At 43.4% G+C, this 72,089-nt stretch overlaps 1 protein-coding gene across 1 annotated transcript; it reads left to right on the top strand.

The window, feature by feature from the left end:
• The first annotated feature begins 28,032 nt into the window (after nucleotides 1–28,032).
• Nucleotides 28,033–59,286, top strand: ERCC4 (ERCC excision repair 4, endonuclease catalytic subunit). The gene is made up of 11 exons (XM_080829729.1): nucleotides 28,033–28,272; nucleotides 29,904–30,084; nucleotides 34,974–35,169; nucleotides 36,084–36,291; nucleotides 39,642–39,822; nucleotides 40,814–40,942; nucleotides 41,890–42,000; nucleotides 44,126–44,723; nucleotides 47,015–47,107; nucleotides 52,739–52,851; nucleotides 55,324–59,286. The coding sequence occupies exons 1-11, from the start codon at nucleotides 28,066–28,068 to the stop codon at nucleotides 56,055–56,057; spliced, it is 2,751 nt and encodes a 916-aa protein (XP_080685855.1). The 5' UTR covers nucleotides 28,033–28,065; the 3' UTR covers nucleotides 56,058–59,286.
• The last annotated feature ends 12,803 nt before the right edge of the window (nucleotides 59,287–72,089 follow it).

Below are 72,089 nucleotides of genomic sequence, written 5' to 3'. Positions count from 1 at the left end.
TGTTGAGTTTGATAAGTTCTTTATAGATCATATAAAGATGTGTGTGTGTGTGTGTGTGTGTGTGTGTATACATACTAGCCCTTTATCTGATATGTCATTTGCAAATATCTCCCATTCTGTTGGTTGTCTTTTGGTTTTGTTGACTGTTTCCTTTGCTGTGCAAAAGCTTTTTATCTTGATGAAGTCCCAATAGTTCATTTGTGCCCTTGATTCCCTTGACTTTGGTGATGTTTCTAGGAAGAAGTTGTTGCAGCCAAGGTCAGAGAGGTTGTTGCCTGTGCTCTCCTCAAGGATTTGGATGGATTCCTGTCTCACATCGAGGTCTTTCATCCATTTTGAGTCTATTTTTGGGTATGGTATAAGAAAATGGCCCAGTTTCATTCTGCTGCATGTGGCTGTCCAATTTTCCCAGCACCATTTGTTGAAGAGACTGTCTTTTTTCCATTGGATATTTTTCCTGCTTTGTCGAAGATTAGTTGACCACAGAATTGAGGGTCCATCAGAACTTTTTTTTAAATCAATAACCAAATTTTTTTAAAATTAGGGAGTGTTTTTTAGGGCAATGAAAATGATCTGTATGATACAATAATGATAGTTATATGACATTATATTTTTATCCAAACCTATGAAATATACAGCAAGAGTGAACCCTAAGGGAAACTATGGATATTGGGTGATGACAATGTGTCCATGTAGGTTCTTCCTAACTGAAAAATGCACCACTCTGGTAAGTGATGTTGGTAATGAGGGAGCTATGCATGCATGAGGGCAGGGGGAATCTCTGTGCCCTCCTCTCAATTTTGTTGTAAACCTAAAACTGCCCTAATTAGAGTTTTAATGAAAATCCAATCAGCTAGTGTGGACCAGGAATGGTTTCCTAAAGTCATATCAAGTATGCTCTGTTTATTAGAGCTCTACCTTTCCCATTTCATTCATGGACCTACCCTGCATGGTCCTTGCGGGATCTTGAATTTGCAATTACTGACTTAAAAGATGTGTGGATTTAGCCAGGTCCCTTACCCTCCTTAATTTTCTTGATGGTTAAAGTGAGAGTGATAATAATATATACACTGAAGGTTACTGTGTGGTTTAGGTACCAGATAACAATAGTTATTATTTTTAAATTATCATCGTTGCTGATGATAGTCATTGCAGCAAATTCTTTGGGTGCTCCCCCATCATCCCCAGCACCTCATGCTCATGCCCTTGCATGTTCTCCTCCCTTTAAGTATCGGCATAACCTGTGACTTGCTCCTAACCAATAGAATAGAGCAAAGGTAACAAGCTACTCGTGATTACATTACATAAGCTTTTAGCACGCACATGTCTTGCTGGATTCTCTCCCTCCTTTGTTGGCTTTAAGGAAGCTAACATATCTTGGGAAGCTCCATGTTGAAAGGACTGACATATGGCCCCTAGGAACTGAAAACAAGAACCTAAAACCCTTAATCCCATAACAGAGAACTGGGTTCTTCAGCAACCATGCGTGCTTGGAAACAGATCCTTCCCCGGTCCAGCCTTAGATGAAATCACAGCCCCACCTGATACTTTGACTTCAGCCTCACTGAAGACCCAGTTATGCAGTGTCCAGACTCCTGGACACAGAGAAACTGTGAGGTGATAAATGTGAGTTGTTTTAAATTCCTAAGCTCATGGAAATATGGCTATGCAACAAAAGATAACTAATACATTAACTATTAACATCTTTCTTATTAATACATAAATACTAAGTAATAGTCCATTAAGTATTAGTGTGCATTAAGTAGCAGGAAGATTATGGAAGAGATGGTCTGGATAAGAAGGAAGAGAAAAGTGACTTGTAGTTGGTTCCTAACCATTCCAGAACAGTGACCAGTCATGCAGACAAAACCACAAAAAGTTTCATTTCCCCATTTTCTAGGGATGGTTTGCCTCCTTTTTGCTGTCTCCAAACAAAGACGGCTTTTGACTGTCAAAGAGAAGTTTCATGCAAATGAGACATCCCACTGGAAAGAATGGATAATCTCAGGGTTGGAGACCAAAGAAAAAATCTTAGTGGATCTTAACCAAGGTGCTTACAAAACAAATATTTCAAGGCCTAATTTATAATAAAGTGCCCAGCTGAGACTTGATAAAGTGCATCTCTAGAGAAAGGAAAGAGAGGGAGAGTCCCAATCTCCCAGCCACTGTAGTACCGTATGCGAAGCCATAAGTAAGGAGATTAATGACTCCTCTCCACCATAAATACATTTTTTTTTCCTTTTCGATGAGTCCTGGGGGAAAGGAATCTGGTTATAATTAGATGTGTTGCAATATTGCTTTTCATTTACAATTACAGTACCGAGAAAATTAAAAGGAATAGCATAAGGCTTGAGTGCGCTAGTGATGGAAAACTGTGCTCATCGATATGCCAGCAACGGCAGCTCTTCCTACCCCACTGTCCCTCTCCATCGTTTGGCACCTGCTCAGCAGAGAAATGGGCGCCCTGGGACAAGGCAGGCATAGGAAATTGGAACCATCATCCTTCCTTCTGCTGACATTCAAGACATGTTTTGCCCCCCCTCGAAGAGATTAGCACATAATCATCCCAGCTCGGGACCCCAGAGAAAAATAAAATTCTCATTTCTCCTCCCGCATCCTGCCACCTTCCTTCTCAGTTTTTCCACAATGGAGGACGTGGCTGTTCTCTCCAGAACTTTGTTTTCCATGATATCCTCTCTGAATGCATTTACTAATCAGAGGGCAGATATTAAAGGAAAAAATATCTGGAAAATTCAGTGCAGTTGGTGCCCAGTGCCTTACAGGTGCTGACTGGGATATTTCTTTCATGCTTTCATTTTGCATTCATACCACTCCCCTCCTGCCAACCCCAGCCTCGCTCCTGTTCTCACTGAAATGCTTCTGAACTGGTCCCCAACCCTCATCCAGCGGTTGTCAAAGTGTCAAGTGTGGTCCCTGCACCAGCAGCATCAGCATGACCTGAGAACATGTTAGAAATGCCAACTCTCAGGCTCTAGCCCAGAGCTCCTGAATCTGACATATCAAAGGTGAGGACCAGCCATCTGAATTATAACAAGCCCCCCAGGGGTATCCAGAGGCAGGCTGCAACCTGATAAGCACCATTCTAATCCCTTTTCATGCCTGTTGGATCATCTACATCAATATCCTTTACTCCGAACTCTGGGTTCACCAGAATTATTTTTGGAAAGCCAGAAGGCCATTTGCTAGAGCTTAGAAATCTATTCGAGAAATTTCTCTTGCTCGCACGGTTGCAAGAGAACTTCACTTGAACATCAGATAGGACTTCTTGTTTGAATTACCCTTTAGCTCCACTCTGTGGATCTTTTGTGTTTTGTTCATACCTGCTTCCAGAAGCTTGCTGGTCGAGGTTTTAACAACTGGCTCCCTGGGACAAATATGCTTCAGTGTGTAGCATTTGCCAATTTCTATGGTGTAAGACTCCCACGGTGGCCCATGTCAGGCTCCCAACATGACATCAGCAAAAGCAGAGTTGGGAAAAGATACATACAATGGGTTCTCACAAGCCTGCCCCTGCTGGTTCCAGCACCCACTTGCCAGCTGTCCAAACTAGAGCCAACATTTCTTGGGGTAGAAAAATCTGTCTTCGGCCTCTTTGGTATTGCCCCTCTTTGCTTGGGCAAAAGGGAATGTTTATTCCTCAACAGGTCGGAAGGTAAGACCCTTGACTGTCTCCTCCATGATTCTGTGTCCAGCCCCAAGGGGAAGAGGACTTGCTGACTGGAGGTGGCATCTGGAGACAGTCAGTGGGGCACATTTTATGAGCCAGCTGGGTACTGGGATAAAGGCAGGAACCAACTAGAACCTTCCTCATCTTCCTCTATGCCCAAGCATGGTGGGCCTCCTTCCCACCACTTCCTGTTTCTCTTTCCACGTCATGGTGCAGGAAGAAAAAGTTGTTCTTGGCTCCTCCTCCAGGGGCTGCTATGGTCTGTGGCCCCAGGGTGGCTCGCACACCCAGCCATTCCCAGCTCTAGGCAGTATGGTCCAGGAAGCCCTCTTGGACTTCCCCACACAAGCACACACACAAGCAAGGTAAGTCTAGTTCTGTGGGGATGGGGGAAGGAAGGCGCCACGCACTGGGCCCACCATGAATGCAGCCTGCCCTTCACTTCCCACTTGGCCTCATCCTGGTGAGGATGGGAGGCATTCTTGGCCATGAATCCTGAAGCCCTAACCCCTGGCTCATTGCCCAGAAAGCACCAGGTGCTTAGCTCTTTATGGAGTAAGAAGAGCCTAAGTTTGGCATCAAACAGTCTTGAGGTCAAATCCCACTTTACCACTATGGGTCAAGCGTTCTCGAACACCACTCGACCTCTGCATCTCAGTTCCCTTGTCTAGAAAATGATAATAGTAAGAGCTATGTCTCCCAGAAGGGTTCAAATTGAATGAGATGATATGCATAAGGCAGCCAGCTTGATTCCTGGCAGATACTAGGCGCCGCATCAGTGAGATAGGGTGTCAGTCTTGTTTCATGGTGTCTTGGGCCAAAGGCTCAGCCCCTAGAGACCCTGCCAGTCTCCACTGCCGACCACCTCCCAAGGACAGCAAGCCATGCAGGCGAAGCTGGGCCCTACAGTGGCCAGTCCAGTCCCCCGTGGTAGCTGATGTGTGGCTCCCTCCACCGCAAGCCAGGCCAGTCAGTTCAAGTTCTCATCTACATAAAGTCATCTACAGTCGGGGCAATTCCCTCTCCCATGTGGTAGACCTCCTTCAGGACTGACAGCCAAGTGTCTGTTCTCTCCCTCCCTGTTTAAGGGTTTCACAGATCAAGGGATGTGACTGAGCATTTGTGTCAGTGAACCTGACATTAAAAGACATCCTTCTAGGGGCACCTGGGGGGCTCAGTCAGCTAAGCCTCCGACTCTTGATTTCGGCTCAGGTCATGATCTCAGGGTCTTGAGATCAAGCCCCATGTTGGGCTCCTGCTTTAGATTTTCTCTCTTTCTCACCCTCTGCCTACCCACCCCCACCACTCCTGTTCTCTCTCTTCCTCAAAAAAAAGAAAAAGAAAAGAAAAATGAAAAAAAAAAAAAAAAAGACAGCCTTCCAAAAGGGGGGGGATGGGGGACCAGGAGCATAGCAGGCACCTAAAGTGTGATGTGGCTAATGTCCCAACCTTTTCCTGGTAACTGAAATAAAGATAGATTCTGATCCTTCCACTTCGCGAGCACACTAGTCCTCTGGGGATCGTGTTAAAATGCAGATTCTGATACAGGAAGGCTGGGGCAGGGCCTGAGATTCTGCATTCCCCCAAAGCCCCCAGGTAAAAGCAATGCTGCAGGTCCCTTGAGGCTCGCTTTTAATAGTACAGTCAGTATTGGACAGTAATGAGCCTGGAGGTGGGGAAGGCAGGGAAAACTGGCCTGCTGGGGATAAAGCCCCAATCCATTGACTTTCGAAACAAATGAGGTTCTCTAACATCTCATTGTGAGAGAAGCATTTAGGAAATTATAAAAGGCTTGCCTCCTTAATATAAAAACTTCAGGAAGATAAAGCTCAGCTTAGCGGGGCTTTTATAATTCTGTCTTTTAAAAATGTGGTATGCAAATGCCAGCCCTCTCTTCTTGGACTGCAGTCTTTCACGACCATGACACAATCCAGTCATAAATTATGGTTATTGTGATTTTGAATTTAATTTAGAATTTTCTTTTACGTTATAATCATGCTTAGAAGGAAAGGCAAAATCGATATATCATGCTCTTGTGTTTTATTGGTTAGGGTTTAAATACATTTGTTCATTTGACTACTCACTGATTGCGTTTTTAAGTATAATGTATTTTAATGCTACTTTTCTCTACAGCACACAGAATGCTTTAAGGCCATAAAACTCTGTGATAAATAGTAACTGCTCTTAGAAACCAATGCATCAGCGATTCCTTTGAAGAATGTCTTCAAAATGACTCTTCAAAGATGCTGTAATGTGGTTGTATCTACGTGACATCAAAAACATCGGAAGCAAAACTGTTTTGTCTACACTGAGCCAAGTCTTGAGATATTTACATACATTTGAAGACACAGAGGAAAAAGAATCCTGGCAAAGAGCTGATTTTCACTTCACATCCTGTTCACAGCAAGCGAAGAAGGAGCCCATACCAAATGACGCTTAATTAATTAAAGTAAAAACTTACATCTGACTTAACAAGCATTTACTGGGCAACCCCATTAACCCAAAGCCTGTGGATTCCCACACCAGCCAGAAGCCTTCCAATCGCAGAGAGGCCGGAACAAAAGCCCTACGAGGTCTCATCTGCAAAGGAACGCCAGCACAGGGTGGGAGTTAGAGCATCCAAAAGCCATCAAGCATCCAGACATCCCGATAAAATTACAGTCCACTTCAGTCTCATTAGTGGCAGCCACCGACGGCATTGGGACCAGAGCTAGAAGTAACGGCAAGGTAGGCTGTACATCCGAGATGATGATTCTGCCGAGTTTAAAGTAAAACTGGGGGCTAATTTTGGCGCAGGGCACCCCGGTTTAAAAAGTGGAACTCATTGTTTTTGAGATGTCAGGGATCCACTGTAAGGGGGCTCTGGGTGTGTCAGGGAATTATTGCCACAGTAACGCTGCACAGATCTTAGTGGCTTAACAAAAAAAAAAAAAAAGAAAGAAAGAAAGGCATTTCTTCGTGCGCTCATGGGTCTGCAGATGGAATGTGTTTTGGCCATCTCAGGTGCAACTGACTAGGTGTAGGTTCTCTGCTCCAGGCCGTAGGGTCGGTTCAGGTTGGCTCCATAGGTCCAAACTGAAGGGCTAGTGCTTTCGTGGCTGCTAAAATGCAAGAGAGGGGCCCCTGGGGCCCTGGGTGGCTCAGTCAGTTGGGCGTCTGCCTTCGGTTCAGGTTATGATCCTGGGGTCCTGGAATCAAATCCCACATTGGGGGAGGAGGAGTCTCTGCTCAGTGGGGAGCCTGGTCTCCCTTTCCTGCTCCCCCTGCTTGTACATCTCCTCCCTCTCTTTCTCTGTCTCTCTGCCAAATAAATATAATCTTAAAATAAAAATAAGATAAAATGCAAGAGAAGAGGTCCGACTCTACAATCCTATTGCAAGCTTCAGCTCACACCACAAGCCCCAACATTCCCATTGGTCAAAGCAAATGCTGTGGCTGAACCCAAAGTCAAAAACTGGGGTCAGAGTGGAGAATGGGGACCAATAATGTAATCTACCACACTAGACACATCAGTGTTCTCAATCTTGTACTCATTGTCACCGCACCCTGCCCCGAGCAGCCCTTAAACTTAGCCACCCTGTAGAGAATGCAGGAGAAACACCTTATGAGAAGTTCTAGAAGTTCTAGGAGCTAAGTCCACTTATCCCTCTCCATCTAATGTTGTCCTCTGTGCTCACTTCCACGGCCTTAGGGAAGAAGAAACCTGGCGACAGGTGGGATACCTACAGTGTGAGTCTTCCCATCACATTTTATTCCCAGTTTCTCGTACATCTGTCTCTACTCAAGTGCCCTGTGGCCTCATTCGCACATTGACACGCACTACTTCTGCTTAACGAGATCATCTTATTTTATGCATGGAAACCTCTCCAATGCAGCGTGAGTGTTATTACCAGTTCACCCACTTTGCACAGCCTCTCAAACAGCTAGCAAATCAGAGAGCCCTAATCTTGCACCTGCCACCAAGTTCCTGGCTGCAACTGCACATGTCACTTCCCATTAGGGTAACAACAGTCTACAGCTATCCTCAGATCATACCGCAATGCCTTCTTGCTGATATTTCTAGCATAATGTTACAGTCTAACTCCCCCCTCTTAATAAAAGACCAAAGTTTTTCGCATTAATTACAGCAGTAATTAATGTGCCTATCAGCACATCACACTCCTAAATGGCAAGAGATGTCTCTTACCAGTTAGGAATTGCATTCAGCAGCTTGTGACAAATCCCTAAAAGCTCCGAGTGGCTTAAATAAATTCAGGGTGGTGGTGGTTGTTGTTGTTTTCATACATAAAGGAAGTTCAGAGATACACAGACAAGGCTAGAAGTAAATATACCTCCCGAAATTGAGTTTTTCCTTTCTTTCTACATGGTTACCCTTCACAGATGGCTTCCATCCTTGTGTTGCCTCATGGTAAAAAATGGCTGCGAGAGCTCCACATATCACACCCATGTATGAGGCAGGAAAAAAAGAAAGAAAGGTGGAAGGGCAATGAGTGTGGCTGTCCACGGATTCAACCGAGTTCATTTTTTTTAAGTTACTTTTTTTTAAGTTATTGATGTTATTTTGTAATGCATAATGGTCACTCTTGAATCAGCCTGCTTTGAAACCCTTCTCTTCCCCTTTGTTGCCATGTCCTTTATTCTCACCACAGCTGCCACCATGAAGGGTGCAGGTGCTGGATTGTGACATTCTTTACTGAAAACCTGGGTCAGTTGCAGAAAGAAGGGAAAGTTTCAAGTCCTCACTGCTAGGGCTTTCCTTTGAGTAGCAAAAGGAAGCCGTATCTAAACACAGGGGTAAAATCCTTTAGGTGCCATCTTCCCTGCTCTTGATCTGGTTTGGCCAAACTCAGGTCTGGAATTCTCCCTGAAAACTTCTCCAAATATCTCTGTTCAAATCTTTATTACCCTTCTGGGACAGTGGGGAGAAGGAGAGCCACTGTCTTCTTCCCTGGACACACCTCCCACTCCTGCTTACAAATGCACTATGGCTGAGTCAGTTGCAACTATAGAAAAGACTGCTAGTTGCCTTCCCATTTTTATTTCTTCTCTTTTCGGGCACAAGAATCCCAACTTTATTTCATGTGGCAGAAGGAGTGTTTCTTGACCTCTCTCATCACTGGAGTTAGTTAATATTATATAAGAATAACTTGTTGGCTGGAGTTTCCAGGGAGACTTCTTGAAGAAGGCTGATTTATCTAGGAGATTACTGTTTTTCTTTCTCCCTTGCTTCCTGCCTCTTGTGTGGAAAAGCTGGTGTGATGGCAGGAGTTCCAGCAGCTATTTTGAACCATGAGGCACTTTGCCTCTGAAGGCCTACGTTTTAGTGAAGCAAAACAAACAAACAAACAAACAAACTATCTCTAGATACAAATACAGATATAAATATAAGGAGTGTAGGTCCTTACTGGCCAAGAAACCACACTATCAGTTCTAAACTCTTACCTCTGGACCTCTATATAAAAAAAAAAACATCTATCATATTTAAGCTACTGTTATTTTGGTTCTCTTTTATATGGAGCTGCTGAACATTATCTTAACTAATATAGCAATCCCTCGCTTTAAAGATTTCATTCTGAGTGTGAGTGAGTTCACTAGTTCAGTGGTTCAAACTTTGGCATGTACCAGACTCACTGGAGGGTTTGTTAAAACAGATTGCTGGGCCCCATCCCCAGAGTTCCTAATTTGGTCGTTCTGAGGGAAAGTCTAAGAATCTGCATTGCTAACAAGTCCCAGGTAATGCTGATCCTGGTGCTCTGGGGACCACACCTTGAGAACACCTACACTAGCTCATTCTTAATTTATTTGGATGATTTTCTTTGTAGAGACTTTAAAGGAAACAAGCCACTGGGAACTGAGTCATTCTTGTTTTTCCCTTTCTGGCTTTTGGCTCATGAATTCCTTTCCCAGACATAGCAGACTGTACCTTTGCCTGATTTTTTTTTTCTTTCTTGGCAGCAAGCCCTTCCATGTCTACCATTATAAGAACCGCTGTTAGCTTGCTAACATGGACTTCGGGTGCTGGCAGAGATCCACATAATTAATGTAAATCCTCAATTTGTGAGTGCTTTATCTCGTACATGTTCCACATTCCCTTGATCTTTAATGCCAGACTTTTCATAAACTATAGTTCAAAATTGTGTGGCAAAAAAAAAAAAGTTTTTGTGTTTATGGCTTTCAGTTTTGCTGTTTTACTTTGCATCTGAAGATAGTTGTATATATTTTGTCCTCTAAGATATTATATTGATTCATTATCTCTACAGCAGGTCAGTTCATGCCATAGCCAAATGTGAATTTTTTCTTCAGAGTTCTTTCCAGTGGACCCATACATTTTCCTCTTCTAGAAGATTCAAAGCAATGGCAATATATAACTGGACAACTTTTTTTTTTTTTTTTTTTTTACCAATCAGCATCCATTCTCCTATAGTTTAGTGACAGCGTCCTGCTTTCCACTTGAAAATTACCTCTCCCCTTTCTCAGTGCCCCCTCCTCACAATGGAGCATGGGACCCAGCCACAGGCAGTCAGAGCCCATATTCTCCTTGTTTTGGGCTGATTTATGTCTCCCCACCCACCAGCCTTCCCCCTCCCCAAATTCATTCGTTGCACTCCCAACCCGTAGGACTTCAGAATGTGACTGTATTTGGAGATAAGGTCTTTAAAGAGGTAATTAATTTAAAATGAGGTCATTAGGATGGGCCCTAATTTAATATGATTGGCATCCTTGTAAGAAGAGGAGAACAGAGCTATCTACGAGCCCAGGAGAGAGGCCTCAAAAGAAACCAAGGTGACCTTGACCTCAGACTTCTAGCTTCCAGAATTACACGACTATAATTTTCTGTCGTTTACTCTACTTGGTCTATGATTCTGTTATGACAGCCAGAGCAAACTAATACATCCCTGGCCTTGGGATTGGCAAACTTTTCTGTAAATAGCCAGATAATAAACATTTTAGACTTCCTGGGCCCTATGATCTCTGCGACAATCACGCAACTCGGCCCCTGCAGCATCAAAGCAGCCATAGGCAACACTCTAAATGAATGGACCTGGCTGTGTTCCAATAAAACTTTATTAACAGAAGTAGGCAGGCTGTCCTTGCACTGTGATTTACTGACTCCTGCCCCAGATGATTGGTTCAGGAGTTAGCACCTGACAGGCCTGGCCAGTCAACACTATTCTGTTCCTCCAACCAGAATGTTTCAATGTCCAATTAGGATGAGGCTCCAGACTTGCTCCAAACTAGTAGGAAAAACACTCTCTTTCTACTAGACTATATTATGAGGATGTGAGAACGCAGCCACTGTGTTCAGAATCAAATCCAAAGTCCTTTCCATGACTTCAAGGTATCCTGAACTTCAGGCACACATCTGCCATCTTCTCTCTGTCTTTACAAGGCCCAGAATGCCATAGATACACATAGATGCCTAAAGAACAAATAAGCAGTAATTGACAACTTAATTTTATATATATATAATATTTTATGTATATTTTATATATTTTATTTATATATATTTTATATACACATATAAGATATAAATAATACATATATCCAAACGGTCTTGGCTGCTTGCTTGAATCAAGTTAACAAGAAGAGTGTCGATGGCACTGTTTGAAAACAACCTAAAGTAATATATCATGCTGCATTTACTTGGCACCTTATGTAACAAGAATGTTAAAAGAATAACAAGACCCAGGAGAAAATGCAAGGGGGAAGATATCCAGAGTCTCTGAGAATGCCCAGATAAAAGCAGCTTTAAAAACAAATTTGGTCAGTAATGAAGGAGATAGATTCAAGGATGGCTGAATTTTTTTCTGCCAGCTTATGTGATTTTAATTTAGATCATTAACAGAAGAATTAAACATGGTTTCCCAGTTTGGATTGGAGAAAAGAAAATACTGCAGTTAAAAAAAAAATTGAGATTCACGTATTATTCTCTTTCCAGACTGATTGTTATTCTGTGTAGTAATTATTAAGAAAATTGGGTGCGAGTTTGCTTGCGTCCAATGACTCTTGGTGCTGGTGTCGGTTAGTTAGCAGACCAAGTTATGCTGCAGTAAGTAAGAAGCAACATCAAAATCTCAGGGGCTTTACATGAGTTTATTTCTTGTTCTTGCAAAGCTCGAAGTCTGGGCAGCTTTCTGGGGAAGCCGTCCTCCATGTGATAGCTACTTCCATGGCATTTCCACTTCAGTAGATGCCTGACTCCAAGAACGTGGAGAATCACACACTGACTCTTAAATGCTTTCACCCAGGAGTGTCAGATGACCCTTCTACCTTCAACCCATTGGCCAGAACTAGTCACATGGCTTTATCAGCCACAGAAGGCTGGGAAATGTAGTCTTTTCTGTATCCAGGAAGAGGCGAAGGATGGGAAATAGTAATTATCACAGTAAGATTTTTATAAGATGGGGGAGTGGGAGAGGCAACGGAATTCTTGCAAACCAATGGGGAGGAAGCAGAGAGGAATGGGGATGCAGACGAATGGAAAGGAGACCCACTCAGGTGCAACACCGTGCAGTTGTTCTCAAAATACTCCCTTGTACCAATGCCTGCTCATGACATTGTTCACTGAGCTCTGTAAAAGAGGAAAAAGAAAGAACATGTCATAAACCTGAATTGACAATATGATCCTTCATTATTGCTAAGGTTGACAATCATAAATGGCCTTTCTACATATTTTTTGTTTTAAAATTTCATTTTTTTTTTACAACTTGATAGTGATAATAGTTAGTAGTTGCTTATCTAATGCCCTAATGTGGCAAAATAAAAGGTGGGTAGCTGCCCATAACTTTCCCTATTTTTTAAAGTTACTGTGTCAATCTGTAAAATGAAATTCTGGGAGTCACTGACCTAGTTAATGGCTTTGCCTAGAGCCTGCTTTAGCTGTGTAAGGAAATTTACTTTTCTGAGCACCCACTCTGCCCTGTTTAACACATTCCAAAGGAAGGTATCATTATCCCAAATTTATAAATAAGGCAACAGAGACTCAGAATAAGTGGTTCCTGGTTATAATTTCTCAGTTCTTCCAGTTTTCAGCCCTATAATAAGTCCCTTATTCCATCTTACTCCTTGTGGTTCTTCACGGGGATTCTCAGCTCAGGATCTACTCCTGGAGAGTCCGACTTACAACAAATTGCTGAATAAATGATGCGCTATGTGACTTCCCAAGGCCACACTGTTAATGAAAGCAAGGCTGGACCTCAGTCCAGATGGACATGACTAAGGTCCACGTTCCGTCCCCAGAGCCCACCACCACTTTAGGTACTGAGCTACCCCAAAGCAGCAAATTAAGAGGAACTTCTGGGTCACATTCACCAAGTGCACCTTGGCAGAAATTCCTCCAGATGCAGAATAATGATATTTAATGCTAAGCCCATTAAGGAAGCACGCCTCGCCTGCACGCTGGCAACAAGAAGGAGTTACCATTGTGGAGAATCACACAGTAGGGTATCTGAGAGCAAAAACTGACTAATTCTCAGCACAGGTGCTCTTATGGAATATTGATAGCTCTTCTGAAGACAAAGTAGAGTATCTTTGGCTCTTTTTACACCAGCAGGTGTTTCTCACTCCCAGAGCCCAAAATGTATGTGCCTCCTAAGACTATAAAAATAGGCACCTCTCACATTTCTCTATAGGAACACTTAGAAACAAACAACATTTGGAAAACCGCATACATCTTATATGAATTTGTTCCACTTTTCCAAGGGGCTTGCTAAGTCTGAACGATGAACATAGATATTGGTATATTCATAAATTTCTGGTGCTAAGGCACTTAAAATTCACTGTTCCTGAGAAAGGCACGAAGAGGCAGAACGACTGTGAATAAGCTTTGCTTTTTTGGAGATTTCTTCACTAAACAAATCTGTAAATATCCAAAGTGCTTTTATTATTATTAAAACCCTAAATCTTATGAATTCATATTAAATATATCAAATGTTAATTTGGGTATTGGGAAAGCCTCCAATAAAACTTAATTTCTCTGACTTAATAGCTGTTACCAACAAAACGAGACCATTTTTATACCAAATATTTTCCATCTATGTAAATTCCTAATAATCCCTCTTATGTCTACACTTTCTTCTCGGTAGATGAAAATAAGTAGTTCTATAGATTATGAATTGTTTTAAAGCTACTTTTGTACCAGGACCTCAAAAAACACACAGAATGTACTTTCTTTTAAGTGCTCTGCAACCTAGGACCTATAATACATTGTCACAAAATATCACAGATCTTATTATCCATCAGAAATATTTAGGTAGAATAGTTAAATAAATGAGGCAAAGATTTGCTTCCTTAAAATTATGGTTCCCATTTGAGGCTATAAAAAGGTATTAAAGCATAAGGAGAACATTACCCTAAAGACTCAGAGGAAATACAAAACTTAACAATGATCTAAAAGAAATGGACAAATTAAAAAAAATACTTACTGGTAAATAGCAACTAATTTTATATCTATCAATTGATAGATAGACAAATAGGAAGAAAAAGAAGAGTTCTTTATGAAATACAAGTATGTAGCCATAAGAATTGAAAGCAAAAATGTATTTTTGAAAAGCTAAATAAAATTTTAAAAGAATTCAAGGAAATCTAAACCCTAACAGGATGATTAAAGTCCACATTAAAGATAGTTTAAAACAGAAAGAACATTGTAGAAAATTGTGGTATGGAGAACTTGGAAAACCCTCAAGAATACAGAGAAGGGGGGAAAAAAGCAATGAAAATCAATTTTTTAAAAGATGGAAGTACAAAAGGAGTAATCATAAAATGGAATATCATATATAAGACTAAATGTGATGATATACACAACGGAATATTAGTCAGCCATTAAAAAGGATTAACTATTGCTGTCTGTGACTACAGGGATGAACCTAGAGGGTATTATGGTAAGTGAAATAGTCATACAAAGACAAATACCATACGATTTCACTTATATGTGAAAATTTAAAATTTAAAAAAAAAAAAAAAAACCAAGGAGCAGAATCAGATCTGTAAATATAGAAAACAAACTGATGGTTGCCAGAGGGAAGGTGGAGGTTGGAGGATAAGCAAAATGGTTGAAGGGGAGTTGGAGGCTTCCAATTATGGCATGACTAAGTCATGGAAATAAAAGGTATAGCATAGGAAATATAGCCAACAGTATTGTAATAGTGTTGTATGGTAATAGGTGGTAACTACACTTGTGGTGAGCATAGCATACCATATAAACTTGTTGAATCACTATGTTGTACACTGTATTCACAGGACTCAAAAAAAAAAAAAAAAAAGACCAGACATGCTGATTGTGCCAATAAATATAAATGGATTACATTTCCCTGTCAAATCATTAGGAATTTCAAATAAGATTTAAAAAAATAAATCTCTATTTTGATTAAAACAAATATACCAAAAAGAAGCTTAAAATAATAGAGGAAGATCTATCAGACAAATGCAAATCAAAAACGAGGCATGAATGAGAAGTAAAGTAGGTGAAAATTCAGTGTTTACGCACATACGCATGGAGAGGGTGTGCTGGAGGCATCTTGTACTGGCTCACACAGATGACTGTGCATATCTCTTCTCACCTTGACATTTGGCAATATCACAGTGCTTGTTTTGCAGAGAGCTGGTTGGTACCAGCATACCGCTGTACATATTCCTTTCCTTAACTCCACTTCTCAGTGTTTCCCAGCATAATGGATATGATTTCTCATCTTAGATCTTGGTTATCATCACTAAAGTACTTTTATTTACTGTGATGGCTAACTTTACGTGTCAATTACACAGGGCCATGGGGTACCCAGATATCTGGTGAAATATTATTATTGTGGGTGAAATATTATAATATTATTGTGGGTGTTTCTGCAAGGGTGACTTTGAACAAGATTAACATTTTAATCAATAGAGTAAAACAGATTGTCTTGCATAATGTCAGGGGGGCTAATCCAATCAATTGAAGCCTTAAATAGAACAAAAAGAATGACCTTCCCATGAGTAAGAGAAAAGTCTCCAGCAGACGGCCTTTGGACCTCATCTATATTATCGACTTTACAGGATCCCTAGGCTGCCAGCCTTTGGACTGATATTGTACCATAGGCTCTCCTGGATCTCTCTTGGATCTATAAACACACACAATAAACACACGCACACACCTTACTGGTTTCATTTCTCTAGAGATACCTGATAAATACATTTATATATAACATGCTTCTCTTTAAGGATTTTTAAAATATTTGTATTGCTTTATAGCTATAGGAACAAGATTAATTTTGATTTAGTGCAAGCAGTTATTTTATACCAAATTCTGTATTCTTAATTTCCATAATTTGATTCATTTGTTAGTTGTCTGGAGTCTGATGGAAAATAATTCCAGGAAGAGTATGTTAAAGGTATACATCTTGATCATGTCTGAGATTGTCTGTTGCATTCTCAATCTTAGCCTTATTTTTTTTCTTCGTAAGTTGTCTTTTTTCCCTGTCTGAATGCCCAGCATGTTCTTTTTCTTCTTAAAATTCAAACATTTCATGAAAATAGTCTGTTTGATTTGAAGATGAATGCTTTAGCACATGGTCATGGTTCTGCCCTCTTGAATTGGGGTCCACCTTACAGTCACTGACCATATGGTGGTACTGTTGTAATTCTACAAACCCTTTCTATTGACACCTCTGAAAAAATCAAGCATAAAACCCTCTTAGCCTTGATGCTATGTGTGTTATACTCTTTGCTATTCTATTTTCATGGGTTTGTTGTGGCCTGTGCTCAGGAAACCATAAATTTAACATAGAAGTCCTTATTCAGCTAAAAGAAAAGGGGGGGGGGACATCTCTGTTATTCCTTTGAATTATTTCTTCTTTATATGCTGTTTGTTCTTTCTGAAATTTTTCTCATTCTTCTCTCTGTATTCTTCGTTTCTTTTATCTTTCCCTTAAGTCCTTAAGTCCGTGTTCATGACTTTGTCCTCTTCCTTTGAGTTTTGGGAGAAATTATTAAACATGTCTTCCATGGTGCTGGTTCCATTTTCTGCAGTAGACAACCCATAAATAGGCAATTGGGTTTGTTGCAGATTTTAGCTTATCCATTGTGTATTTTCTCTCTGCACAATCCTTCTGATCTCCACCTCTTTCCTCTGTAAGACCACTCACAAATGTAATGTTTCCAAATGTTGCTCCGAAGAATTGTGTTCAGATACAATTTAGAAAAATTCTAAAATTTGAGTATTTTCCCATCTCCTCCAACACCTCTAGTTTGCAAGGTGATTTTTGTTCAGATTGCTGAATTTGATCCCACTCTTTTGAAATTGGCTATACTTTCAGACATCAGTTGGTTTCTTGTGATGAGCAGTGATGCCAAAGCCATTGTGTCTGGTCCTAGTGGTGTGTCTGTCAGAGCTTGAGTCAAAACATGATTCATTCCCCTCCTCAATCAATTTTGGGCGGGCTTTCTCCCACTTCTTTCCTCTCCTCACCCTGTAAGAGAAATTCCTCCCAAAGAATTAAACTGTTCAATCTTACTCTATTACAGGGGAAACCAGTTCCATTACGGACTTTGTCTACTCTATCCCTAACGTGTATCATCTCTCTTCCTCCTGCAATGCAAGTTTTCCCCCTTTCTTCTCCAACAAGCTGCTTTGCCAGAGTGCAATCAACCGATCTGACTTGGTTGCATTTCTTTTTGAAGAATCTGTTACACAAATACATGCCTAGTCCCCAGACCTCCATCAGTCATTAGTCCCACCAAGACAGAGAATATCCCAGGGGGATGTTTTGTTTTTCCTGAAACGATGTGAGATAATTAAGATGCTATTAACTAGTCTTGAATCATTTTGGAGTCTTTTAAATTTGTTATCTAATGAGATTAGGGACTCGCTCTGATGTTATGGGAAGGTAATTTATTTCTTTCATCAAAATGAACAAGCAATTGCTCACATCCCAAAAAGATGGTAAACACCATCTATATTTGTGGAGTTATGTTCGAGAATAGGACATGAAAAGATAATAAAGCCTATCTGACCTATTACTGATTCCATCAAGTGGAAGTCTGCACTTACGCAAGTCAATTAGAATAAAAATAATAAAGCATGCTAAGTGTTACACGCACACAAATCAGATTAAGTTTTTGTAGTTATGTTCACACATACTCTATGTGCTACATATTGGCAAAGCACAAACTCACCTATATATTGCTATAAATCAATACAATGCACATACATACATAAAATCTAGAATACATCTACATTTTAACTGAACAGAATCTATACATTTACTCTTCAGTTCCTTCCCTTGGATTTATTGCTAACTCAAAATAAATTTCACCCAAAAAGTTAATATTCAATTTCTACTTACTCATTACAGTCTTCTTTCTTTGGAACCATAGTAATTTTGCTAGGGAAAGACATGAGAAAAAAGTTTCATCTAAATATATTTTCTTTATTTAATTTTAATAATATAATTTAACATGTAACTGGTGTTTGAAATAAAATGTGTGGTGAATTAAAAAGTTCGGGACAGAAATGTGTATTTTCTCAGGGTGCTGACAATTTGATATAAAGTACAGTTCTTTAAAGCTGCAGCTCACCCTCAAAAAACGACCTCCACACTGTCTTTTGACATCTGTGGTTGCCAAATTGCTCTGTTCTTGCAGGCATCCATCTCATTCAGAAATATCCTTCCCCTAACATTTGCTGAGCTCTGACTATGCGTCGTGTTAACTCAGCTCATCTTCAAAACATTCCCATGATTTACCTTTCATTTCTCTGCTCTCATTTTACAAGTGAAAAGTCTGAGGCTCAAAAACTTGCCTACAGGCATGAAATTCCTAGGATGCAGAAGTAGGGCTCCATGGCTCTCTGGTCGCAGAGCCCAGGCTTTTGCCGGTGTCACTGGGCTGAAACTCCTTGGAATGGAGCCTTTTTTGACTACGGTGGTTACGCCCCATAGATGTACATCCATGGACTTTCCAAAGTGTTGTTAGCTACTTAACTAAAACACCTGTGGACATCAAGGATGGATTAGTACTAAGAGATCTAAAATTCAACGTATTTCTTCAATAGATCAAAGAAAAAAATCATGATTATGTCAATAGATGCTGAAAAATATTTGATAAAAGCCAATGCCTGTTCCAGATTTGAAATGAACCCCTCAAAAGGAGAAATGATATATATGAAAACTACACCAGACCAGCAGAAGCATATTAAAGTGGCTACGATCAGGGGCACCTGGGTGGCTCAGTGGGTTAAAGCCTCTGCCTTCAGCTCAGGTCATGGTCTCAAGGTCCTGGAATCCAGACCCACATTGGGCTCTCTGCTCAGCGGGGAGCCTGCTTCCTTTCCTCCCTCTCTGCCTGCCTCTCTGTCTGCTTGTGATCTCTGTCTGTCAAGTAAATAAATTTAAAAATATATATATATTTTTTTTTTTTAAAAAGTGGAAATGATCAGTTCCACTAGAACCAGAGGCAAGGCATGACCACTTTCTTCTGCAGCAACCTCCCGGCTGAGTCCCAGAGCCCTGGAAGGCAGACTTTGTGTGCCCCCACTGGTGGATTCTTCTTCCAAGAAACAAACCAAGAGGAAATATATAGAGAGTGTGAAGCATGGCAATCCCTCAGTGATTTGGTGAGTCTGCCAGCCTCACCAAAGCACACCAATAGCCAAGAAGCCAGTGTGGGGCTCTGCCAACAACCATTGTCCATTCCGATTACACCCGGCCGGCCCCAGGAAGAAGTGGCACAAGTCTTAGAGGCTAGGACGAGAGCTGTTGATTCTCAACATTTCCAGAAGATGGGAGAATTAATGTTTCCATTTTAAGGGGAGTGTGGGCAGCAGAGCTCTAGCTGGGTGGCCCACCACAGTGACAGACCTCATATTCTTTGATGAAACTCATGGTTTAAAAAAAAAAAAAAGAAAAATCAAGGTTTTATCTGAAAGTGGCCTAGGAGGGGACAAGAAGAAAGAATGCTATTTACTTTCTTTTTTTCCACATTGAGTAAAGAACCAACCTTGTGATTTGTCTTAAAGAGTAATTCCCGTGAGTAAGCTATTTCACAACCTCATTTCTCCCACTGAAATGATATGTAAACTATCAAACTATTTCCTCCTTCTGTCGTTCCAAGCACTTGTCTTGACTTCTAAACATAATTCCTCACTCTAAATGTCAATGCTGTATATCGTATCTCCCTGTGCAGGTAAAAGCAGGCAACGATTAGATCTACATTAAATAATAATAAATTCCACTTTTGAAATGAACCAACTTTGAATGTCCTGAACCTATTTTTTTTTTTTTAACTGAGAAAGCACCTTCACCCCATGGCATTTCTTAGGAAAATATAAAAAGAGAACTCCAAATTAAGCTACCTCAGAGGTCAGGAAAAGACCAGGCTATGAAAAAATATTTTAATAGGTTATAATTTAATTTCATTTATTTAATGAATTGATGCTTTTATCCCCACAATGCAGCACAATGTATATTTGATGTCTTATTTTTTATTGAATTCAATTTTTATTTATGTTAATTTTATTTAATTTTTAATACCAAGGGGTCCAAAATAACAAATATAAGACAATGAACAATAGCTCCCTCTTCTCCTCATTCCCATCTAATTTCCTCCAATAGAAAACCAACAGTGTTACCTTCCTATATATCCTGCCACATTTTCTTTCTGTATATTCAAGCATAAATATGTATTGACAAAAACATCTTACACACCATTCTGTACTTTGCTTTTTTCACTTAACAAAATCAATTGCTTGTGATTAATGAGAAACCCCAGGGTTTGGGGGGACAGATTGCAATAAAATAATGGGATTTTTTGGTAATCATAATATTCTTACATACATGCTTGGGATGATAACTAGCTATTACTTATAATTTGTAGATTTAATTCTGTATACATGTTCCACCCCCATGACAAGTTTTTACAGGAAAATGACATGGTTTATTTCTTTTTAAGATTGTCATAGTTCGGGACGCCTGGGTGGCTCAGTTGGTTAAGTGGCTGCCTTCGGCTCAGGTCATGATCCCAGGGTCCTGGGATCGAATCCCACATCGGGCTCCTTGCTCGGCGGGGAGCCTGCTTCTCCCTCTGCCTCTGCCTGCCTCTCTGTCTGCCTGTGCTCACTCTCTCTGACAAATAAATAAATAAAATCTTTAAAAAAAAAAAAAAAAGATTGTCATAGGTCACTACAAGCAATGTGATCCAGTGATCAGGCCCAAATTTACTGTCTTCCCCTTGTTTCTTCCCCTGACTGTGCTTCTATGAGACTAGGTAGAACCATATTTGGAGAAAACACCTAAAGTCTGTGTGTAAGTCCCCTTGGGACAAGGTGCCAGGGAAATGGCTCCGCCTACCATCACCATCCCGACTTTCCCTTCTTTACAAGAAACACTAACTCCAAATCAGGCAAATGGATTACAACAGTGTCAGCCGTGCCTAGTGACAAAGACAGCTTTTTTTTTTTTTTTAAGATTTTATTTGTTTATGAGAGAGAGAGGAAAAACACAGAAGTGGGGGGAGGGGCAGAGGGAAAGGGAAAAGCAGACTTCCCTCTGAGCAGGGAGCCTGATGTGGGTCTTGATCCCAGGACCTCGGGATCATGACCTGAGCCCAAGACAGATGATTGACTGACTGAGCCACGCAGGCGCCCCATAGATGAATAGTTCTTACAACATTGTCATTCACAAGGTCAAAGCTCTTTGTCAAGGCCATAGTCAGGGCTTGTGTAATCACTAGGACCCCATAGTCAAAAGGGCCCCAGGCTTCTTTGAATGCTCTGCTATTGCCATCTTGAAATTCCCATTACTTTTTTAACAGGATGCCCTGAATTTTCATTTGCACTGGGCCCTACAAATTATGTAGCTAGTCCTCTCTCCCTTTTCAGAATACATTGTAAGAGGGAATATGCAGTAGGAGAAAAGGAATGTCTCTAAAAATAAGGGAAAACACAGTTCACAAAGCTTGCCTGACTTAAGTATTTCTTCCCCCAGGCAGAGTCTCCTCCAGGCTTCTTGTAAATCGGTACAAAAGGTTAACTGCCTAATCCATAAGAACCGCTATCATTTTCAGATGTCCTTGCAAAGAGGGGCAGGTAATTGGTTTTCATGCTCAGATTCATTCTTACTTTTTTTTTTCCTTTGCCGTTAATGATGAATGGTTTGTCAAACAGTTAAAAAAATATTTTTATTTTAATTACACAGTCATCAAAAGTCCTTATTTCCAAGAGAAGAGATTAGCTTGATGATTAAATTCCCTCTGCCTCTATGAGTAATCATTAGTTAACCAAATACAAGTCTTCTCTCAGTGGACTTATGATACAGTTTTAGTACGCAGGTGACTTCATTTTCAGAGAATTAATGTAAGTGATCTGCAACAGTGGGTTCCCACGAACCTCAGGTCCCCAGCAAATTCTGCAAGTATTACAAAGACTTCCTCCATCCTGTGTCTAACCATCCCTTGCCTGCAGACAGAATCCTAACAGACCTCTCAAGGTCATATACTAAAAATTTTCAAATGCTTCTAGATGCTGTCGGGATTAATAATCCACAAATCTGTTTGAAAGTGTTGCTGAATTCATAGCAGCTTTTTAAAAGTATTGTTGCAGCCAACAGGCACAGAACTCCGACTGTCATCATGAGGGATTGATCCAAGAGTGTTCTGAGTTTACATTAAAGGGATGCATATGAATGGAAAGGAAGGGGACCATATGAGCCACATGTTCAAGTCCAAATGACTCAGGATGTCATTCGTGGGCTGCCGGTGGCCAGCATCTAAGGAGGCAGCTACAGGAGGGATATCTACAGGTTTAGAAGTCAGGTAGGCTGTGCTCCTTGCTCCAACTTAGTTGGGGCCCTTGGGCAAGCTACTTACCCTCTCTATGTCTTATTCTCACTTATAAGGAAAATAATAATACCTACCTTATCTTCTTAGTGGACATTACCTCATAATGCCCCCAGATCACCTTGATCTCCAAGGAAGATCGCGGTGGTAGAGGGAACCCCCATCTCCATATAAGGGGAGGAAAGAGCTGAACAGGGCAAGCTAGAGCCAGGACAGTGGTTAGCAATGTGCCCGGCAGATCCATGGAAAAATCTAGCCATCGTGTCTACACAGTGTAAACCTATGCTAGAGATGCCCTGGGCAATGTTATCACGGTCAGGTCACTTGCCCACCTGTTTCTAGCTGAGTGGTTTTCCTAACCGACAGGATCATTAAAAGCACACTCCAGCTCAGCATTTCTCAGTTGTTTTGTTCATTACCTTTTAAGACATTGTTTCCTCTAATTCTTCCTAATTGCCTTTCTAATGAAATTTTAATACAGCAGATGTATTGCAAGTCTGTGCGTCATGATTAATTTCATGTGTCAACTTGGCTGGACCATGAGTTGCAAACCCCACCCCTAGGGTACAGACTTGGAAAGGAGCTATAGGCTCCAGATGGGGGGTTCTTGGCCAAGCAAGATAATGACACGTGGCTTCTGGGGACCCCTTGTCTCAGTTCTGTCTTTCCAGACTGTGGGCTGCACACCTTCCTTGAAAGCCAGTCCTAGGACTTCGGGCCCCACCTAGAAACCTCCTTGCTTGCTTCACTTCTGATACCCCCATCTTCCTTCAAGTTCTAGACCTGTACCCCCTTTACCCCTCTATGTAAAACTTCTGAAATTCTTTTCCTTTCATAATCATCTTTAGAGCATTTAAAACCTGGACCCCAAAGGTTAGCAACCAGGGACTACTTTCCCCTTATCAGAGGGTAGGGATGATTCAGGCATCAAACACTCCTTGGCATTAAGAGGGCATGTTTGGTTTTAATCCTTTCGGGTCTATGTGCTTCAGGTCCTAGAATGAGTTGGATTGTTTTAAAACAGCTGTTATGAAGTTTCTGAGTTAAAATTGGTTGAATGCTGGGGCACCTGGGTGGCTCAGTCCGTTAAACATCTGCTTTCAGCTCAGGTCATGATCCCAGGGTCCTGGGTTTGAGCACCACATCAGGATCCCTGCTCAGGGGAGAGCCTGCTTCTTCCTCTCCCTCTGCTGCTCCCCCTGCTGTTCTCTTTCTCTTCTCTCTGTCAAATAAATTAAAAAATTAAAATCTTAAAAAAAATAAAATTGGTTGAATATTCATGCCCTGCTATATTCTTCATCTCTCTAATAATCACATGAGATAGGTCCTATTACCAGCCCTGTGTTTGTTAAAGATTTATTTATTTGCAAGAGAGAGACAGAGAGAACACGTGTGTGCCATTTGGGGGGTGGGGAGAGGGAGAGAGAGAATCCCAAGCAGATTCCATCCTCAGCGTGGAGCCCGAGTGGGGTTCCATCTCACAACCCCAAGACCATGACTGAGCCAAAACCATGAGTCAGTCGCTCCACTGAGTTCACCACCCAAGCACCTCTCTCACCCCCATTTTAAAGATGAGGCAACTCGGGCACAGAGAGGTTAAGTAACTTGCCTGAGGTCACACAGCTGCTAGGTACCTAAGCTCAGTTTCCAACTTTAAACTACCACAAGTTAACTCTAAGAGACTCACAGGTATTCCGGCCCTAGAATAGAAGTTAAGCCTGGGAAGCATTCACTCTTTACCCATCTTCTGGATTTAGTAGGCATTTCACATAGGTATGTGAAAGACCGAGGTTGTTTTTTGTTTGTTTGTTTGTTGTTTTAGATTTTATTTATTTGACAGATAGAGATCACAAGTAGGCAGAGAGGCAGGCAGAGAGAGAGGAGGAAGCAGGCTCCCTGACGAGCAGAGAGCCCAACATGGGGCTCAATCCCAGGACCCTGGGATCAGGACCTGAGCCGAAGGCAGAGGCTTTAACCCACTGAGCCACCCAGGCGCCCCAGAAAGACCAAGGTTGTTAGGAGAAATTGTAGGGCCAGTCAATCTAAAGGTTAACCAAGGTGTGCTGGGTTCTAGCTCAGCTCAGAGGGGAAAACGATGCTGAATCTCATTCCCACCCCAATTCAAAGGCCAAAGGCCAACCTCCTGGCCTGTGCCCTCATGGGCAAAAAACTGAAACTTACAACGTGACCTGCAGGGGAAGGGGCTGTGGTGATCAGAAGAGTCTAAAATATAAGGGGAGGTTCACAGAATTATTGTGACAGAGGCACAAGAAAAGAGGAAGAGAAAGAAGAATCCCATCACCTTAAGTTGGAAACTTTTGCCCAGGGAAAAACTAAAATGTCAAGGCAGAATCTGTGAGAGTTTTTAAGTCCACTCCCCCAGATACCAAATTTTGGCATTAAGCTTTGCCCACCAAATGCATATTAAATCTAGAATTCACAAGATAATAACTTTCAGGGCTGTTGAAGTATTTATATAGCAAGTGGGAATTGGTTTTGGTTTTATTATAAAAGCAATATAAGTTCATCATAAGAAAACCCAACAGAATAGAAGGGAATAAAATAAAATGTAAAGGTCTTACTCTGATGCCACTCACTCATTTCAACTCCCCAGAAGCAATTGCTTTTGTTAAGAGATTTAATTCCAGAGCTCTCCTATGCAGTCATGGGAAAATATTGGTTTTTTGCTCATGTTTTTAGACAAAGGGGATGCCGCTCTATATTAATGTCTTACAACTGCTTTTTTCAATATATAGTCACATGTATTGGGAGCTTACCACATACTGCTTTTAATAGTTGTATGATATCCCACGTATTAGAGATGCATGAAGACACTTTAATTAGTCTCCTACTATTGGACATTTAGGTGAAATATCTGAGAAGTAATGGTAGTTCACAAAATGATTTGACAAACATCTTCGTATACAAGCTCCCACTGGAATACAAGTTCTTTGGTGGCAAAGATGTCACCTGCTTGGTTCATTGCTGAACTCCCAGCATTTAGTACATGGCCTGACATACAGCAGGTGCCCTATAAATGTTTATTGAGTGAATACATCTTCATGTACATGTGTATCTATACAAATATTTACATTTTACATATACGTTGACCAATCACCCTCCAAAATTATTGCTTCCCTGTATATTCCCATCTAGGTTTCCTTCTATTTGGTTTTGGTCTACTGGGGACATCTTAAAACTCAATGTAATAGAACTAGTGAATGATTGTATATGTTTCCCATTGCTGCTGTACCTAGTTAACATGAATTTAGTGGCTTAACATGACACCAATTCATTATCTTCCCATTTGGGGGGTCAGAACTCCAAAGTGGGTTGGCAGGGCTGCGTGTTCCTTCTGAAGCTTTTAGGGTAGAATTCATTTCCTTGCCTTTTCTGGCTTTTATGGTTTGCATTCCTTGGCTCTTGGTCCCTCCTATATCACTCCCACCTCTGCTTCCACTGCCACGTCGTCTCTTTCTCTGACTCTGACCCTCAGGAGGGTCATATAACAGGAGGTTATATGGACCCCTGTAATTTACACTGGGCCCCTGGATAACCCAAGATAATCTCCCTATCTTGAAATCACATCTGCAAAGTCCCATTTGCCACCGAAGGTAACATATTCACAGGTCCCAGGGATTACAACACGGACATCTTTGGGGAGCCATTATTCTGCCTACCACAGCTTGGGAATCAGGTTTCAACTTCATTGTCACTTAAACACACACACCCTAAAGGTGTGTCACTTTCCTACTTACCACATCACATCCTGAGCAATATACTAACTTGCTCAGTGGTCTTGCCCAAGTTATATAACCTCCCTGGAGAAATTAATACTTGTTTCCTAGGAAATGCAGCATGTAAAATATTCCAGGCAAACCTCTGCATTAGACCAGCATTCAGGAATTATTACATGCTGTTTTAATCTCGACAGAAGTAAGTAAAATCCTGGTTAAGCAGTAATGGGATAGAGAAACAGATCCGCTTGCATACTGTTGATGGGAATGTAAATTGGTGCAGGCTTTCTAGAGGGCAACGTAGCACTGTGAATGTAATGAAAAGCCTTATGTTTGTTCTCTTTATCCCACTAATTATCTCTTCGGAGTGTATCTTAGGGGCATGGTTGAATTTATGTACTAAAATGTTCAGTGAAAAATTATTTATCGTGAGGGGAGGAGTGGAAACAAACTAGATGTCCACTAATAAAGGATTAGATTAATAAGTGTGGTACATCTCGTGACAGAAATCTCATCAGCCGTGTAAAAGGGTTTTGTAGAATACTCAATACCATGTTCAGAGGTTTGTCACATGTTAGCGACAAACTTGGAAACCTGCCTTATTGATTGCCTCAAATCAATAAGAGAATTGTGTCGTGAGAGAGTGTACATATAAAGAAAAAGAAAAGATTGAAGGTATACATTTCACGATGTTACAGTGGTTATTTCTAGGTCATGGGATAACAAGTAATTTTCATTTTCCAGCAAGGAAGGCTGGGGTTGGGGCGGGGAGGGGATTTCCACACAGAACAATTCCTCTGGTTGGGTTCTCAGGATGTCCTTGTATAGCACAAAAACTTCCAAAGGTGTCCCTCTAGTGGAAGAAAGGACGCCACGGCTGCGGGGACACCTGGTGGACTCCAAGAAGCAGACGGAGGGTTTTAGAGGGGAGGGGGGTGGGGGGTTGGGTTGGCCCAGTGACGGGAATTAAAGACACGTATTGCACGGGACACTGAGTATTATAGTAAACAATGAATCTTGGAACACGGTATCAAAAATGAATGACGTACTGTATGGTGACTAACATAACACAATAAAAAAAAATAAAGCAGAGAATTCCTCTAAAAAATAAAATAATTAAAAATTTAAAAATACATAAATAAATAAATTTTAAAAAAATTAAAATAGCTTATTGTATTCAAGACCTTTGGAAAGAAACAAGGGCCTGAAAGCGGTAGACTATTCTAGTTACCCCAAAAAATGTTAATAGGGACACAGAGGTCAGTTGCAAAAGTAAGAATCCAACCTCGCTGTAGGAAACGGGGTATTCAGTCCGCGCGCCCTTGAAGACTGACAATTAGCTTGGATTAGTTGTCCTCTCCTTGCTTTAGGGTAGCTTTGGGCGCTAGTCGTTGATCCAGGCCGCCCCACTCTCAGACCGAAGGGACAAAGCAAGGTGGGTTCACTGAAGGCTCAGGGCTGGAGCCTGAGGCCTGGGGATGACACCTGTCAGCAGCTCCAGCGCCTTCTCCGGACTGTACGGTTCTTCGGCCCCACTCGGCTCCTCTTCGGCTACGTTCGGCCCGCGCTTCTCCCGGCTTCAGGGGCTCTTGGGCTGAGCTCGGCGGGCTCTCGCCCTCTCGGGCTCGGCTCTCTTCGGCTTCCTTCGACCGACGCTCGTCCGGCGCTCGGCTCTCCTCGGCGGAGCTCGGTCCACGCTCGGCTCGCGCTCGGCTCTCCTCGGCGGAGCTCGGTCCACGCTCGGCTCACGCTCGGCTCTCTTCGGCGGCGCTCGGCCCACGCCCGTCCCGGACTCGGCTCTCTTCGGCCGGGCTCGGCCGCGGCCCCGGAAGGGCGCCCATGGACCCGGGACTGCCGGCTCGGCCGACAGCTATGGCGCCACTGCTGGAGTACGAGCGGCAGCTGGTGCTGGAACTGCTGGACGCGGACGGGCTGGTAGTGTGCGCCCGCGGGCTCGGCGCGGACCGGCTCCTCTACCACTTCCTCCGGCTGCACTGCCACCCGGCGTGCCTGGTGCTGGTGCTCAACACTCAGCCGGCCGAGGAGGTGCGGCCGGCCGCGCGGGGGAGAGGGACCCCGAGAGCGTTGGGGGCTCCTGAACCGATGCGGGCCCTGGCGCGGGTGCGAGGCCCTGGCGCTTTGAGGGCGATGCCGGCCCGGGGCGCCGGAGGGAGGGGGCGCTGAACGGGGGTCTCTAGGCAGAGGGAGGTCCCTGACAGGGGCTCGAGGACACGGAGGGTGGGAGGGGTCCCGAGGAGGATGCAGGTCCCTGACACGGGTGCGGGGACGCTGAGAAGGAGGAGAAGGGACCCGAAGTGGGTGAAGGTTTCTGACGCGGGGTGGGGAGAGGACACAGAGGGTGCGAGGGACGCCGAGGAGGATGCAGGTCCCTGGCAGGGGTACAAGGACGCGGAGGGTAGGAGGGGTCCCAAGGGGAAGGCAGGTCCCTGACACGGGAGGGGGGCTTTGAATAGGGGTCAGATGCAGGTCCCTGACACAAGCTGGAGGACGCAGAGGGTAGGAAGAGTCCCGAGGCGGATAGAGGTCCCTGACACGTATGGGAGGGCTTTGAATGGGGGTCCGTAAGGCAGTTGCGGGTCTCCGCCACGTGTGCAAGGACACTGAGAGGGCTGGAGGGGCTCTGAGAGGAGTAGGGGAGTCATTTGAGGAGAATGGGGGCGGAGAGAAGGATTGGAGGTCCCTGAAGAGGACAGGGATGTCTAGAGAAGAACGCAGACACAGATACAGGGATGTGTAGAGAAAGATGCAGATAGGAGCGACGAGGAGTCCCAAAGCTGGATATCATGGGGCTTGCTGGGGTTGTAGGAGTGGGATCCGTGATGGGGACGGAGGAAGCTCAGAGGGTAATGTGTGAGGCTGGGGAGAGCCCTGTAGGGAAGGCGTGCACCGAAACTCGGTGGGGAGGGGGGCATTGGGTCAGAAGGAAAGGGAGCTGGAAGCTGAAGGTATTGGGGAAGGGTACCTGTGGTTAAGGACTGGAGGACCCTGAAGACAGAAGGCGGAAACGCCTGTACTAAGATGGGGGCTTGGTATTGCGAGGTGGCACAGCCTGGTCTGACAAGTCTGATGAGCTTCTTGCTAGAGCAGGTGGCCAGGAGGAAGATGTCCACGGAGAAGAATGCCCGCAGACTCCTTGCCTGACGTGTCTAGATATCCCCAGTACCTCCCACAGAACCTAGCACAACACAGGGTCCCCCGAAGAGGAAGCAGAGGTTCAACTGAAGATACGAAGGGCCGAGGTGCCACTGACATGAACTCCCCTCTGGGGTGGATCGGGACAGAGCGAAGAGTCGAAAACCCAGCCTGGGAAAAGCATTCCTTGTGATGGGCTCGCATAGTCCGCTTGCCTGCAAACCTGGCTTTGGCGGAAACTATTTTGTAACTAGCAGCAGTCTTTTAACCGAGGGTTTAAAACGTCTTTTTCGTTGTTGTTAAAGCGCTAAGAACAACTCAAGTGCAAGGATTCCTTAGTGCAAACCCAAAAATACAAATAAAAGCCTAGTTAAAGGCAGATGATTGCGGGATCGATGTAAAGTCGCCACCTGGTTCGCAGGTTCCTTAAGTGTCCTGTCTCTCATCTTAAATTCAAAGACCTGCAGCCTAATTAAAACCGCTCTGTATTCAACAGCCTAGTAATCACCTCTGGTTTGCTTTAGGAGTACTTCATCAGTCAGCTGAAGATTGAAGGAGTCGAGCACCTCCCTCGCCGCGTAACAAATGAAATCACCAGTAACAGTCGCTATGAGGTCTACACACAAGGAGGGGTAATATTTGCAACAAGTCGAATACTTGTGGTCGACTTCTTGACCGATAGAATACCTTCAGATTTAATTACCGGTAAGATTTGAAACCTTATTATTTGTATATAAATGGGCACTTTTTCTGTCTGTCCCCTCTGCTGAACTAAACCAGGACCTCCTTGTGCATACTCCTAGATGTTTTTGCTCAACACTGTGCTTCCAGGTGTTAGCGCGATACCAGACACATTCTAGATGCTTATAAAGTATCTGTGGCCCGAATAAGTAACTAAATTAGTGAGTAAAGTAAGAATGACTCTTCCTTGTTTCCTAAGCTCAAATCTGGTAAATACTTGGTAATTGGCTGGCATTTGCTTTTAGAACCTAATCAGACTCAAAATATTTACAAATATTCCTTATATATTTCCTGAAATATTTGGTTGTCCCTTGAAAGAGGTTTTTTCCCCTCCATGATTTGAAATTAAACCAAGTAGTTGCTTAATTATTTTGAGAAGTATGGTTTCGTTTTCGTTAGAATTAATATAGAAAAGGAATTGGTTTTCATTATTATTCGTCCTTTTGGAACCCTTTTCTGGTTTTCCCCAAAGCTAACGTGAGGGCCTTACCTCGCTGCCCTCAGATTACGCTTTGCTTCTCCCCAGTCCTAGCACTAAAGAACACCACGTTATCCTTTGCCTGTTTGTCTGTCCCGCTCATGAGGTAACAAGCTTCTTAAGTACAAGGGACAGCTTGTTCATCCCAGGCTAAGTAACTGGTACGCACATTTGTTGGATAAAAGGATGCATGAGTATGCTGTGACCTTCAGTGAACTTCTGGAGGGCAGAGAAACTCCAATATTCATAATCGTACTTCCCATTGTGGCCTTGAACCTAGAAGACCCTCAAGAAATAGTTAATGAATAAATGTATGAACAAATGCTTTATGTGGTTCATGGTAAACTGAAGAACAGTGTTGTTATAGTTTTGTAACATTTAGTCTATTTTATTTTAACTTATTTTATTTTATTTTTAAAGATTTTGTTTATTTGATAGAGGGAGACAGCGAGAACAGGAACACAAGCAGGGGGAGTTGGGGAGGGAGAAGCAGGCTTCCCGCCAAGCAGGGAGCCTGATGCAGGGCTGGATCCCAGCACCCTGGGATCATGACCTGAGCTGAAGACAGACACTTAATGACTGAACTACCCAGGCGTCCCTAGTTTTGTAACATTTACAATTGCCATCAGCCAGGGCCCAGGCAGTGAGGTCTGACTCACCTGGCTTTGAATGATGATGCCATGACTTACAAGCAAGTTACTTAATTTTTATAAGCCTCAAGGTTTTTTTTCTTTTTCTCATTTCTTTAAATTGAGAAAATAGCACTTCCCAGAGTTATCATTAAGGATTAAGTGAGTGAAAATAAATGGCTTAGTATAGTGCCTGGGACATACTAAAAAGTAGAGGATAGCAAAAAACAGAAAGTGTTGGCTTTTCATCACCAGAAATTCTGATACATCAGAAAGTTTTTCTGCTTGCTGCTTTCTTCTTAGCCTGGTTTTGCATTTATTTTTTAAGTGGAGAAAATGGGGAGGGAGGGAAATGTACTGGAACCACCACTAGATGTCAGTATTGCTCTGATTTTTAGTAACCGTTCCCCCCAATTAGGCCGAGAGCAATAACGAATCAAAGAAACATCCAGATCATAGCTTATAGGTAGCCCCTAATTAAAAGCGCAAAATTCCATATGCATTTCTGATCATGTCCCAACCCGTAATGAAGCTGGGGCTGCTGCTGCCACTTGGCTGAATGGAACGCCCATGAAGGCCAGAAGTGAATCCCTTCAGATTCTGTACCCTGGAGGGATCATCCCCCAGAAGCTCCCCATGGCACTTTCCCCACGGCTCTCACAGACCAAACAGCAGTCCTTGAAGCATGTAGCCCTCCAGAAGGTTCTGAATGCCCCCTGCCCCAGTTTGCCCCCTGTCACTACCTATGAAAATCACCACCGCACCCATGCAGGGGTCCCTGCCAACCACACAGCACCTCAGCAGTGAGAGAAATGTGTACACGGGTACCCTGTGGTACTTTCGAAAGACAGGATAGGAGGCTTTCATTATAAAACGGCTCTAGCGCCTCCAAATAGAACTCAGGACACACTTTCCATGACAAACTTGGGGGGAAAAAAAAAAGTTACATGTTAGATTTGTGCCCCCAGTGCTATAATTCAGTTTTATGTTCATTCAACAAACATTAAATTTACTAAGCGTCCCTTGTTTGGCGGGAATGTGGTAGGGGCTGATGGTAGAGAGATCGGTGAGACCATGTGGTGAGCGGTTTAGTGGAGGAGACAGATGGAAGGAGGTAATGACAGTTCAGTATGAGACAAAGCTGTCATGGGAGCGTCAGATTGAAATGTAGATGGGCTTTTGTGAGACTACAGTTTCCCCCAGAAATACAGCCTGCTTGTGTTTTTTTTTTTCCTTCTTCTTCTTCTTTTTTTTTTTTTTTTAAGATTTTATTTATTTGAGAGAGAGAGAGAGAACAAGTAGGGGCAGAGGGAGACGGAGAAGCGGACTCACCACTGAGCAGGGTGCCCGATCTGGGACTCGATCCCAGGACCCCAAGATCATGACCTGAGCTGAAAGCAGATGCTTAACCACCTGGGCCCCCCATGCACCCCTGCTTATGTTTTCATGTTACTGGTTTTTTAAATGGTGGTGCGGGTGGGGGAGTGGGGAGGAGTCTACAGGGGGTGTCACTTAGGAAAAACCAGGCTTTGTCCTCAGAACCCCCCTGGTTTGGAACCTTTAGTCTCCCATTGCTTGTCGGATAACCTTGACCCACTTGTTGCCCTCTCCTGGTCTCATAAGTAATACCTATCTCATAGAAGTCTCATGAGGATTAAATGAAAACAATCCAGTAGAGTACTTAACCCCTGCACCTGGGATAGAATAGTTCCATTCTTCCATTTCCTCCAAAACCCATTTCCTGGGTTTTCTAAAGAATGACAGTCTTTTCTTATTCTTTTTAAAGATTTTATTCATTTATTTGGCAGACAGAGATCACAAATAGGCGGAGAGGAGGAAGCAGGCTCCCCGCTGGGCAGAGAGCCCGATGCAGGGCTCGATCCCAGGACCCCGAGATCATGACCTGAGCCGAAGGCAGAGGCTTAACCCACTAAGCCACCCAGGCACCCCAAGAATGACAGTCTTGGAGCACTGCATTTCCTTAAATTGAGGTTCATCTTTCCTTTAGAAGTTCTCTTTTATTACTTTAACCTTATGATATTTCAATCTAGGCCAGCAAGCATAGCCCAGGAAAGTACTTGGAAAAGCCCAACAACAAGGCCCAGAATCCTTGCCCAGTAGTGAATTTGTTACATGTACATATTGCAGTTATTGAAAATCCTTTGTCTACAGATTCCTAAATAACACTATTAATGTCTGCTGTATCTGAAAAACCATTTGCTTAGCTAGAATGAATTGTAGCTCCATCCACGTCAATCCAGAATTCAAACACCGAAACAGTAGCATCTGAATTGGGCTCACTGAACTAGTAGAAGAAGGGGTCACAAATCACTGTCACTGTCATTTCCCAGACCCTAGGAGTGATGTGAATTGGTGCAAAAACAAGTAAGCACATTTATGACAAATTTTTATATCGGGTAATGACTTGTTGATGGTCTAAGAGACTGAGAATCATCATGAATAATTGAGTTTTTGATTCAGAAATGACATCTGTGCACTCTCATGTCATGTGTGTTCCTAATTTTTCACTAATCAAACCACATCAAAGTGGCATATATACATATAATATTGTATGGATTTATTATATTCACATATGAAATATTATCTGGTCCAGTTTTCTTGTTTTTTGTTTTTTTTTTAAAGATTCTCTTTATTTATTTGACAGAGATCACAAGTAGGCAGAGAGGCAGGCAGAGAGAAGGGGAAGCAGGCTCCCTGCCCAGCAGAGAGCCCGATGCGGGGCTCGATCCTGGGATCCTGAGATCATGACCTGAGCTGAAGGCAGAGGCTTTAACCCACTGAGCCACCCAGGCGCCCCACTTTTCTTGTTTTATAAATAAAGAAATACAGTAATTGTCCTTGTTTTTGTTATCTCAGAGGTGTCAGTCACACTACCCTGAAACACAGATATAGTAAATACATTCATTAACGGTTTTTATTTTATTTTATTTATTTATTTTTAAAGAATTTATTTATTTATTTGACAGATCACAAGTAGGCAGAGAGGCAGGCGGGGGGTGGGGGGAAGCAGGCTCCCTGCCAAGCAGAGAGCCCAATGCAGGCCTTGATCCCAGGACCCTGGGATCATGACCTGAGCCAAAGGCAGAGGCTTAACCCACTGAGCCACCCAGGCGCCCCAACAGTTTTTATTTTAATGGACTAATTTACCTCTCAGTTGAACATATTCCCATTCCAAAATGGAATTAGTCTACTAGGTGATGCAGATGTTGCCCAGACTTCTGAATTACTGCTATTTTATATAGGCCACACCTGGTTCACCCATGAAAGGAGAGTCAAGGAGCCACCATGCTCTCAGAAATTCTCCCACCATGCCAGACACCACCCCCCCCCCCCACCCCAAGGCCTTTGCTCTTACTGTCCCCTCAGCCTGGAGCTCTCTTGGTGCACGTGGTGGCAAGACTCACCTCCTCATTTCCATCTAGCCTTGGCTGCCACCCAGCAGCCCTCAGACATTCTCCCTCTCCTCCTCCTCTGATTCATTTCTTCTCCCCCTAGCACTTTTCACTCTATAACCTAAGTGCTCCACGTGTTTGTACTGTGTGTCGTAAGGACCACGAGGACAGGGATTTACGTCTGTGTGCTCACTGCTGCGCCCCCCCCCCCACCAAAACCAGTGCCTGCCCGTGCCCGAGCAGGGACGCAGGAGACACGCGGTGAATGAGCGAATGGAGATGAGCAGGAGGTTCCATGGCTGTTCCGCCCTCTCACCTGTGATCTCCTCTCAGGCATCTTGGTGTACAGAGCTCACAGGATCATCGAGTCTTGTCAAGAAGCCTTCATCTTACGCCTGTTCCGCCAGAAAAACAAGCGTGGCTTTATTAAGGCCTTCACAGACAACGCTGTCGCCTTCGATACTGGTTTCTGCCACGTGGAAAGAGTGATGAGGAATCTCTTCGTAGGCAAGCTCTACCTGTGGCCCAGGTAAACAGTGCCACGCGACAACTTGCCGTAACTGACCTGCGCGCTTTAACGTGACGTAAAGGGTACTGACATTGACCTGATACCTGATTGCCAGGTTCGTAACTAGGGCGTCAAAGAGAAGCAGGTGGTCCCCATCCCCGTGGTTCTTTTACAAGGAGTCAGAGATTTGTTAGTTATTTTCCCGGTAGCCCATCACATCTGTCCAAGGGCGGCCCCTTGTTTCCCCGAGACCCCCAGGGAATCTAGAGGCTCACAGGTACAACAGCTTTAGCTGAACCATAGATTGGTTGGCTAAGATCCCCACTTCACTTTGAAAATTACCCATTGGGGAATACAACGGAAAGATTTTGGAAGAATAGATGCCAATGTCTAGGAAAAACCCTAAAGTTGCGGTGTTCTGACACCGTATGCCTATGCTAATAGGTATTTTGGTTTTACTATATGGCATTTAAGAGCATTTGCCATGGTGTTATTACCTTTCTTGATTGTACCTTCTTGAAGACATCGGCATACTTTTTCTGCGAAGGGCCAGATGATAATTATTTGGGGCTTTGCAGGCCACATGATCGGTCAGAATGACCCAGCTCTGCTGTTACAGCAGCAAAGCAGCCGTAGACAGTCCATAAACAGTGGGCGTGGCTGCGTTCCAGTAGAACTTGTTCCAAATCCAGGGGCTGGGTTCCGTCCAGACAATAGTCCCGCTGACCCCTGCCTTATTTGAATAATAACGTCCATTCGTTGAGGTTAAAAGTATTCCTGAAGGCATTGCCATTTTGCTTTCTATTTTGTGTCTTAATTCAATTTACAAAAAAAAGAAAGAGGAAAAAAAAGAACTATGAGGGTATTAAACCCAAACCAGAAATACACAGCTCTTGAAACTCGAGAAAATCTTTGAAAACTATTTGTCTCTGTAGGTTCCACGTAGCAGTGAACTCGTTTTTAGAACAGCACAAACCTGAAGTTGTAGAAATTCACGTTTCTATGACACCTGCCATGCTCGCCATACAGACCGCCATACTGGACATTTTAAACGCGTGTCTGAAGGAGCTCAAATGCCATAACCCGTCCCTCGAAGTGGAAGATTTGTCTCTAGAAAATGCTATTGGAAAACCCTTTGACAAGGTACTCCGTTTCTTTTCCTCTTAAGCGCCGTTTGTGATGTTGTAGTTTTAAAGAATCCAAGTTATCTTAGTGATTGCAGTGTCCTTAGTAGGAATTTGCTGTTATTTTAGAATTACTTTGGAGCTGATTCAAGGGTAGCTTCTTTGGTTTTCTGGAAAGTAATAATTTGTAGTAAAATATATGGGCCAACGTAAAAGCAGAACCCTGATTTTTGTAGTTATGCAGCGATTATCTCGTATTTTAAATATAATTTAGAAAGGGATAAATAACCTTTTTTTGCTCTGCAATGACTGCATTTGGGTATCTACAGGTAGAAGCATTTTACATAAGAATGCTTCATGATTTATGATCTTTTGTTTGGAATAAAAATAATTGGGATGAATTTTCATTACTGAGGAATGTGAACCTTGCTCTCTTAAAATTACATTTTGAATTGAGAAAATGGTAAGACTAAGACTTTAGTTCAAGGACCTTTTATTCTATCTGACTTGCGGGGACTTGGGGGGTGCCTGGAGAGAGAGAGCATGTCCACATGCGTTTGGAGGGGGAAGGACACGGGGAGGGAGAGAGAGAATCTCAAGCACACTTAACACTGAGCCTGGAGCCCAATGCAGGACTTGATCTCACGACCCTGAGGTCATGACCCGAGCCAAAAGCAAGAGTCAGACGCTTAACCAACTGAGCCACCCAGGTGCCCCTCTGACTGATTTTTTTTTTAATCATAGATGAATTAATACAGTTATATAAATGTCGAAGATTGAACTGTAGATCCAGAAAATGCTGACTTTTAAAAATTTTGGACAGCTTTCTTTTCTTTTTTCATGTTTTGGTGGAACAAATTCCTATCTTTTAAACTCTGAATCAGTCTCTCACTGGAAATAATGTATAGTGATTATTAAGCAGGAAAAATTGAACTCCTCATTTCTTCGATTCTTCCAAAAAGTCATTTTACTGTGAAATAATGATACACGAAACTAATTTCACGTGTTCTGTTCCTGTGTTCTTAAAGTTTGGTGCATGATCAAGCCACAGAGAAAAACCATCAAAAACAAACCTTCATGTCCTTTTAATAGAATGTATATGTTCTTAGCAAAAAAACAAAATATAACCTGATATTTTTGTACTAAGTTTCTGTTTACCATTCCCTGTCTAGTAAAATTCAAAGTATTATTTTGGATATTCTTTTAGCCACCAAATGTAAATGCAGACATAACTTTGCATCTTGTTAGAAAATTTAACTTTTGGGGGCACCTGGGTGGCTCAGTCATTAAGTGTGTGCCTTCAGCTCAGGTCATGATCCCAGGTTTCTGGGATCGAGCCCCGTATCGGGCTCCCTGCTCAGTGGGAAGCCTGTTTCCCCCTCTCCCGCTCCCCCTGCTTCTGTTCCCTCCCTCGCTGTGTCTCTCTCTGTCAAAAAAATACATAAAATCTTTAAAAAAAAAAAAAAAAGAAAGAAAGAAAGAAAGAAAAGAAACCCCATAGCTTAAAAAGAAAGAAAGAAAATTTAACTTTTGTAGATCATTTTACCGAGTAGGTATGCAGTTATATGTTCCATTTGGTCTAGGACAGTTACAGTATCTACCTCTTCTCCTGGAATAATGATTAATAATATAATTTCATTTTAACAAGAGTCCCATTTTGGACAATAAATTATACAGCCATCCAAATATTACTCCTGCTGAGTATTAATTTTGTTAGATAAGATGCCGCATAGTAATACAGCTTCTATAGCATGCTGTAAGTATTATCCTTTTTAGTTACAAAATCAGTTTGTGAAGGAGTGTGTGTGTGTATGTGTGTGTACACACACATATATAGCTGTGGGTTTGTAGATATCTCTATAGTCTATACAAAAAGCTATTCTGTACTTTAGGCAACTTTTAAAAAAAAATATTTATTTACTCTATTTGAGAGAGAGAGAGCAGGGGAAGGAGCAGTGGCGGGGGAGGAGAGGGAGGGAGTCTCCAGGAGAGTCTGCACTGAGCACAGAGCCCAGTACAGGGCTTGATCTCATCACCCTGAGATCATGACCTGAGCCAAAACCAAGATAGGGATATTTAACTGACTGAGTCACCCAGGCGCCCCTTTTTTTAGGGTCTTAAAAAAAATTCATGTTTAGTCCACTGTTAATTTAACAAGTATTTTCCCATCCATGAATCACATTTTAAAAAGAAAAAAAGGGGCACCTGGGTGGCTCAGTGGGTTAAACCACTGCCCTTGGCTCAGGTCATGATCTCAGGGTCCTGGGATCGAGCCCCGCATCGGGCTCTCTGCTCAGCAGGGAGCCTGCTTCCCCCCCCTCTCTCTGCCTGACTCTCTGCCTACTTGTGATCTCTCTCTCTGTTAAATAAATAAATAAAATCTTTAAAAAAAAATAAAAATAAATGAGGAGAACAGAGGAGATGTGATGTTATAATTCATTTAAATGAGAGAAAGTGTTGGGGGCACCTGGGTGGCTCAGTCGGTAGAGTGTGAGACTCTTGATCTCCGGGTTGAAAGTTCAAGCCCCACACTGGGTACAGAGATTATTTAAATTTAAAAAAAAAAATTAAAATTAAAAAAAAAGAAAAAAGAAAAAAAAAACCCAAGTAAATCTTTTACACCACCAAATAAGGCACATTGTTATTTAATTTGGTACATGTACTTTCCCTGGTATATGCCCTCTGTTCCCTTTCCAACTGGATGCCACATTTTTATCTCTCTAGGATAGGGTCACAGCCAATCTTGGCAGAAATCGATAGATTTAAGCGACACACTTTGACCCTTCATAAAAACAAATGATTGGGGGCACCTGGGTGGCTCAGTGGGTTAAGCCTCTGCCTTCCGCTCAGGTCATGATCTCAGGGTCCTGGGATGGAGCCCCACATTGGGCTCTCTGCTCAGCAGGGAGCCTGCTTCCCCCTCTCTCTCTCTGCCTGCTGCTCTACCTACTTGTGATCTCTCTCTCTTTCTCTCTCTCTCTCTGTGTCAAATAAATAAATAGAAAGATTAAACAAACAAATGACTGGTTATCTGATGTCTATCAGGCCTATTCTCCTAAAAAGGTGCATATGAATAACCATGAATTGACTCTCTGACCACAAAGATTCTTCAGATAAGACACTCTGCTTTATCTTTGAAAATTTAAAAACTGTTTTTAGAATCTTATGAACTGAAATTTTCTATCCACTTTCTTGGGAGATGCTGTTGGGAGTTTTTTTGTGGGTATGGTAAAATGTACGGAACATAAAACTCACCACCCTAACTGTCTTTAGGTATATGGCAATAATATTCATTGAAAGTATAATTGGTATTAATAATAGCTATATGGAACATATTTTTAGGAATACTATGTTTTATTCTTGTTTTAGACAATACGCCATTATCTGGATCCTTTGTGGCACCAGCTTGGAGCCAAGACTAAGTCTTTGGTTCAGGACTTGAAGATATTACGAACTTTGCTGCAGTATCTCTCTCAGTATGATTGTATCACATTCCTTAACCTTCTGGAATCTCTGAGAGCCACAGAGAAGGCTTTTGGTCAGAATTCAGGTGGGAGATAAAAATACTGATATTATGGGAGCTGATTTGAATAAAGTGTTGGATTTTGTTGGGGAATCAGATGTAGGGAGTGCTATATTCAACTTCGTGGTATACTGAGATTTCAAATTACGTTTTATGTTCATAGCGCAAGGCTGTAGGTTTTATTGATAGCTAATGTTTCCGCCTACTTAACTTCTGTTCTGTATAATAATAAATATTCATATCCATTCCAGGCGATTTTATTTCTAGAAAAGACTCTGTATATTACAGGCAATCCTCAACTTAGAAATAGGTTGTGTTCTGGAAGTTTAGTTGTTAAGAACTTCAAATTTCATTTTCTCCAAAGAATTAGCAAGGGGGTTTAGGGTTTCATCAGCCAGAGTGCTGAAGACTGAAGAGATTTTTAGGGAAACATACATATACAACTGGCCGCCATCTTGTTCTTCTACCAACCATATCTGCCTCAGTTATTTTGTCCTCTGTCACTGTTTGACTAGACCACTGATTTTCAAGTAGTCTATGGGCCCCTGAGGCCAAGATTTAATACAATTAATAATTTTTACCTCTTCATCAGGGACATTCTTAAGTAATAAACTACAAATGCGTAGCAATGAAGAATACATTGACTGCTAGTCTACTTTGGTTCCCCTGCCTTGAGTACACTTGGGCACCAGCAGTATTACCCAGCAATGCTTTTGCACCATCATTGGGAATGTCAACACAGTGGGAAAAAAATTAAACAATGAATCAGTATTCTTATGAGAATAGATTTAAGGTCCAGACCCCCTGAAAACATCCCAGTGACCCCCAGAGATCAGTAGGCCACACTTTGAAAACCACTGGTCTAACCAAGCAGTGATGGGAAAAGTAAGGGAAAGGGTGTGGTTCAGACGAGAGCAAGACGGAGGACAGTTGTCCTTATAGGGCATGTGACCATCAGAGACTTCAAAATTCATTCTAAATTGAAAGCTTTTTTTTTTTTTTTAACTTTTCGTATTAGGTTGGCTGTTTCTTGACTCCAGCACCTCAATGTTTGTAAATGCTCGAGCAAGGGTTTACCATCTTCCAGATGCCAAAATGAACAAAAAAGGCAAAATGTCTGAAAAAACAGAGATTAAAGAAGATCAAGGTATCTTGTAGGCTTGATCTTTAACTGTGTCCTTTATTGAAGTATTTGGTGTGGAAATTCTTATCAAGTCAGTGTATTAATCTTAAATATCCTTCAGCCGTGTGAAAGACCTGTGCCCATATGTTACGTATAAGTTATATGCAATGTATGTTAAAAGTATCCAGCAGAGCAAGTCTTAGAATCCATTGTCAGGGGATTCCAAGTAACAAGTGCCAAGCATCCGTGAAGAGTATTCTCACCACTACATAAGAGCTACAGATTGATTTTCTTTTTTAAACTTCAGAGTAATAACTACTTTTGGCACCTTAAAGTCTTAACAGAATGTTTAACATTCCTTTTAGCTTTAAAAAAAAAATAAATATACTAGAATGTGGCAAGTATGGATTTTATTCCAACCCTTATCTAGTAGATAAAATATATATCATTGGTTCTTTTTAAAGGCATGGGATAGGGTTGATGCTGACATTCTATCTCATTCAAAGGTCTAGTTCAGAACTTAACCGTGTTAGTGATGTGTCTGAGTACTCACAGAAACATTTGATTGCTGTCTACTTGTATCCCATCTTTAAGATCATGACTGTCATGGGGATTTTAGAAATAATAAATACCATGACTCTGTACTGATTCTTTCCTTTTAAGTAGCAGCTTATATCTGGCATCGCTGTTGACAACAACACACAATCTTCTCTAATTCGTGACCGTGCATGTAACTTGCTCTCAGGGCATTGTGAGACCTCTATCAACATTGGTCTGGAGTGTGTTTCATTTAGACCTTAATAAATAGATCTTTCTTAAGAAAGAAGATTGTATCTGGCCTCCGGAAAGAGGCTCAAAGGAAGGGGCTTTTGGAAGGATGCTTGTGTCATCTGTTGTTTTGAAAGGCTATGACATGTTTTATGGATAAATGTTATCATGTAGAATGAGGTTGAACTTTTATTTCTATACAGAAACAAAAAAGGAACTGGTCCTAGAAAGCAACCCCAAGTGGGAAGCATTAACCGAAGTACTGAAAGAAATTGAGGCAGAAAATAAGGAGAGCGAAGCCCTTGGTGGTCCAGGTAGGAGAAGAGAGGTGGTGACATTTGCTTTCAACATGGAGCAAATGAGTCTTCTTTGTTAGCTCTTTAAAAATAACTTACTATGATTTTGTTTATAAAATGTAAAAGGATGAATGCCAAAGGAACACTGAAATCCTAGCGGCGGCCTCGTTTTCTGTTCGTTTGATGTGATTTTCTCCAGGTGAATCCTTGTATATTCATGATAGCGGGTTTTTTCCCTGGTTTTCTTCTCAGGACTTCTATTTAAAGAGGCAGTTAATCTCCACGTACACGTTCACCAGGCTTTCAATCTGGAATCCCCAAGAGGAAAGCTAATGGGCTTGCTTTATTCTCAGCAAGCATCTTTCCAAAAAGTCTTAATTGTTCTATGGAGCAACATTGACTAGCCCCCTCACACACACACCAAAAAATTCCAGATTTCAGGGCTGCTGTCTTCAAACATGAATGTACTAGTAGATTAGCACAGTAGACAAAGCTGAACTACATTTAAAAAAATAAAACCTGTTATAAAATAAAACAAGATTAAAAAAAAAATCCATTGAGACTTTGAACTCCTATAAATCATTAGAGACAAGTGCATAACTCTTATCTGAGTAAATGTGCTGGTGATGTTATCCCAGAACCTGCAGTACTGTGGTTAAAGACCCCAAATCCTGCATGCTCACTTAGGAAACTTGTTAAGTATGAAGAAAAAAGAGAATGGGAACAAAATGATGTCTGGGAGTCACACGGGCATATTTGCTTCCAGGGTTTCTTCTGTGTTTTTTCTGCCTCACACTGTTTAAGGTCATAGTGTAGATATAATTTTTGGGTATATAATTAGCGAGTCAAACGATAACGTTCTTGAGATGTATTACCACATTTGACTTGTACAAAGTTTTTATGAATTTTCATTTCCTTTAGCAGCGTGAAAGTTCATCTCTTTCATTTTTTTAGGTTAATTTACTTATTAGAGAGATAGAGCAGGGTGAGGGCAGGAGCAGAGGAGGAGGGGGACACGAATCTCAAGCAGACTGCATGCTGCGTGCGGAGGCCGACATGAGGTCCAGTCCCACGACCTTGAGACCGTGACCCGAGCTGAAATCCAGAGTGGGTCACAACCAACTGAACCACCCAGGCACCCCAGAGCTCATCTCCTTTTCACCTAGCACACAATGACTGGAGATTCTCTATATGCTCATGTATATGTATACCTATATATGTGTAACGGTTTTATCAATTTGATTGGAGAAAAATGTCCTCATTTGAAATTTGGTGCTAGGTAAGCTCACTGTTTTCTTAAATGTTTTTCCTCTTTTGTCAATTTTTTTTTTCCTTTGCCAGTTTAGACTGTGTCCACAATTTGTATTGGCTTTTTATATATTAAAGATACCGTCATTTATGATGGCTGTTTTGAAAAGTTGGTTTTTTGTCTTTACTTTCTTTTTTTTTTTTTTTTAAGATTTTATTTATTATCTGGACAGAGAGAGACACAGTGAGAGAGGGAACACAAGCAGGGGGAGTGGGAGAGGGAGAAGCAGGCTTCCCGCTGAGCAAGGAGCCCGATGCGGGGCTCGATCCCAGGACTCTGGGATCATGACCTGAGCCGAAAGCAGATGCTTCATGACTGAGCCACCCAGACACCCTGTGTCTTTAGCTTTCTTAATGCACAGTTGTTTAGATTATAGATATCAGTTTTCTCTGAGATGTCTTCATTGCCTTTAAGCAGAGAAACTCATCTCCAACCAGAGAGATGAAGAATAGTCACCTTTTTTATGATTTAATATTTAACATTTGACTCTGTAATCCATTCGGAATTTATTTTGGTATATCAAATCCTCTGGAAAATTATTAATTAAAAAGAGCTTCTGTAAAGCCTCCATTATACCAGGCTGTGCTTTCATAAGACTAAATGTTTCTGGCTTCAACTTTGCTCAAAAGATTTAACTAATCCTGTCAGAGAGGGAAGGTATTTGATAAGCATCTGAGACCCTTTTAAGCAAATTGTGAATGTTGTATCCTTACCGCCAAGCGGTAAGATGTGTTTTCTTTGTGGGGAGGGGGGGGAAGAGGCGAGGGACCAGGCAGGGAGGGAACAGGGGGACACGTGAGGTCATAGTAACATAACACTGTTTCGTAATTTTAGGTCAAGTACTCATTTGTGCAAGCGACGACCGCACATGTTCCCAGCTGAGAGAGTACATCACTATCGGAGCAGAGGCCTTCTTGCTGAGGCTGTACAGGAAAACCTTCGAGAAGGACAGCAAAGCCGAGGAAGTGTGGATGAAATTTAGACGTGAGGACAGCCCAAAGAGAATGGCGAAATCGAACAAAAGGCCTAAAGACCCCCAAAACAAACAGAGGGCTGCCACCAAAGAAAGGACTCTCAAAAAGAAAAAGCGAAGGTTAACCTTAACTCAGATGTTGGGAAAGTCTGAAGAACCAGAAGAGGAAGGGGATGTCAAGGAAGGCGGGCCTAGAGACACAGGCAGTAGCCCAGAAAGCTCCTTAGAAGAAATGAAGCACGAGGAATTTGACTTGAACTTGTCCTCTGATGCCGCGTATGGAATCCTGAAAGACCCGCTCACCATCCTCCATCCGCTCCTGGGCTGTAGTGACCCCTACGCTCTGACAAGGGTGCTCCATGAAGTGGAGCCAAGATACGTGGTTCTGTACGACGCCGAGCTCACGTTCGTTCGCCAGCTCGAGATTTACCGGGCGAGCAGGCCCGGGAAACCTCTGAGGCAAGTTATAAAGAATATGAGCTGTTTCTTCTCTCTCTCTCTTTTTTTTTGTATATACATACACATATATATATATATATATATGTATATGTACATACACACACAGTTGACACCTAGTAAATTAGTTTCAGGTTTAACAACATCGTGATTCAACCATTCTCTATGCTACCGAATGCTTACCATGACAAGTGTATTACAATATTTTTTATTACATTCCCTATGTTGTTCTTTTCATCCCCGTGGCATATTTATTTTATAAGTTTGTACCTCTTCGTCCCCTTCACCCATTTTGCCCGTTCTCCCCACCCCTACACCCCTTTGGAAACCATCATTGTGTTTCCTGTTTGAGTCTGTTTCTCTCTTGTTGTTGTTGTTGTTGTTGTTGTTTTAAGATACCACATACAAGTGAAGTCATATGGTATTTGTCAATCTCCGTCTGGCTTATCTCACTTAGCATACCACCCTCTCGGTCTACCCATGTCGTGGCGAATGGCAAGATTTCATTCTTTTTTATGGCTCAGTAACACTCTATCGCACTGCTTCTTCTAAAGGTTTCAGTTTCATGGTTCGTTAGGCTTTACCGCAGGGGGTCTACCGGTTACACGTGGATTTTCTTTAACATTCTGTTACGACGTAGGTCAAAACCATTTATGAATCCTTTTGCTTCCTGGTCAACCTGGGAAGTTAACATAGGAAGGATGTCAGATGTTGTAGTAAAACAACAGATCTAGGGAACTATCCGTGTTCTGGTTGCTTGCTGCCCTGTTGTTCTGTACTGTTTCCTTTCCGCGTTGGTCCTAGCTTATGGGGTGCTGTATCTGACCAAGTCTGGGAAATGTATACTATCCTAACTTGTACCAAAAAGTACTATAACTATGACTCAGCTAAATGGCTTGGATCTTCTAAAATGTCGTCCTTTATAAATTTCAAGAAGTGGCTTTAAATCACATCCACATAAAATGCAAGTATTTGCGGAATTATTGTACTAAGTTCTCTTGAGTTTCAAGAAATAGCAGATAAAAAAAAATCTACAGAAATAACCAGATGAGAAAATGATGCCTCTCAAAGAATATAGTGTTCTGGGTCTCCAATTATCTGAGGGAAATAAACAGCAAAATTAATATCCTGAACTCAGGCTGAACCAAAAACAGAGCCAAAAGAAACCTTGCTAGCAGCTTAACTAACGCACCCTTTCCAGAACAGAGATGGACGAAGCAGGTGGGTCAGAAATAACACAGGATGAAGAGATTAGATGAAGCTGGTCAAAGAATTACAGGCAATTATAGGTAAATTTTTCAGACTTTGCTGCTGATCAGTTTTGTAGATAGCTTGTGTGCTCCCAAGTTCTTGGTTGCCAGAGAACGGATTAGTGTGATATTTGGAAACAAAACGGCGGAGTCGGAAGAGACCCTAGAGTTCAACGGCTCCCTCCGTCGGTGGGAAACTGAGGCCCAGTAATAACGAATGACTCGCCCTTGACCACGTAACACTTGTGGGGAAGAGCTGGGGGTCCCCGGACTCATTGTCCAATGGTTTTTTTTTTTTTCTCAGTCCACACTTCAAAGAAATATAACCTAGGAGCATGAAGTCCAGAAGAAAAGTCAAAGGCTAAAAAAGGAAAAACCTCCGATAGAAGGTGAGGAGGAGGGACAGAAGAAGTGCTCAAGTCAGCCTCTGAGCAACAAATAAGCTAGAAAAGCAGTCCTCCCTAAGAGAAAATAATATATCAAATTATTTTCTCAAGCCCGATACCATCCGTGTGTCTTCTGCGTCTGTGTTTATATAACACGTGCCATGACTTGATTCTGTGAAGACACGGATAAAGCAGAGCCGAGGAAGAAAATAAAGGTCATATAGATTTCATTTGTTTATTTCTCACTAACATGAACTTTCACAAGCTGCATTTTATAACCACTCTCCGACTTTGCAAATGATTGTTTGGCAGAGGTGTAAAGAAAAAATTGAAAAAAGAGAAGCCGCTGAGATTTTGTGTTTTCTGATTTGTTTATAGTTATGAGGCAAGAATTATTCTATCCCTCTCGTTATATTTCAGTGTTTACCTAAACTCTGTTCCTCCTTTCGGTGCAGGGGGAAAATGTGGTAATGAGACTTTCACCAGGTGGGGTTTAGGCAGCTTAATTTTAGGTACGTGATTAATGGAGCCTTTTATTCTTGGTCAAATATTTATTATTTGAGCAGTTTAGATTGCCAATTTCCAATGCTATGCTCTTCCTTTCAGGGATTAAAAATTATGTTTTTACAGCCTAAGAGAGTTCTGTTTTAACTGGCAGGGTCTACTTTCTGATATATGGAGGTTCAACCGAGGAACAGCGCTATCTCACTGCTTTGCGGAAAGAAAAAGAAGCTTTTGAGAAACTCATAAGGTAATAGGTAGAGGCCCTTCAAGATCTAGAGGCTCCTCTGGATGGGGGCATATACGCCTGCCCTCGGGAAGGATGGAGGGTGGATGAAGTTGGGGGAGCATCGCCTCCAGATAAACCTGTGGTCTGATTCATCCCAGGGTATGTGCACATTTCTTGTCTCCTCCCTCTCTTTTCCACCATCTCCAGTCGCCTCTCGGTGATTTAACAAGATACTGGAAACATGGCGAGAGCTGCTTTTCTGCTTGCAAAAACGTGTGACATAAAACACCAAAAATACACCTCCACCACTGCTTTTCTGAGAAATATGTTCTTAGATCTCCCCCTCCCCACCCCCACACACGAGATTTCTCCCTTCCATTGAAATTATGATTTATTTTCTCCTGGTAAAATTTCCATTGTCTGTGGGTGGGTGACCGCCTTCCCATTTGCTGGGAAATGCTTTTACAACCCAGGCAGTTCAGATCGCCAGCAGCAGAATCACTCCGGGAGAATATTTTTTTGAAGGTGTGATGTTTATCTAAACGTACGTGTACTGTTTCTAGGATGAGTGTCTGGTAAGGTTCCAAATCCGAATAGAAATTGCTTTCCAGTGTGACATCAGGAAAATGTTCTAAGTGACATGGGCACGGACTAGACGGCCACCTTTTACCCACCGTAGATGTTTGAGGACTCTGAGAACCTTGCACCAGGGCTGTTGTCAAGGAGATGGCAGCTTGGTGAGCGAAGATGGGTCACGTGGTCTGTAAGGGGCCTCAGAAGCCAGGGCAGGGGCAAGACCGGGGCATCCTTGAGCTGAGCCAGAGAAGACTAGACCAGAGGAGATCATGGCTTGGACTGACCAATCTTCCAAGCCACAGACATTGGTAGTGCGTCAGTGGCGGTGAAGAGGGCGGAAATCATTTTTAGCGGCTGTCAGCATGCCAGGGCTCTACATGGAATGTCAAAATGGACAGCCTTCCGCCAACCCTGACGGTGGGCTCTCAGCGTCCACCTAGAATATCCCCGAAGGCTGGTTCATCCAGGACATGCATTCCCGAGTGCTTCCTGAGTCAGGGCCAGCGGGTCCCTGCGGAGGGCTCAGCACAGTATATGACCAGGCCCCTTCCCCCTGCCCCGTGTCCTCTGAGTACCACAGGCTTGGGCCATGGATTCTTCTAGCTTCCAGTCAGTCCTTTCAGCCTATGAAAAGGTTTTCTGTTAACCTGCTCTGTGGGCTGGTTTATATGGTGTATGTGTGTATACATGGGGTTTTCTTTTTTTTTTTTTTTAAGATTTTGTTGATTTATTATTTTTTAAAATTAATTTATTTATTTTAATAGACATATAATGTATTTTTATCCCCAGGGGTACAGGTCTTTGAATCGCCAGGTTTACACATTTCACAGCACTCATCATAGCCCATACCCTCCCCGATGTCCATTTCCCCCCACCACCCTCTCCCGTCCCCGCTCCCCCCAGCAACCCTCAGTCTGTTTTTTGAGATTGAGTCTTTTATGGTTTGTCAATTTTGTTGATTTATTAGAGAGCATGAGCAGAGGGGAAGGGCAGAGGGAGAGGGGAAAGCAGATGCTTAACCAACAGCTTAAAATACATAAAATATTTCAGAAAATGTGATAACCAACCAGGTTAAACAGCCGGCCTCTCCTTGTCCAAAGCTTTTAGTGCTTCTCTGTCCGCTAGACCCTCACTGCCCCAAGACTCAAAACAGTCACAGACGTCTCCTGGGCATCTGTGAGGTGCCATGCCCTGTGCCGGTAAGGAGATGCTATGGTGCGGGAGGTCCCTCCCTCCTCGAGCTCATCCTCTAGTGGAGAAGACGAACATTAGGCGGTGATGCGTATTACACTAACTAGGCGTGTACAGAGTCTGGCTGCAAAGGTCAAGAACGGGGTGCACTAGCGCAGGTCCGATCTGGCCCGGGGTGGGAACCCGGGTGCCTTCCTGGAAGAAGCGGTAGGTAAGCGATGCATCAGCAGTGTGCATTAGGTGCTGCCCTGACAGGGCGGGAAGGGGCTTCTGTGTGCGAAGGCTCCAGGGTCCCAGAGGCCCTGCTGAGGATTCAGAACGTGCCTGTCGAGGCAGTAAGATAGCACCGAAGCATCCTCGGTAGGAAGTCTGTTTTTAGAGGCTCTCGCTGGCCTCCAGTGGGGGACTAGATGGGGCAGGGAAACGAGTCAGTGGTAGCCGAGATTAGGTTGACGGGGAGAAGGGAACAGACTAAAGAGAGATGTAGGAGATGGAATCAAAGAATTGGTACCAGGGGCGCGTGGGTGGCTCAGTTGTTAAGCGTCTGCCTTTGGCTCAGGTCATGATCCCGGGGTCTTGGGATCAAGTCCCACATCCGGCTCCCTGCTTCTCCCTCTACCTCTGCCTGCAGCTCCCCCTACTAGTGCTCCCTCTCTTCGTCAAATAAATAAATAAAATCTTTAAAAAAAAAAAAAACGAATCGGTGCTAGAGGGTGTGGGTCAGTACCTCCTAACCAGCCACTCCCCCTTTACAAAACCTCCTCTGCCTGAGGCTTCACAGGTTAACCGTCCCCAAGTTAACAGATGACCACATAGAGCTTCAGATTTTAATGTACTTTTATCTCTGGCCTGGCTTAATTCCCCAGCTGTTAGTGGTGACCGTCTACTTATTATAAGGTAGATCTTCCCATATTACACAGCAATCAGATAGTTTGACCATTCAGAATCTTCAGATATTTACTTTCCCAGGAAAGGTGGGGAATTTGAGAAGTGTTTGTTTTGAAAAGGAAAATATCTGTGAGGTGCGGTGCCAAAAGAGCGTTTGCACCGAGCTCGTACTTAGAAATTTAACGTGAGGATAAGACAAGGTGCTTTTGCCAGGACCTCCATGGGTGATGTCTTCAGAATGAAAGCAGTGCTACTATTGAAAACGCCCCAAAAGGAATGAATCTGGCAGACTGGCAGTGGAAGGATGGCTTGTCTGGGCCAGATCAGTCAATTATAGATGTCAAGATAGAGAGAAAAAAAAAAAAAAGAAACTCCTAAGTTTCAATAATAAAATGCTCCCTAGGTAGAAAAACTGGCAGTAACATTCTGAGTATACATAGCTTTAGAGAGATGACTGCTTTTCAAAGGCAGGGTAAGGTTCTTTGGAATTTTAGTTAGAAAACATGCTCATCAGGGCACCTGTCTGGCTCTGTCGGTGAAGCACACGACTCTTGATCTCGGGGTTGTGAGTTCAAGCCCCATGTTGGGTGTAGAGATTCCTTAAGAAATAAAAAATAAAATAAAATAAAGAAAAAGGTGATCCCAAAATGAGTTAGCATGAGGGCCAGAATCCATTCCCTTTAAAGGAAGACTTCTAGTTCAGCGCCTCCTTCCTATGTTATCATGTTGTACAAGCAATGCAGATATCATTAAAGATGTTGAAGCAAAAATCAGAAACCTCTGTACTGTAGATTAAGTAGAAATAAGAATCCGCATTGATAATTATCATTTTGTGTCTGTCACACAGAGCAACTTGGGTAATTATGCTAAATGTCGAAAGCAAAGAGCTGAATATTTATTATGATGGCAAGTCTCTGTTACATTAATTTGAGTTACCAGTTCGGGAGACTTACTATGTTCTCCACAATCCAGGCTTCATTTCAGGAATTTATTATTTCCCGCATTCAATTTGCAGTTAAGTTATAACATTTCACGGTAAACTAGCTGCTTCTACGTAACAATATTAATTGAAACCGTTGTGGAATCATCTGAAAGCAAATCTTTGGTTTTTCAGCATTGTCACGGATAATTAGGGAATTAGGTTACCACGTTATTAGAAAAGTACAGTTTTAATAACAGCTAACATTTTATAATGCCTATTCAGTGCCAGGCACTGTCCTGAGTCCCTTCCACAGCGGGTAATCCTAACATGCCTCTTTTGAGGTAGGTTTTATTATTTTTCCCATTTTACAGATGAAATTGAGGCACAGGGCCGTTAAACTGCTTGTCCAGGCTCACGGCCCGTCAGTGGTTTCAGATCCACAGACTAGAGATTCATACTCTAACCCACCAGGCTGTACAGCCACTCAACAGACTACAAACTAATCAGAAAATTGGGATATCCTCGTGTGTGATATGTAGCTTAGCCAGTAGAGTAAGTGGAAACAGAGAAAAAGGATCCCCCATATTAATCCCAAATGTCAAAGAAAAAGAAATGAAGGAGCAATCATTTTTCAATAGCTTGCCCTTTGTCCTCAACTCGAGTCTATTAGGTGTCACAGAGCAGTAACAAGTGGCTTTGGGGGCCACGGCCATTGCAAAGACTATTCCAGCAGGCCGCACTTGACACTGGTACTGAGAATCATGAGGAAAAGACCTGGAACTGTGCCCACCCCCCTTGCGTGAACTGTTTACAAAATGCCGGGCTAATAATAACTTTGCGTTTGTATATTGTTTCAAGGAGTATAGAATTTAAAGTGGTAATTTCTGTTCCTCAGTGGTGTCTTGGAGTGATACCCTATTCTAAAACATCATTTATCCAGAGTTGTTGGAAAATCGGTCCATCCGGTTTTATTTCCTTTCACTGGAAAATCTTTGCTGTTTTAGCCCTTCCTGAAATGATTAGTGAAGACTGAGGACCCGTCTCCCTTCTGCTTCACGGTACCCTGGGCTCTGTTCCTGCCGTTGGTCACTCCCACCTTTGTTTCGTGCCCACTCGTGGTTCCCCAACTCAGTTTCCTGCCCTATGAGGGGAGAGAGCCAGGCTCGTACATCCTTTGTCTCCCTCCTAGACCGCTGGCTGGTTCATGGATTGGTGATAACATACTTCCCTGGGTTTGAAATATAAGACCGTGGCAAGCCTGGCCTCCTCTCTCTTTGGTTCTCGAGGATATTGTCGTGACTGTAGTCCCTGATGACGAATCTGAGTTATGGTTGTACGGTCCTGTCAGCCTACCAGATGTGAGCCACGAGCTTCCTAGAAGGCAGGAATTACTGCATAACCATATGTCGATCAGAGCACCCAATGCAGCAGGTGGGAACACTCCAGAAAGGTTTTTACAACAAATGCAGGAGCGAGGGAATTCATGCTGCTCTATTGCCTAACCGGAGATGTTGATTTTTTTTTTTTAAATTTAAATCTCTGTTGGGAAATTTGTATGACTGGATTTTCCCTTTAAAATTAAAACTGTTTCTCGGGGCCTCCCACCTGGAGTTTTTTTAAATCGAAGTTCCGTCATCTGCCCTGTGCTTTTTTCTTGATCATTGATTTCTAACCATCCCTATCTGTGATTTACTCTGAAAGTATTGGAATGTAGATGATCTAAATTATTCTTAATGCTCAATAACATGTTAACGTGTTTTTATAAAAAGCCCCAAACTCTTGGTGGCATTTTTTTACCCACTTATGTCATGTCCCAAAGTGCTTAAAGGACACAGAGAATGGAAAGCGAACAGCAGCTCTTTCGCTCTGGAAGATGGTAGTAGCCCCCAACCACGAACTCCTTTCTCCTTCCTTTACCCGTCGCTCATCTGTGTAGTTTTATTGTACTTATTTATCTAACATATTTCTCATCTTGACACTCCTGTGGCCATGTTCTAAGTTACCATCTATGAAAGATTAAAACCTGGAAATTTTGAAATTTCATTCAAAAAGGTTGAAACTATTTTCCGCCCCAGGGAGAAGGCCAGCATGGTGGTCCCTGAAGGGAGGGAAGGTAGGGACGAAGCAAATCTGGACCTGGTAAGAGGCCCCGCGGCTGCAGGCGCTGCCGTGGACACCCGTAAAGCAGGTGAGTCCCGCCCTGGGCCATGCGCTCCGGCGCCCACCATGGAGGCTGTCGGGGTTCTAGAGCTTTCCCACAGAAGCGTGCTTTTTCTCAACGACCTTGTAAAAATGGGTACCTGCTCCCGTACCCAGGGCCAGCGCTGCCTTTCCCCAACCACGTGTCCCTCCCAGAGCTGTAAAATAAAGGGGCTGTGTTGGAGGCACCCCAACCTCGACATCAGTCACGTTCCAGCATTGCTCGTAAACGTGGTTGGCTGGCTGAGACGCAGGACGTACTTTTGCAGAGAAACGTTGGTAAGCACCCATTAGGTTCTTATTTTGACCCGAAGGAATGGGCTTAGCTCAGACAGGCGTTGTCTGGAGCACCTCCCCACGCCTCTCCTCGCCCCCGTGTGTTGCTTCTCGGCACTTCTCCAGATCCCAGGTGCGTGACACTCTCATTGCCGGGCACCGTCTGAACCACGGCGTGCCAGCAAGACGTGCTGAATTCCAAGTGCAACGTGACCCAGATATAACCCCCTCCCCGCTCCCCGAATCCCCGTTTCCCCATGGCAAGCATCTGCTGTCAGCCGTGCGGCCTGAGGAACGCAATACGACTGAGCTGACTTAGCCTCTGTTGGCGGGGGGGCCCGGTTAGAGCCACGGGCCTCCCAAATCCAGTATGCCCAGGAATGACCGCAGAGGCTTGATAAGGGTGTGGCCTCACAGGCCTCGCTCCAAGGATCTGAAATGGGGTCGGCAGCTCAGCGCCTTCTGATGGGAATGCCCCTGGACTGGGCTTTGGGAGACCTGGCCTCCGAGCATAGAGGTCTGTCTTGAAGAAGATTCTCACTAAGTCACTAAGTCTCACTTCATGCAGGATATGGAACGAGTGAAGGAAGCTAGACTTGACCATGCAGCTGCCACACAGAAAGCTATTCATGGAAGTCTGTCCTTCTGAGTTCAGGCCTTCCTGGCCCTGTAGTCACGTCTTGCAGCTGCTGTAACCACTTACCGCACGCTCGGTGGCTTGAAACAACATACATTTCTTATCTTACAATTATTAAAATTCCAAAGTCCAAGTGGGTTTCACTGGGCTAAAACCGAGGTGTGAGCAGGGCTGTGCTCCTCCTAGAGGGTCTAGGGAAGGCTCCACCTCCCTGCCTTTCGCAGTTCCTAGAGGCACCTGCGCTCCTGGGCTCCTGGCCCCATCCTCGACCTTCAGAGCCAGCAGCTCTGACTCTGCCCTTCCCGCGTCTCTCTCTCACTTTTAAGGACCTTTGGGCCCACCTGGATAATCCAGAACAATCTCTTAATCTTCAGATCCTAAATTTAATCATATTTGCAGTGTCTCCTTTGCTATGTAAAGTAACATATTTACATATTCCAGGGATTAGGACGTGGGCATCGTAAAGGGACCATTACTCTGCACACGGTGGTTGCTGGTCCTTGCTAGTGCTGTCCTTAAGCCAGCAGCCTTAGTGTTATCTGGGATGTTGTTAGAAATGCAGAGTCTGGGGTGCCTGGGTGGCTCAGGTCATGATCCCAGAGTCCTGGGATCAAGCCCCGCTTTGGGCTCCCTGCCCAGCGGGAAGCGTACTTCTCCCTCTCCCACTCCCCCTGCTTGTGTTCCCTCTCTCACTGTCTCTCTCTGTGTCAGATAAATAAATAAATAAATCTTTTTTTAAAAAGAAAAGAAAAGAAATGCAGCGTCTTGGGCCCCACCCCAGACCTACTGAGTACAGAACCACCTCTAACTTGTTCCCAGGCGGTTCTGGGCACAAATATGGGAAGTTCTGGTCCACTGGCTTCTTCCATCTTCCCTTGTCCATACTCACTGGTACAAAGACTAACGGCTCCAGAATTTTTCACGACAGCCTCTAAAGCAGTTGACCCAGCAAGCGTTTGTAAGTGTCCAATACACGCCTGACTCTGTCATAGGATTGGGAATGCGGTGGTCAGTAGAATGTGGGCAGTGGGACCATCCAGGACCGGACGTCAAGGGCACTGCCGAGGGAAGGCGACAGCAGACGCTGCTGTTATGAATCATCAGGACTTTCCTCATAGCTCTATTTAGTTTAAGAGAAATTGCCTTTATTTACTCTGTAAACAACCCTTTCTGAAAACACAGAAAAATGAGGAATAACAAATGGGGTGTTATGTTACCATGCATCACAGTTTGACAGCAGAAACACAGATTTTATTGTTCTATGTTTTTAAAGATTTATTTGTTTATTTTAGAAAGAGAGGGTGCAGGCAGGGGAAGGGGCGGAAAGAGAAGGAGAGAAACAGGCTCCCTGCTGAGCGTGGAGCCCAATCTGGGGCTCCATCTCGCAAACCCTGAGATCATGACCTGAGCCAAAATCAAGCCCAGCACTTAACCAACTGAGCCACCCAGGCGCCCCTGAAAAACACAGCTTTTAGACTTTTGTTCTGTTCCGTCTTTGGGAGTTCTTCCTCAGTGACATCACCTGCAATGCACACTTTTTGCTCCCAGGTGGCCAGGAACAGAACAGGACACAGCAAACCATAGTCGTGGATGTGCGGGAGTTCCGCAGTGAGCTCCCCTCCCTGATCCACCGTCGGGGCATCGACATCGAACCCGTGACGCTGGAGGTCGGTGACTACATTCTGACCCCGGAGATGTGCGTCGAGCGCAAGAGCATCAGCGACCTGATTGGCTCATTAAACAACGGCCGCCTGTACGGCCAGTGCATCTCCATGGCCCGCTACTACAAGCGCCCCGTGCTGCTGATCGAGTTTGACCCCGGGAAGCCCTTCTCCCTCACCTCCCGGGGCGCCCTCCATCAGGAGATCTCCAGCAACGACATCAGCTCCAAACTCACCCTTCTCACACTCCACTTCCCCAGACTCCGGATTCTCTGGTGCCCCTCGCCTCACGCCACCGCCGAGCTGTTCGAGGAGCTGAAACAGAACAAGCCACAGCCCGATGCGGCCACGGCCGTGGCTGTCACTGCGGATTCAGAGGCGCTCCCCGAGTCGGAAAAGTATAATCCCGGTCCCCAGGACTTCTTATTAAAAATGCCAGGGGTGAATGCCAAAAACTGTCGCACCTTGATGCAGCACGTGAAGAACATTGCGGAACTGGCCAGCCTGTCTCAGGACAAGCTGGTGGGCATTCTGGGCAATGCAGGCAATGCCAAGCAGCTCTATGACTTCATTCACACCTCTTACGCAGAGGTCATGTCCAAGGGAAAAATGAGAAAGTGAACAGTGATGGCTGTCTTCTTGTTATGTGATTGTGCTTTTCAGCTGCTCTTTGCCGGTATTCCTAGGCCCTGATTAATTATTAGCTCAGAATTTCCCTGTCTTCCAGCACTTAATGGCTGTGCCCTCTGCTTCCTGGCTCTGCGGAGCAGAACCCAAGACTCCTCTTGGAACGCCAGGCCAGAGTCCGCATGCTCCGCTCTTCATTGAGGTGGGTCTGGAGCAAGGGAGGTGTCTGCAGGTTCTTCTAGAAGGCCATTCTTGAAACAGGCAGCAATTTATGTTTCTGACACAAACCGGAAGAACACACAATCATGTTCTTGCCCTCTTCAGAGACACCCCAGAACCCAGAGAAAGAAACCCCTCTGCCTTCCCTCCCCAGTTCTCTCCACATTGTCCTCAAACACATTCTTCCAGCTTTCTGCCTCTAAGAGAAATTCCTGGGGACTTTCTACTGCGGGTGTAAGATAGCCTCCTCTAAATCTCGCTGGTGCATTTCTTAATCCACTGAAGGTATGCAACATGTACTGTGACTCGATTGTGCAAAGCCAGTAGTTTTTAGACATGAAATGAATTCTCTCTTTCCAGAAATTGATGGTGCAAGGGAAAGAGTCCTTGGAATGCTCACTTTTTCAAATATTTAACCTCCTAACTCTGTGATCACTAAGCCTGAATGGCCAATTAGAGTCTCTTAAGACTTCCTGGTTCCTGGGCCTCTCTTCCCACACCCTGAGACCACCAGCGCCAGAGCTTCTCCCCAAGCAGTGTAAGCTCACCCTCCACTCCCCCCTTCTCTGTCCCTGTGCCAAGCACATCCTTGTATCTGTGTGAGGACTCTCACACAAGCAAATTGAGTGGCCCGCCAAGTCTTTAAGATTTGGTTTTCCTTCCTGGAGTTGAGATAAAGGACTTAAAAAGTAAATGAAGATCGATGCATAGACTATCTTAAGAAATACATACCTACTTAAGAACTCAAAAAACCATCTCCTTCTCAAACCTTCTGACTGGGTTAAGTTAGCTTTTTACTGAAGTGTACATATGGGGACATTCGTAGCATTTTTGTGCTGTTTTTAAGCTTTTATATTTCACCATTATTAACTTAGCTCTTATTCTCCTATCTAGTAATGAGTAGTGAATTTTCTACCTCAAGAGCTGATGCAGGTATAGACATCGGTGCCTCTAGCCGTACCGAAAAGTTCCACATTTCCTCCATGTCGCCCGTGTTTTTGTTCCTCACAGTGTTTGCGCTCAGAGTAGACACTGGACCATGTAACGCAAAATGGTTTTCACCTTCACAGAAGTTCTTTCAACCGACCTCTCCAAGTTGAACCTCTCACGTCGACTTCTTGCTCTCCCGGTATGTTAACCTACATTAATAATGCTAAAGTCGGTGTGGATTTCAAACTCGATACAGGGTACCACAAGAATGAATTGAGGGGTATCAGGGAACCATGTTGTTCTATGGAATTCTGTACAGTGATCTGAGGAACATAGAAGAGGACAGGAAACAAAAGTTAAAGGTAGAATAAAGGATCAGGCTACTAAATGTTGTCCAAGAGCTAAGAAGCTACCCCAGAGACTAGAAAACAAGATGTCAGGTACAGATGTTAATTTTCACTTCTGTATGTGTGTATTTAAGAGTCCAGTCTGAGTGAAAAGTGCATTAACATCAATACAGCGCCTCAAAAGGAGATGGTTATTACAATTTTTCTTCACCCTTGTCTAGCGCTTCTGCTTGTGGTGTATAGTTCCTGGTTTTTCTTGTAGAATTCCACCTGGCTTATATTGTTCTTTCACTACGTAAAAGGCAGACGGAACATAGCACATCTTTTGATATGGGTTTCACTCCAGTTTAAGCTTTCAGAAATAAGCTCTGTTCTTAAAGCCACCATAAATAGCCCTTGTCGTCTAGTACAACGTGGAGAACACTCTTAGTTGTATTTAGAGGGCCGGTGTCTCTGGCTCTCAGATTCTGTGATTTGCTGTTGTACGTACTAGACATTTGAAGATGTGCGCTGTCTCGTGTGTACTTGAATTATGAATGGTAGTTTCTAATGAACTCGAAAATGCTCATTATAGATGCAAGGCTCTCACTACCACTTCCCCTTCCAACTAAATAAATATATTTTAATGCATCTGTAGTTGTGGAAAGCCTTCAATACAACCCTCGTGTATTGACTTTTGCCACATCCTTTTACAAATTGTTATAATCTAAGAATCTTTGGCAAAGGAACTAATGCACGAACTTGCAGAATTAATGTATCACTTTATTGTCGAGCATCATATTGTTACCTTTGCCTTTTTTCTTTCAGAATAGTAAATATCCCAATTACTTATGAACTCATGCTTAGCTTTTTTAAAAACCTTTTTTTTTAAAAACCTGAGTTCAGCATTATTCTATTTTACCAAGCTTTTTGCTGATTTGTAAAAATCAGAGTGTGTGAAAGATAAAAGAAATCGTTTCCAACTTTGTTTAAATCATAGTGCCTCTTGATATTCTTTAAAAATTATACAACAAGAAATCATTTTGTATAGTAATAGTGGCCATAAATAATGTCCTTTTGGCAAGAAGTTGCCACTTTTTCCAGTTTGGGGCTCCGGAGACCGTATGTCTCTGTGTGTTTGAGTACATCCCGCATGCAGTTTCCCAGCCCACAAGGGACTGAAAATAATTGTCCCATTCATCAACCCACTGGCACACAGAGGGTTAAGTCTAGGTTTGGTTGTGTTGAGATAACAGAATCTAGAATGAATGACTGGCCTTCAGCAGGAAAGTCTACACTGAAGCAAATCTGAAGATGTGGGTGGGGGAGAGAGACACAGACATCATTAGTCTTTGCTTTTGTTTTTCCAGCATAATTCGATTTTCCTTTGGCTCAGAAAACTTCTTTAGGGAAATTCTCTTCTCTTTTGTGTTCAGTTTAGCCTAGAAACATCCTCTTAAAAACCAACAGTTTAGGAAAGTTCTTTTCTCAGACTTCAACGTGCGTTGTCATTTTTCTTCATAATTTTGCTTTCTGTTTTGGTTTATTGCTACTTCCTGTCCAATTCCGAACCCCAGTACTTCACTGTCTTTATCCACAGGTTTTTGGTAAGCCACTCTACTGCTGTTTTTTAATTTAAGGGCATGTAAGCCAAAATTTGGATGGGAGGGAGACATAACTGATTTATATCAATTTGTAACAAGAATTGTATGTGAGTGTGTTTTTAATAAAATCTGTATTTATTCAGTATTTTCCTCAGCATTTTATGGGCAAGGGAAAAATAACCATATATAGTGAGAGGACCTGTATTCCCAGTGCGTCGTATTTCCAACACATTGGCAAATATAATTGAAAATGAAGAGAATATTTCATGTGTTTTTTTGTTGTGCAGAAGAAATGATGAAAGCCAAGCCACTCTTCCAACCCCCTGCTTTAGCATTTGACGTGCGTGATAAACCCACTCTCCAAGGCCTTAGCATGATTTTCTTTGGGTTATTTTTCCCTTACTGCTTTTTATTTTGTACATGTGTCCTTAAGGAGAGGGAGAAAAAAGACTATTCTCCTTCTGAAAACACTCATTTGTTGACCTGTAATGAATGTGTGGCAAGCACAATGCTTGGAACATTTTAACTCAACAGAGATTAATTTCCTGCTGCCCCTGACTCATACCGTTTTTTGCTTTTTTTTTTTTTTTGTTCTGTTTTGTTTTGTTCTTTGGTTCCTTCCACGTCAAAGTTGAAAGTAAATTATCCTTTTGACACATCTAGAATTTGCTGTAATCTCTTAGGTTTAATTATTATTTGATTAGTTTACTAATTGGCTCGCTTTGATGATTTAGGTATTTTGGTTTCTGCTTGAAAACGTAGAACCAATCCCTTTTTAACAAGGCATAAGATGGGTTATTTCTCAAAATGTTTTAATGTCAGAGTAAAGACTCTGGTAGAATAATTAACCCTTTCTTAGGAGTCGTGATATAGCACATTTACTGAGCTCTCGTGCCTCATCTCCGTTAATCTTCATGACTGTTATGTAAAAGCTTCTCTTGCTGTGTTGAAACTGAGTGACAGGTTAAGTCATTTGCCCAGGGTCACCCAGTAGTAGACAATAGAACCATGATTTGAACCCAAGCAGTCTGACTCCAGCACCCATGATGAAACACTACTGACCGGTGGTGGGAGGAGAGGGGTTTGTGTCTACTTTCAAATACCTAATTACAGATATGTCACAGAAAAGGCAAATTGGCTTGTTTTCACACCTTTCTTAAAAGTCAAAAGCAAGCATGTGAAACTTGGAACTTGGTCAAAGAAAATACCGAGTACCCTTTCTATATACAGCTGGATATTGTCAGGGTGCCTGGCTGGCTCAGTGAGTACGGCTCAGGACTCTCAATCTTGGGGTCATGGGTTCAAGCCCCACGCTGGGTGCAGAGATTACTTATAAAATAAAGTAAAATAAAAAAGAGCTGGATGTCCTCTCGTAGCGTATGCTACCTGAGGGGTCATCTAATTTCTAGGGCTCCTAATTTATTACTGTTCTGCAACTTTTTGAGAATAGAGGTTAACTTGTATAAACCCCAACAGCAATACAACTGATTCTTGTTCAGTAGCGTTGCAAGGTAGTGCCTAGCGGGACATGAAACACTTCTGCATTTATTAGCAAACATATTTCTGCATTCATTTGACCAGCTACAAATATCTGGGTTTCTATTTTCTTTTATTATTATTTTATTTATTTATTTATGTATTTGACAGACAGAGATCACAAGTAGGCAGAGAGGCAGGCAGAGAGAGAAAGGAGGAACCAGGCTCCCTGCTGAGCAGAGAGCCCGAGAGAGCCCCATGCGGCGCTCGATCCCAGGACCCTGAGATCATGACCTGAGCTGAGGGCAGAGGCTTTAACCCACTGAGCCACACAGGTGCCTCGGTCTTTCATTTTCTTTTAAATCAGCCCTAACATCTTACTGGTTTCCTCATTAACTGACTCTAATAAAATCTTTGACTTCTGTTGTTTTGGTTTTGGTTTTTTCCATTTGTATGATAGTCATATTTCTAACGTTGTGCAAAAATTATGCTTTGCAGGTGGTGTTGCCAACATGAGATCCCATATGATGATAATACTGTATTTCCTGCGTCATTCAACCTTAAATTAAATCTCATAAACTAGAAGATGGATACTCTATATAGGCATATATATATATATATATATATATATATATATATATATGAACCGTTCTTTGATACTAAGATGTTAATATTACAAACTATCAATTGATCAAATATTTAAGAACTATAGACTCATTTTAAGATGCTGGCTCAGTGCACCCCCGTTTCTCTGTTTGCAAAAGCGCAGCTGAATATTTCATCCCAGTGCTGATTTTGTGTAGCCCCTGACTATGAGTGTTAAGGAGAAACTTGTCCAAGAATGAGAAAGAAGAGGAATTTTAGATATTCCCAAGGACCCACTTGCCTGACGAAGATATTTCTACATCAGAAGAACATTGACTGCTCCCCAAGGGCCTGTGAGTCAGGTAAACAAAATCAACTTGTGATTTCACCCAAGAGAGTTTTCTGGGATTCATGGAAATAGTAAATAGACCATGTCTAATGAAGATGATGATATTTGGGGATCTTTTCCAACAGAATTTGGTGTCGGTGCAAGCATGCCTTTCACTGAGAGATTTGCTTCTCTGTGCAACTTCATTCCTGGGAAGGGAGACACCCAGCAGAAGCTTAGGGAAACAGATAATTTAGTAGACTCAGGGAAGCATGACTGGGCAGGTTTGTTTTCAGCGTAAGGCATTTACTGCAGAGGGCAGAGTGCTGTCTCTGGGCTTGATGCTGCAAAAGCCCCTGCCATCAAGGGACATTCAGCCTTATGATGAAAAGAAGTCAAAGAACACGAGCCAGTAAAATAACTAAAATGTCACAAGAGAGGTAGAAGTGTTCCGGAGGTCAGAGGAAGACCTCATATCCAGCTGTAAGGATCCAAAATGGCCTCAGAGAAAAGGTAGAGCTCAAGATGGGTACAGCGCGGGTACAATTTCATCAGGCAGAGACAGGCAGTGTGTACAAGTGCACATCCAGAGCGTTAGCAAAGAAAGAGGGAGAAAAATGGGGGTGTTTAAAGAAGGCGTCACCAACAGCAGATTTGGGGCAATTCACTGGGGCCCTATCCAAGGGGTCTCTTCCATGGCAGGTTTGAGGAGTTTGTTCTCATTTCAGCAGGAAAATGAATGAATAAGGGAAGGGTGTGATCAAGTAGTCTGTTTTACACCTGCGGTCTGGCAGTAGTGAGTCTGAAATGGAAATATTAGTCGAGCACTTACAATGTACCGGATATTTTATGTTCCTTACCCCATGATGTCCTCACCCCCTGAAGTAGGGACCTTCCCCGCTTTGCTGATGAGGCAGCGAAGACTGAGAGATTAAAAAATTAAAGTCATCACGGAAGTAAATGGCAGAGACGAGAATCAAACTCCAAAGCCGACTTTCTTTCTGCAGCACCTTGCTACCTAGAAGGAAGGGCTGGAGATGGAAAGACCATTCTGGAAGCTGTGGCAGTAACCCGAGCCCTAGAGAATGATGGCCAGATCTAAGATGAGAGTTTTGGGAATGGAAAGAAGGCCAGATATTAAAGAGGAGCGTGGCAGAGAACATCAATGCCAAGGACGAATCTACATCATTATTGAGAATTTAAGCCGAGGCTCAGCAAACGATGATGCCATGAACAGGAAGGCCCTGACCATTTTATAAAGAAAGTGAAGTTCAGTTTTGAACAAGTTGATTTTCAAATGACCAACGGTGGCGCAGATCGTCTCGATTCCAGGTGTAGCTGATGGCTGCACTGAAGTGAGAACCGGATGGGGCCCCTGGGTGGGTCGGTCAGTTAATTGTCCAATTCCTGATGTCCTCTTAGGTTGTAAGATCGAGCCGCACGTGGGGCTCCTCACTTGGCGGGGAGTCTGCTTGAGATCCTCTCTCTCGCTCTGCCCGTTCCCACCCCCGACACGTTCTGTCCCTCTCTAAAATAAATAAATATATCTTAAAAAGGAAAAAAAAAAAAAAAGAGTGAGTACTAAGGATGTCAGATAAATGGTTGACACAGAAAAAAATATGAAACTGAACATCAGAAAATGCCCAAATCTAGGAGGCAAGGCAGATCCAGGAGCTTCTGAATGTCTCACAGCCATCAGAACGAAACCAGACCAGGAATTTCACAGGAGTGACCCGCAGGGTTAGGAGCTGAGCATGGGCCATGCCAGTGGGCCCAGAAAGCGACAGGGATGACACCATAGAGAGCCCTCCCAGGGAGCCTGAGGGCACACACCAGACGGGCATCGGAGGAGGCCAGGGCACAGTGGAGCTGGAGAAAAAGCACAGACGAGCAGCACACTGAAGGCAGTCGTGTGTGGGTGACCAGAAGGAAGGAGCAGAGCCAGAGAAGATGCTAGCTAGAGAGAGCAGATCATTCATAGAACCCAAACCCACTGCTAGAGGGCCCGGGGGTGGAGGGAAACAAGAATGATTTTGCTTTTTTTCCTTTCACACCCACGAAAAAAACCCCATTTTTGTATTGATTTGCCTCTTCTTAAAAACTAACATCTATAGCACCGTGTATACCACCACCACCACCACCCCCCCCCCCCCACTTGGAGGGTTCTGGTAAGCCACGAGCAGTAACAATGAGCCCTTTTCCAAAACGTTCTGTTCTAACACGGTGCTGCTGTCTGGCAGTGAGGTCTGCTCCTGTTTAAGCTGGCCGGGGGAGTGGTCTCCAGCCCCTCCATCATTATTCCTTAAAGCATCCCTTGCAGTGATTTATGAAACGCAACTCATGGGCCTGCGAATGTGGCCTGAAAACACGGTGGGCGCTGGGCAGCCCTCACCAGCCAACGCTGAGACTCGGTAAGGATTTTTATTTTGGTCGCGCTGAGCCTGCTATAACTGGGGCGGCCGAGTTGCTATGGGGATTTCTTCTCCAAACAGAGCACTTCGCTTCAATACGTTGAAACAGCAGATAAATCTACTTTATGTTGACTCAATCGTGACATTAACTCTCGTCGAAACATTCCCCAGGCTCCCATCAGGACTTGGGTGTAGGAATTTTTCAATCGGGGCCAAGGAGGCATTGATGGAAAGAATCGAAAGGGAGGCCCTTTGAACCCCGGAGGCTTCACAGCTCACGCCTGCGGAAGCCCAGAGCCAGAGCCCGGAGGCGGGTTGCAGCTGGGAGAAGGTTCATCACTGAAGCAATTCCGTGTTTAAGTGCTCTAGTGTGGGCCTAGGCTGAAAGCTGTGACTCACGCCCCGCTCTGTCACTAATAATTGGGGGTGGGGGGGGGGATGTTGGGCAGGATGCACAGAAAACTCAGCTGTTCTTCCCACCCCTGTTGCAAATCTCTAAGTTGCGAAGATCCGAGATGGCCCTGGAGTGTGGGAAAGAAGGCAGGCCCCTTCCACTCCGGGCCGGGGCGCTGCCGGCCTCCACCAGCAGGGGTCCCCATTGAGTCACAGGTCCCAAACGGAGCTCCGCGGGAGTCGCTGGACACTTTAAGGATGACTGCACTTTGAATGGGGGTGTATCTGCCTCTGATTCTTGCCTAACCGTGACAGGAGAGGGAAGAAAAGTAGCTGCCTGTTTCCAGCATGACTCATTATAAACAAACGGAGGACAGATTGACTGCGTCTTATCAGAGCCCGAGTATGTGCCCCGGGACTGAGGGTGAGTCAGACTGGAAGTCGCAAGTCTTTTGTTGGTCGAAGGGATTTTTGTTCCTTGCGGAAGAGGAGGATGGGGGGCGGGGGGAGTGCTATTGATTTCTTAAATACAATCAGTGACCCTACACAGGGAGCCCTGGGCTTCTAGGTGAGGTCGAACCCCCTTCCACCCCCCCAACCAAAAAAGGCTTCTAAACTGAACATTAAAACTGCCCGGAACTCATTTAGGAACCCATTTAGAGTTGATGGAAGCCTTCGCAGTCTTGCTGTGAGCCTTTCACAGCATCCGCATAGGCCAATAATCATCAAGGTGTACACTTTAAGTATGTGTGGTTGTATGTGAATTACCCCTCAAAGAGTTTTAAGAAGAAATACAGTTTCTTGGGGGAACTTAGTGGGGTGGGGGGGGGGAGAACCTGGCCAACCCATTTTTATTGTGATTTCTCCGGAAGCTCTCTGGACACCCCCCTCACTTCCCCACCCACCCCCTTCTGTTGCTCTGCACTTAGGTGCAAAAACAAGCAAAAGGCGTGCACCCGAAGGGAGCAGGACCTGGTATCATCTCACGCTGAGAAGCTGAGCCTTGATCCCAACTCTCAGAGTGTGTGTTGGGAGGCGGGTTATTTATGCCTCCGGAAGGAAGGCAGTAGGGACAGGTAAAGGCATAGGCAGGCAACAGATTTGGAGTGGGGTTTAGATGTTGGCTAGCAAAGGACAAAGCACCCTCTTGAGGTCCCTGCCCCTCACCGCCTCCCCGGCAGCCACAGGACCGCAGCGGGCTGTTTATGCCCCGGGTGCCTTCGTAGCTGGGCGAATACAAGTCAGGTCAGGCCCACGGCGTGACTGCTCTCAAGAGCTCGGCAGGGATGGGCGGTGTCGACAGATCCCGAGCACGTGAACGACTTAACACTTGGACGCCAGCAAGCGAGTAAAGTTAGGGGGGAGTGAACACGCGTGTGCTTGAAATAGTGAGCAAGAACCAAGTTCGCCGGGCAGGTGGAGTGCAGCAAAGACGAACAATGAGCGGAGGGCTGGCCCAGATTTAAATGCCGACGACCTCAATTAGAAAAAGAGAGACTTGAGTGTGTTTCTGGGCTTGATAATGAGCTCCGTGGGCGGGAAGGGCAACTCTTCTTGTAAATACCTGCTTCTGACCGCTTACCTGTCTCTTTCATGTTTCCGTGTGTCTGTTCCCGCTGCTGTCTTTTGGTGAATAAAATCAAGGTTGTATATCAGAGTGGGGGGATTTGACTGTCACCTTTAACAATAGGGTCATTAACGTGGAGGGCTTTGTCTCGGTTCCCTGATCTCTCAGCCAGTCGCCGTCTCTAAGTGTGCGTATGCGTGTGCGTGTCTGAGTGTGTATGAAATGGAATATTTGAGTGTGGGGGGGCGTGTGGGTGGCGGGTGGGTATGTGTGGGGGGGGGGTGCTTTTTTCTGACTCCCTGGATTCTATGTCTCCTTCGAAGCTATGTCCCCAGCGGCTGATCTCACATGCAACGGTCACGTGTGTCCTTAATCTGCGAATACGGAACCAAATTTCAACTCTTCTTTCGACGTAACCCCATAAATACATTCATACCTTTCTAGATCATTCTTTGCTATATAAATACGACCTGTAGGAACAATGTTTCACTCCACACACGATTCTCTTGGAATCCAGGGTCTCCCACGTTATCATTTGGAAAAACAAGTCTAGTTTACAACCATGCGTTCGTGAAGTGCCTACGTGGGCCCGAAAGTAGAACTGGGCCCCTAGAACGGAGTTACGGTCTATTCGTTCCAGTCTTAAGGGGTCCGGGAAGTAGAGCCAGGTTTTGTATTTGTAATAATGGAATTACAGGCAAGAGTTACTTGTATTAAAAAACAAATAAACAGGGGCGCCTGGGTGGCTCAGTGGGTTAAGCCTCTGACTTCGGCTCAGGTCATGATCTCAGGGTCTTGGAATCAAGCCCCACATCGGGCTCTCTGCTCAGCAGGGAGCCTGCTTCCTCCTCTCTCTCTGCCTGCCTCTCTGCCTACTTGTGATCTCTGTCTGTCAAATCAATAAATAAAATCTTAAAAAAAAACTTTAAAAAACAAACAAAAACATTCATTGCCTGGAAATGACCAAAGCTTCCGAGCACTGGGCTATCTATTATGGAGTCCTGGGGGGCGGTGAGCACAGTTTACAGAAGTGGTAAGAGTGTGTCACATTTAATTATGTCACATTTAATGCCTTGTAGGAATGAGATAGCATGTGACCTGAGGCTTTCGAGCAGACCAGAGAGTCTAGTTGTCTTAAAAAAGCCACAGACACCATGTCCTAGGTGTTCGGGATCTTTGGGCTGGTCCTTGGGACTCTGAGTGGTGCCACAGGGTACCTCTGAAATGGGAGAGAATTTTTATACAAGGGAAGATGTTCTCCAGGTTGGTCTGTTCAACGTACTCCTTAGGCTGGTTTAGGAGACACTTTTTATACGTGTGCCTTTCTGTCGGCACTCCAAACCTGGGTCCTGGGTCCCTTCCGACTTCAATCTGTCGTCCAAATTCAAGCTTTCTGTGATTCCTCTAATTAATAATCTTGTTTCTCTCACCGCATTCTAAATTTTACTTCACATAAGGTGGTGTGTGTTTTTGTTTTGTTTTGTTCATTTTTCCTAACTGGACTGCCGGTACCCAGAACTGGAGAAAGCAGCATCTTGGTTTTGAAACACACTCCCCTCTGATGTGTGCACGACCTGCTCTGATTTAATTTGTTGGTTTTAATAATGGAGAAAGTACTCCTAGGGCTAGCAGCCTCCGCAAAAAAGCTAGAACTTTGACCCTAAGATTATAACCTACATCTAAGCCCGGGGGTCCGCCCTCCCAACCCTCTTACTCTGCTCCTCTCAACCCAAAACGAACAGTCATCCTGATTTACGTATTCAGTACTCCCTTGCTTTGTATAGCCTCATTGCTTCTTGTATTTACGATGTGTATTCCCAAAAGAATATGTGTCTATATATATGTCTTTCTTGACTTGGTAAGAAAGATGTCATCTGTCATATATCCCACCCGTTGTCGTAGGCTCCTGTCATTCACTTGTTCCGGCTTCTCTGTAATGTTCCGTTTCGATGAATATACCACAGTCTACCCACCAATCCTCGTTCCTGGTCGTTTGGTTTGTGCACAGACCCGTGATTTTGTAAATGGTTCTTTCAGGAATATTCTCGCACCTGGCTTTATATGTGTGCAAACAGTTCTCTTGGGTACACACTTAGGAGAGACATTGCTGAGCTAGATGGTAGATGTGTGTCCCTCGTTAGGGCACAATGCCAAACTGTGTCCTGAAGTAGGGATAACGATCGACACTCGCATCAGCCATGTGTGTGGATCGATCCAGACCCTCCCTGACACTCGGAATGATCAGACCTTTTTCGTGTCCGCTGATGGATTTGTGTAGAGCATAGGGCCTCATTATGGTCCTGGTTTGCATTATTACCTGTCTTGCTGAGGACTTCTTTGTATGTGATTGGCCAAATATGTCTCTTACCTCCTGAGAAATAGCCACGGTTTTTGCTCATTTTTCTACAACTATTTGTGCTTTTCTTTCTTTTTTTTTTTTAAACATTATTTATTTGAGAGAGAGAGAGAGAGAGCTTGTGAGAGAGAAAGATCACAGGCAGGGGGAGTGGGAGGGGGAGAAGCAGACTCCCCGCTAAGCAGGGAGCCCGATGCAGGGCTCGATCCCAGGACCTGGGATCATGACCTGAGCCGAAGGCAGACGCTTAACCGCCTGAGCCACCCACGCACCCTGTTTGTACCCTTCTAACTAAAGGAGCACTCACTATACTCTCATACCGATCCTCTGTACTTCTTTTCACTTTCCTTAAGGTATCTCTCGATAAGTAAAAGTTCTTAGTCGAGTAAAATATATTAATCTTCTATAATCAATACTTTTTATTTAAGAAATATTTTAAGATGGGGCACCTGGGTGGCTCAGTGGGTTAAAGCCTCTGCCTTCGGCTCGGGTCATGATCCCAAGGTCCGGGGATCGAGCCCCACGTCGGGCTCTCTGCTCAGCGGGAAGCCTGCTTCCTCCTCTCTCTCTGCCTGCCTCTCTGCCTACTTGTGATCTCTGTCTAATAAATAAATAAATAAATAAATAAATAAAATCTTTAAAAAAAAAGAAATCTTTTAAGAAATTGTTTAATAAAATCTTCTCCTACTGGAATATCTAAAAGCTATTTATCTATATTTTATACTAAAAGTGCAAAGGCTCTCTCTCCTGGCAGAAGTTGAAAATACGAGTGGGAAGCTGGGAAGCAACAGGACCCCAGGCACATTGACCTGTGGCAGGGGGGCAGGTGAGATATCGGGGTGATGGGGCCAGACCCTGGGGGATTCATACCCATGATCGGCTCTTACTGTATTTATTAGTGGTATCATTTTTTCCTCCAGTTATAAACACACATAGTCTCACCAACTTTGGACCATGGGAAAGAAAAAGACCATAATCCCATCACTGGGGGATTTTCCCATACATTTTCACATGCAAGTCTCTTGATAGACGCCTCTCATTCTCCTCCTTATCCTGACACCAGTACCCTGACCTTAGCCATGGACACTTTGTAGCCATTACCTTCCTTGACCTAGGAGTAATTCCTACCAGTGTTGACCATTACCTTTAAAAAAAAAAAAAAAAGTACAATGAACTTGTAAAGAAAAAAGCTAAAGAAATTATACTGAGCCTGGGTGGCTCAGTCAGTTAGGTGTCTGACTCTTGATTTTGGCTCAAGTTGTAGTCTCAGGGTTGTGAGATCAAGCCCTGAGTTGGGTTCCATGCTGGGCGTGGAGCCTGTTTAAGATGCTCTCTCCCTCTTCCCCTCCCTAACACTCTTGAAAGAAGGAAGGAAGGAAGGAAGGAGAAAGAAAGAAAGGGAAAGAAAGAAAGAAGAGGAAGAAAGGAGGGAGGGAGGAAGGAAAGAAATTACACTTAGAATCTTGTGCAGTTATTGGAAAATAAGGGTAGGCAAAACAGTGTCTCATTTTACTAGCCAGAGTTATGATTTCTAGCATTTTGACAAGTATTCTAGACTTTTTTCTATCTTTCCTTACATATGTATTATATTCCATTTAAAATGGAATCTTCCGGGTGCCTGGGTGGCTCAGTGGGTTAAGCCACTGCCTTCGGCTCAGGTCATGATCTCGGGGTCCTGGGATCGAGCCCCACATCGGGCTCTCTGCTCAGCGGGGAGCCTGCTTCCTCCTCTCTCTCTCTCTGCCTGCCTCTCTGTCTACTTGTGATCTCTCTCTGTCAAATAAATAAATAAAATCTTTAAAAAAAAATGGACTCTTCCTATATATACTGTTTTGTAAGGTTGTGGTTGTTGTTTTCCTAACATTGTACCCTGTTTTTCCAGTGTAAGAAACACTTTTCTACACCATGATCCGAGGGGCCCAGACTATCCCCTTGTGTGGGTAAAATCTAGAAGATTCACCCAGTGTGCCTCACAGCCACCAGCCACTCGGAAAGGATGCTGGCTAGTAGTGCTCTCATACCCTCAGTCAGCTTTGGGCTTTTTTTTTTTTTTTAAGATTTTATTTATTTATTTGACAGAGAAAGATCACAAGTAGGCAGAGAGAGAGGAGGAAGCAGGCTCCCTGCTGAGCAGAGACCCTGACGTGGGGCTCGATCCCAGGACCCCACGATCACGATCTGAGCCAAAGGCAGAGGCTTTAACCCACTGAGCCACCCAGGCGCCCCGGCTATGGGCTTTTTAAACCCAGTCCATACTGTCGACCTTACATTTCCCATTGCTCCCTATTAGCAGCCACGAGGAAACGAACATATCCGAAGCTTTGTGCACATCTGTGATCACATTCTCAGGACAGCTTGTGGTAAGTGGGAATTCCTAATCAAAGAGTAAGAAGATGTTTTCACTTTGTGATAGATGCAGCTGAAGTGCTCTCCAAAAAAGGTTTTATCCATTTATACTCACACTAGCAGAATATAGGAGAGGCTATTCTCCCACACCCTCACTAAGAATAGAGATTGTCCCTTTTACCATCAGTACGCCAAGTTCAAGGGCTGGATTTCCTAGTTTCTGGGATTCACTGTGAGGTTCAGGTTTTTCATGTTTTCTGGACTCTTGTTCTTGAGTCTGTGGTCTCCCCCTCCCTCCCTCTCTCTTTCTCTCCTTCTGTGAATTGCCTGTTGGTATCAGTTCCCCTTTTACCCATCAAATGTTCTTTCTCTTATTTATCTGTGCGAATTTATATCTGGGGAGGGTTTTAGCAAGTCCCATAAACCTTGCAAATATCCTTCTAAATTTGTGTTTTGTCTCTTTGCCATGCATTTGCCTTTCGGGTTTTCAAAATTGTGTATGTTGTCGATGCTTTTGGAGTTTTCAAAACTCCTTTTTCATTTGAGAGTGCATAAAATCCACCTCAATTTTCCTCTGGGATTCTTGTTTCCTGTTTTTTGTTTTTTGTTTTTTTAAAGATTTTATTTATTTATTTGACAGACAGAGATCACAAGTAAACAGAGAGGCAGGCAGAGAGGGAGAGAGGAGGAAGCAGGCTCCCTGCTGAACAGAGAGCCCGACGACAGGCTCGATCCCAGCACCCTGAGATCATGACCTGAGCTGAAGGCAGAGGCTTAACCCACTGAGCCACCCAGGCACCCCTGTTTCCCGTTTTTTATGTGTAAATCTCTGTTCCATTGAAAACGCATGTCGGTTTGCAACCGAGCTCACGTGTTTTAAAACGGTCAGCTGGTTGCCCGGCACCATTTGCTAAAGAATATTTTCTTTACTCGCTGATGTGAATTCGTACCTTTGTCTTATGCCGTATTTGTGTTTATACTTCAATATGTTTCTAGGCTTCCATTTCTGTTCCTGTCATGTAGCTTGTTCCCCTATCATCTGAGTTTAATTATCGCTTTGTAATAAATTTTGATATTTTTTGGACAGATGCCTCCCTGTTATTATGCTCTTTGAAATTTTTATTGGCTAGCTGGCCAGCCTTAAGCATTTATTCTTTCAGATGAACATTTAAGACTCTTTTGGTCAAATTTCCAACAAACGTTACGTTTTGATTTTTATTGGAATCACATATTTATGTTCTTTCGGTGATAACAGACAACCTTACGATATGAGCGAAGTGGCAGGTTTTACTTGTGTTGAAGTCATTTGTCTGGTTCTTTGGTACGATTTTATAGTCTGAGTCATACAAATCCTTGGCGTGTTTCTTGCCGAGTTAATTCAAAGTTATCTGTTGCTATTGCGAAGTGTGATGGTCCTCCCTTTCCTCCCCCAACCCCTCATTATTCTGCCGTACTCGTTTTTATGGATTTTATAACTGGTGAGCT

This window comes from Martes martes, assembly GCF_963455335.1.
Source record: "Martes martes genome assembly, chromosome: 18".
Lineage (NCBI taxonomy): Eukaryota > Metazoa > Chordata > Mammalia > Carnivora > Mustelidae > Martes > Martes martes.
The sequence above is the reverse complement of the archived record's forward strand: the minus strand, read 5'-3'. Positions and strand labels throughout refer to the sequence as shown.

Bases quoted from the DNA above. Each gene is read 5' to 3' on its own strand.
- ERCC4 (XM_080829729.1), top strand. From the start codon at position 28,066: ATGGACCCGGGACTGCCGGCTCGGCCGACAGCTATGGCGCCACTGCTG. The intron at 36,292-39,641 runs GTACTCCGTTTC...TTCTTGTTTTAG, and splicing joins TTGGAAAACCCTTTGACAAG to ACAATACGCCATTATCTGGA. The intron at 42,001-44,125 runs GTAGGAGAAGAG...TCGTAATTTTAG, and splicing joins CGAAGCCCTTGGTGGTCCAG to GTCAAGTACTCATTTGTGCA.